At 42.9% G+C, this 72089-nt stretch overlaps 1 pseudogene; it reads left to right on the top strand.

Moving 5' to 3' along the window:
- Positions 1–16456: 16456 nt before the first annotated feature.
- Positions 16457–70401, top strand: LOC121461432 (annotated as a pseudogene).
- Positions 70402–72089: the final 1688 nt, after the last annotated feature.

Here is a 72089-nt window from a genome sequence, read left to right as displayed (position 1 = left end):
GTGGTGGTAAAATACATGACAAGAGTTGGTCACACAGTGTGATCAAAGACCAGGAAGCAGAAAGTATAGGCAGAACCCTGAGTAGACAGAATCTTCAAGGGGTCACCTTCCCCTTCTGACCTGCTTCCCTCACCCAGGCCTCATTTTTGTTCCCTCCAAACTGGCCATGCTTGTCCTGTCCCTTTACTGCTTCTGCCTCAGGGTCATTCTGTTTTTCTGCTTCTCTTTGTTTGTTTTTGGTTTTGTTTTGTTTTAATTATCTAAATAGCTTGTTCCTTTCTCTCCTTTAAAGTGCTATGCAAATTGTATTTTGGGTGAGAAATTTTCTGATCACCTCAGTTAAAAAGGCAACTCACCCCAAAATCTACTTTTTCTCTTTTCCTGCTTTATTTTTCTAATAGAATATATTCTTTTTAATTTTCTTTTAGATTAGTTTCTTTTCTCATTGCTTGAAAATTTGCTTAGCAAATGCAACTTGAAGACAAAAATTTTGTTTTGGCTTACAATTCAATGGTATAACCCTTTGTAGATGGAGAAGTCACAGAGATGGGACTGTGAGGTGACTAGTCAAATGGTGTTTATTTGCAGTGAGGAAACAGAGAAATGAATTCTAGCACTCAGCTCCCTCTCTCCTTTCTCCAAAGAGAGGGTGCCACCCACACTCACGATCATAATTTCCTCATCATTTAAACCTTAATATACACACCCAGAGATGTGTCTCTTAAATGATTCTAACTACAGTCAGGCTGTTAAAGATGATGAACCATTGAAACTCTGCCCCTTGAAAATTTTGACATCACTTTATATCAAAACATTATATCCCTGTCCCCTACAATCTCATTTCCATTTCATAATGTAAAACATTTAATCTACCTCTCAAAGTCCCCATAGTCTTTAACAGCCCCAACACTGTTCAGTGTTCAAAGTCTCTTGTGAGATTTACGAAATCTCCTAACTGTATATCTCTACCCAAAAAAAAAGCATGCTTTCAAAATACAATGTCACAAAACAATCATCATTCCAAGTGACAGGAATGTGAGCATGGCAAGGAAATACCAAACCAAAGCAAGAACAAAACCCAGCCAGGAAGACACTAAATACCATTCCTCCATGTCTGGCATTTGGAATTAATAATGAAGTCATCTAGACTCCAAGGGGCTTGAGAGTTCCATCCTCTGGCTCTGCCATCAACAGTATTATAGCCTCTTGCTTGGCCTACTCCAATCTGTGCCTCCAACTTTCCCTGACAGCCATCCCACAATCCTGGGATCTCCAATACACAGGGCACACCATTATAATTTAGACTTTACCTTCCCAGCTTCATGTACAGGGTCTCCTTGAAGAGAAGCCAACCCTGCCACTGTGTTTGGACACAGTAATAACCTTGGTGCAAAACTCCCTGACTCCTTAATCTTGCACTATGTAAACAATACCGACAAGATCAGCTCAAGAGGCAGTGTGGCTCCCTTCTGTCTTCAGCTGTAGTGATCGCTGTGCACTGTGGTGACCTAACGTGAGAGAACACTGTTGTTTTTATAGACAACTCAGCCACTTTCCTCATTCAACTCTGAATTACATTGTTGGATAGGGTCATGCCTCCTCGGGGCACATTTTCTATTGTTCCAATGTAGAGGGCAAAGTTTCTCTTTAATGATGGTAGGCTCTTTAATAATTGCAATTGCTTCTCAGTATCCTCCTTGTTTACAGTGTTGAACTCTGCTAGGTTCTTTCTTCATCAATTCGCACATTTTTATATCTTTCACATTCTCTCTCTTTCTCCCTCCCCCTCGTATTGTAGACACATATATCATAGGCATGGACAAATCATGAGCAGTAGTCATGCCATTGACTGAATGCTAGACAGTCTGGGAATTTGCTCTGTGAAATAAATTAATTCACTACTTGTGTTGTGTTGTTATCATTGGCATTGTAGTTGTTGCTGTTTTTTGAGACTGATCTCAAGTAGACTCGGCTGGTCTCAGAGACTGTGTAGAGGAGGATGACCTTGAACTCCTGATTCTACTGCCTCCACCTCTCATGTGTTAGGTTTACAAGTGCACATCACTATGCCCAATTAGTCAGTCCATTACTCTTGAGTTTAACCTTACTTGGATGACCTTAAACTTCTGATTCTTTTACCTCTACTTGTCTGTCACATGTTAGGATTACAAATGTGTGAAACACCTTCATAGACCCAGTCAGAGGCCCAAAGGCAAGTTTCCATGGTGACTCTAAATCCAGTTGACAATGAAGATTAGCAATCGCAGACACGCTGTGTGTGTGTGTGTGTGTGTGTTTGTGTGTGTGTGTGTGTGTGTGTGTGTGTGTGTAGAATTTGTTTCTTGGTTTTTCCGTATATTTCTTTCATACAAAATTAGCTCTCTGGGGGTAGGGATTTATACTTATACTGTTAACTGATAATGTGCTGTTATTGCTAGGCACTTAGTAAACATTCAGTGAAATTTTTGAACTAATGATGATTAAGATTCACAACTTTATTACATCTGTTCCTTACAGGGCTTTGTCTTATCTAATCTGCTATATATAACAGATAGGTAATGTATTTGTTTCTTAAGGTATCAAAACAAATTACAACAAATTTTGTGGCTTGAAAAAGTTAATTTATTCTCTCAAAACTCTGATGGGCAGATGCCTTAAGTCATAAAGCAATGAGACCACACTACCTCTAAAACCTCTAGTGAAAAATTCCTCTTCCTAGTTCCTTGTCTTATGAGATAATTCTAAACTCTGCTTTTGTCTTTATCTGGTGTCTGCTTCTGTTTGCTTTTTTTTTCTTTCATCAATCTTTTATTAGGCTATCTGTCATTTATTCAGATTCACTCTAATCCATGAAGACTTTGCCAAAAGGTGCCTAACTCAAATTATTCTCAAAATAAAACCACACCATGAAGTTACAAATACACAGAGATCATAGGACAAGAGGGGGTAACCATCAGCTGACTATGGGTAGAAACTGTCTTAATTTTTATTATTTTTTAACCATAAACCTTACCAAAGTACATAATAGAATGTTTTCTTAATAAATGATGGTTACTAAGGTAAGCATATAACTAATAAATTTGTATTAAATTTAATGAGAACACATCTATGCATTGTAAGAATGTCTTTTAGACCTGTGTAGTCAATAAGAACAGAGGAGAGTAGGGGGATAAAAGACCTGGATAATGAGGTCAGTGAGAGACCAAGGCAGAAAGGACTGCAAGTGACTGGACCATTACAACTTCTGTAGAACAGGACTCACAGAAAGCAAAAGACAAGCGTGTGATACGCTAGAAACAAGTGTGAAGGATAGCAGATGATGTTAGGGAAGAGTGAGACTGTGTGGAAAACTAGAAAATTAAACTCAAATATATTGGGCTTCATGGAAAATAGACAAAGAAGGAATGGGTTTTGTGTGTTGTTATAATGAACTGAAATTTATGATTCTAGGTAAGCAAATAAACTTAATGATGATAGTTTAATAAAAATTCATGATTAAGAGTTTAAAATAAATTCTGCTGTATGTGGTTGCCAGCAATCATTGATTACATTGATTATGCAGCTTTACAGTTAGGCTACTGATCCAAATACTTTCTAAGCCTTTTCTCACTTTACAGGAGCGAAATGAAGAAGTCACTTATCACAGTGACTCAAAAGCTCAACAGAATTGGTGACTTGGACTAGCTGATAATTCCAGAATCCTGTCTGTATTCTGAAGAGAGAATGTTTTGCTCATTTTAATGCCAGAAGACTACCTAAGATCAGTTCTATGACAGCATCAAGAGCCCCACCTTCCAATGATACAGTTTAAGAAAAATTGGTGGAGTCAAATCCTTGAGCTGTTGATTCTTGTGTGGTCTCATGAAACATAAACTATAGACTTATATATCCCAGATATCTGGTTTGGGAATATTGTAAAATTTACATCTTAGAAATAGTTCATTTCTTAGGGACTTCCTGGTAAGATGGTAGACTGTTGGCTGCTTTCCTGGTAAAATGGTAGACTGTTGGCTGCTTTCCTGGTAAGATGGTAGACTGCTGGCTGCTTTCCCTGTAAGATGGTGAACTGTTGATTGGTTTCCTGGTGAGATAGTAGACTGTTGGCTGATTTCATGATAAGATGGTACAATGTTGGCTGCTTTCATTAGGGACCATTCAGAATAAGAAATATAATAGGTTTTAGCCAAAAGAGAGAAAGGGAGAAAAGGTTTCTGAAATTCACAAAGAAAATGAAAGGATACTGGATAAGGGAAGAAAACCAAGACAGGCCACACTCATGGAAATGCTGAACTTAGTCTTAACCCAGGCAGTTTCCTGGTAGGAGAAAAAGACTTAGAAACTCCTTCAAAAAGGTAAGTCAGCTGAAACCTGGGCATCTTTGTACTCAGGACAAGACCACAGGACCCTCTCTATTCAAAGGTCTAACTTCAGGTTTTGGTAACACAGAAATTCCTCTTGTAAATAGGTCAGTGGCTGGCAGACATCCCATCCAGTCATAGCATGACCCTCAGGGCTCCAGGTGGATACCATCTTGAAAGAAAATCTCTTCTTAAAAATGGATCTTCCCTAACACCTAAGAACAGAGACTATCTATAGCTTAGCTTAGGGAGCCTAGCTTAGGCCTGCCATAGTCCCTGGATGGTGAAGAGTCCAAATAAAAAGGCAGTTGTGGAAGACAGGAAGACTGGAGAGTTCAGACAGCAGCATGTAAGGGCAAACAAAAGTTAGCCCCAACCCTTGTGGCTCAGAACAGAATACATCAACAAGAATTACCCTGGAGTTGAGAACTCTGAACCTGAGGCCATTCATGCAACACATTCTCAAGCCTCCATTTGTTATTCCCTTCTGGAAACCAGAGAGCATACCATCCCAGTCAAACATCTGACCCCATCAACAACACCCATCCAGAGAGGCCAGTAGTTGGAAAGCCTTGAAATGCAAAGGATCTTCTCTGGACCCACATATGATGGAGGAAGGTCATTGGCTAATAAAGGAACTGCCTTGGCCCATTTTATTGATTAGAGGATAGGTGGGAGGAGTAAACAGAACAGGATGCTGGGAGGAAGAGGAAGTGAGCTTAGTCTCGACAGCTCTCCTCTCGGGAGCAGATGCCTGAGAGAGACGCCATGCCCCGCTCCCGGGATGAAACTCCGACCCAGGATGGACATAGGCTAGAATCTTCCTGGTAAGCGCACCTTGGGGTGCCATACACAGATGATTAGAAATGGGCTAAATTAATATGTGAGAATTAGCCTAGAAGAGAATGGGCCAAGCAGTGTTTAAATGAATACAGTTTGTGTGTTGTTATTTCGGGCATAAGCTAGCCGTGCAGGCGGCTGGGGTGCTGGGGACGCAGCCCCGCCGCCCTTATTACTACATTTGGCCAAATAGGTTGTAATTAATATAGTTTTGTATGATTATTCAGGTCTGGATGGCCAGGAAATAGGCAACTCGGTCTCTGTTTACATAATGGTGCCCACCATCTAGAACATGGATTCACATAAGACCTAAAAAAGCTTAAAGGGGTAGGGCTTCTAGAACCACAAAAATAGGAATCAATTGGAGCTTCTTGGTTGCCACATATTTTCAGATAGGGTCTGTTTGCTGGCAGTGAGCAGTGGCGTGGCTCCTTTAAGAGAAGGCTTCCTGACTCTGCAATAACAGAAAAACCTGGACGGCTTCTTTCAGAGCCAGCTTCCTGGTTCATACTGGCAGCAAGAATAGCTCTGGCTCTTTTGGGAGGTACTGCCATAGAGCACTTAAATGGGGTCTAGGAGCAATGAGTTACAAATGGCTTAATGGTGATGTAGACCTACTGTGTCCTTGGAGCTGGGGCAGTGAGCATGGCTCAAAGAGGCAGTGAACATACCTCTACCATGTTGGACAGGACAGAGCAAACAGGCAGGGCTGCTGAGTTGGTCCTAGCTAAAACTGCTTAGCATTTTAAAAAAAGTGCTCCTGGTCAGAAAATGATTACAGATACACAATGAAAACAGATTCAGACAAAAATAAATCTCAGAAAAAGTCACAATGTGTTTTTTAAAAAAATGTACATAGGTTTGGGAGAGAGAGAGTATAGACAAGAGCCCAGACAGTGATAGATTAAAGAAATAAAGATAATAAAATAAATATTAAAAAGTAATAAAGTAAAAAATATGAGTCGCATCAAGATGGAATGTACACAGAGAGTCTGGATTATGCATACCATGTGTTTTCCTTGAAATTTTTAACTGTTAGTGAGTTAACTACAGAGGGATATTTGATTGTGAAGACTGCTAAGATAAACCAACATATATATTTTAAAGGTATCTTGACTTCAAAATTTGAATCTAAGGATATGTTACTTTGGAAAAGAAATTTTGCTTTTGTTTCCACAGAGGATAAAATCTGTGGGTTCTTTCCAGGCTAATGTGGTTTGATGGAACAAGACCCTCTGAAAGGTCTCCATGAACCTTAAAAATACTTTGCCCAACAAACAGCAGGAAGCAGTTTGAAGAAAAAAATAATGCAAATTTCCAAAATGATTGCTTATAAATATTTTTTTCATTTAAAGGAGTTTGATTGTGAGTGATTAATGATCACAGTCAATTTTTAAAAAAATAAAATAAAATAAGGGGGATATGATATAGAGATGAATACTTTATATTAGTATGGACTTTGATTTATTGATACAAATTTAAGGTCAATTTTGTTATATGTATATCTCTACTCTTGTTTAAGGTATTATGCTTATACAGTTCACTTAAAATGGAATTTATAATTAAAAATCACGGATTAATAGGTAATCACCGTGGTGGTGGCGCATGCCTTTAATCCCAGCACTTGGGAGGCAGAGGAAGGCGGATCTCTGTGAGTTCAAGACCAGCCTGGTCTACAAGAGCTAGTTCCAGGACAGGTTCCAAAGCTGCAAAGAAACCCTGTCTTGAAAAACCAAAAAAAAAAAAAAAATAATAATAATAATAATAATAATCAAACTCTAGTCATGTTAGTTAGGTTTAGGTTTTCTAGATGTACAGAGATATATTTCAGATGGATTGGTATTCTTCAAAACTTTCAAAGACCTACAGAATACAGCATTTGAAATGTTTTAAGAATTTAGATTTTTCTTGACAGTAAGACATGTCTGCTTCTGGTAGCACCAATTACTTGAGAGACATTGATAGACATCAAAGAAACTCATTATGGAATCTTTCTTTGATGTGACAAGACTAGCCATTTGGGCAAGAAACTGCGCTTTCCTGGACTGCTTGATGGTATGCTGTATGAACCAAACATGCATGAACCACAGAAAAATGATTGCTGAACTTATCTAAAGAAGATAAGACAGGGACAGGCCTTCAGGGTTCTTGCTTCATGAAAGAGTCTGACAGACATTCTGCAAGACACAGAAGAAAGTGACTGACAAACTACCAATAAAGGAAAAACAGCCTTTGGAATTTCCTGATTCATGGAAAAGATTGCTAGATACTATAGACCTGTAAGGTTGAAGATGGATGCTACAGAACTTTAGGTGACTGCACAGGTAGTGAGATGTCTCTGTCAATTCTAGAGTTTTGAAAGTTGTTTTCAAGGTACTTCTTGTTTACATAGATAATATTATATCCTTTTGGGGTCTTTGATAGAGTTGAAGAATAGATAAGTATAGTTTTCCTTAGTTATGAGAAAAGATAAATTAGATATAAAATGTTAGACTCATGAAGATAGGATAGATGATAGAATATTTTCCTTAATTTATTAAATGTAAATGAACTAAACATTGTAAATATAATTTTTACTTGCTGCTTTGTTATATGTAATTTTACTACGTTAAAGTTAAAACCTTCCAAGCCAGGCAATGCTGTTGCATGCCTTTAATCCCAGCACTCAAGAGGCAGATACAGGTGGATCTCTGTGAGTTCAAGGCCAGCCTGGTCTACAAGAGCAAGTTCCAGGACAGGCTCAAAAAAAAAAAAAACAACTACAGCAAAACTTTGTCTTGAAAAACTACAGGCACACATACAAAAAGTTAAAATCTTCCTTTTTATTTAGACAGAAAGGGGGAGATGATGTGGGATTCCCCTCTGTATGCTGTGAATATGTTTTACTACCATTGGTTAATAAAGAAGCTTCTTGGGCCTATGGCAGGGCAGAATAGAGCAAGGTGGGAATTCCAAGCAGAGATAGAGGAGAAAGCAGGTAGAGTCAGAGAGATGCCATGTAGCTGCCAAAGGAGAAGAATGTCAGAACCCTCCCGGTCAGTCACAGTCTCATGACAAGACACAGATTAATAGAAATGGGTTAATTTAAGACATAAGAGCTAGCTATAAATATGCTTGAGCCATTGGACAAATGGGTTGTAATTAATATAGTTTTGAATGTTTATCTGAGTTTGTGGCCAGGAAATGGACGTAGAGTCTCTGCTTATACCACACCTTTCTCATTTCTTTCGTTTCCATATAATCACTTCTTTGGTGCCCTTCCAGCCTGATTTTATGAAACTGTAGCTTTTCAAAATATACACCTATATTTGGCTAATTTTGTTTGTGTATATTTCCATTTTTCAAATTTTATTTTATTTTTTATTTTGTGTTTGTGTTCATGTTGTTTTTAAACTCATAGAACATTTTGCAGTAATATTTCTACATCTGGTTCTAATCATTGGTTGTGAGTTTGTGGGCTATAATAGATTTTGTGTACACTTTTGCACCTTGTATAGTTTGATGGTGTCATGACTAGTTGGTTTCCTCCTACTGAAGTGGCTCAGGAGATGGAGCCTTCAAGGGTAGGCTGCTCTGTAATCACCCTCCTAAAAACTCAGGGGAGAAATAAATATAAACTAACACATGTTCAGATCACAACACAGAAATGCAAGAAATCTGGACAAGCACAGAGCATGACTCCTGCAAAGTCTTAACTTCTCAGCTATCAATGTCAAAGACACTGAAACAGGTAAAGTGCATGACAAAGATTTCAATTTTTTTCTGATAAAAAAATGATCAATGAACTAAAAATAGATACAAGCTAAGAGATGAATTCTATCCAGAAACTAACAAGAGAAGTCAGCAATCAAAAGAAAGACCTAGCAAATGGACAAGAAAATCAGCAATACAAATTTTAAAAAGTCAGCAACACACACATACCCACATAAATGCACAAATACATACACACAGAGAGCAAATAAAATGAGATCATTTAAAACAATAGAGTCAGCTGTTGGAAGTGAAAACCTAAATGAATCAAATAAAAAACCCAGTGGAAAATATCACCATTGGACTCAACCAAGCCAAAGAAAGAGTATCAGTGATGAAATGTTTCATTTAATATCCATAGGAAAAACTGAGTGAGTGTGATGACAGCATCCAAGAATCATGGAATGTGATCAAGAGGCCAAACCCAAAATTTCATGGGCTCAGAAAGAGGCATAATCTATTCAATGAAATTATGGCAAAAAAGAAGAAAATTCCATATGAAGAGAAAGAAGCAGACATTCAAATGCAAGCACTTAGAATCCTAAATAAGCATAACCAGACAAAAACCTCTCCTATATATATATTATAGTCAAGATGTCAAAAACACAATGCAAATAAACAATACATGTGAGGCAGTTCAAATATCCTACAAAGAAAGAAACTCCAGAAACTCACCAGATCATCAACAAATCTAAAAGTTGTCAAAGTGTGGGAGGACATATTTCGAGCTCTGTAAGAAAATGACTGCCAACCAATAGTGTTTTAGCAGCAAAGCTATCATTTAAAATTGACAGAGAAATCAGGGTATTTCAAGATAAGCACAAACTAAAGGCATTTGTGACTACCAAGCACTGTGGACAGAACTGAAAGAAATACTATACACAGAGGAGGAATAAAGATGGTTTTAATCACTGAAGCACAGGAAGGAATAAATTTCATGATAGAAATGGTTAGCCAAGGGAAAGCTAAGAAATAATCCACTTCATTCAATGTACAAAAATAAGGAAAACTCTGACACTAATGGGGGAGAAAGCAAAAAAAAAACAAAAAAAACAAAAAAAAAAACAAAAAAAAAAAACCCACAATCAAACCAACCAGGAAAATATCAACGGTACCAGTGAGCCTCTCTTAAAGGCAAGTAGCTTCAGTTTACCATAAAAAGACATATACCATCTGACTGAACTAGAAGACAACCCATCCTCCTGCTGTCTCTAAGAAACATGCCTTCCTGGTAAAGACAATCGCAAATGGAGACTCAAAGGAGGGAAAACAGTTTACTAAGCAAATGGAGATTACAAACAAGATGGAATAGTTGTTTGTTCTGCAACCAGATAGAGTAGGCTTCAACCCATCCTAGTCAGAAGAGATGAAGAAAGCTACTACATACCAACAGAAAGAATAATTCATCAAGAAGACAAAAGAATTGCAAATATATAACCAAATGTGGTTATGAACTCTTAATTTCACAAGATAAGCAGCAATATGCATAAAATATCAAAGATATCTTGAAACAATAACAGTGAATGATTTCAGTACTCCACTTCCTCTGGATAGGTTACCCAAACTAAAAAACAAAAACAAAAAAATCTCTGAGTTAAACTGCACATAGAATCCATGGATTTAATAGATGTCTACCAAATATTCCATCCAATAGAAACAACACGTATTTATATCAACAGCCATGGAACTATTTCAACAATAGACCACATTCTGGGCAAAAAAAAAAAATCAAACTTTAGCAAATACAAAGGACTCATTGGGAAGTCCTTCTGTATAACGCTGCTTTTAGTGGATAATGAATAAAGCTATTTTTGGCCAATAGTTTAGTCATATTCCTTGCTATCTCTTACATCTTGAATTAACCCATTTCTATTAATCTGTGTATCGCCACATGGTTGTGGCTTACCAGGAAAGGTTCTGGCATCTGTCTCCTTTTAGCAGCTATATGGTGTTACCTTGACTCTGCCTACTTATTCTCTCTGTCTCTGTTCTGATTTCCTGCCTGGCTTTACTCTGCTAAGTCACTTACCAAAAAAGCTTTATTTGTTATCTAATAAAAACAGCACATATACAAAAGGATCTCCCACATCAAAGTACTTTAAATAGTCAGGTATCTTTTAGATCTTTGTATGTTGCAACTAGAAATCAATTGCAGGAAAAAAATTAAAGAAACTACAAATATTTATCAAGACTGAATCACACACTTTCAATGACCAGTGTGTCACTTGAAACTGGGGAAGAAATTAGAGAGTTCCTAGAATCAAATAACTATGATTACAACCTATCAGAACCTTTTGGGATACCTCTGAGGCAATTCTATTAGCAAGTTTTATTGCTTAGGGTGCTTACATTAAAATATCATGGGGAGATCTCAAGGAACGGGGACTGGAGCATAGTGAGTATGAAGGGAGAAAGAACAGTAATGGAGGAAGAAGGATGAAGTGGAGTGGGAAATAGGAGACAGGGTAGAGGAAGGAGGGAGATGATTAATGCTAAAGACCTTTGGAAATACCATATGTAAACCTACTACAGCAGTTACCTAAAATATATGCTTATATTAAAAGAGTTTAAATAGTGTTGTCCTATAAAAAGGGATTGAAGGACAATATATTTCTTTCAGATAATAGATGCTATCAAGAAGAGGAGAAAGAGGGGGAGGAACAGCACCAGCAGCAACAGTGGTGGCAGCGGCAGAAGCACAGGGACAGGTATAATTAATTTCCTCATGCTCCCTGAGTTAAGTATGCAGTTTACTCCGCAAAAGGGTCTTACCCATCAAGTTGTGGAGGGTAACCAAGATCAATAGCAATTAATTGTCTATCATGTTTGGAGAGGATATCCTATGGGATTCTACCAACCAACAGCTTAGGAAGAAGATATCCAGCATGACAGTTCTAGAAAAAGAGAAAGCAGGGAAAAAAAAAGAAAAAAATCCTCATTGGTGAAGGAAAAAAGTAACTCTCAGCAAGTCTACCAAATGTCAAGAAGAACGAGTGAGAGAGCAAAGGAAGGGCAGCCTCCTAGACACACCCTTATGGAGTTTCACAGTTGGGCATAACCCAAAGTCCCAAATGCTGCCTGAGACAGAAGGAGATGAAGGAAATCATATTAACTTAATGTTCCCATTCAGATGAGATGATAAAATGTCAAGATAAGGTTTTCCTCACATTGACAAAAAGGTGGTCCAACTTCAGAAGTCTGCAATTCTCAGTGTTTGATTGATTGGCTGCCTTTGGTGGTGGTGGCTCGCTGGCTATTGTCTGGTGGTGACTAGCTAGTTGGCTGGTTTCGGTGGTGGTTCTGGTGGCTGGCTGGCTGTTGTTGGTTGTTGGTGACTAGTTGGCTGGTTTTGGTGGTGGTGGCTGGCTGGCTGTTGTTCCTTGGCAGAGGCTAGTTGGTTGGTTTTGGTGGTGCTGGTGGCTGGCTGGCTGTTGTTGGTTGTTGGTGACTAGTTGGCTGGTTTTGGTGGTGGTGGCTGGCTGGCTGTTGTTCCTTGGCAGAGGCTAGTTGGTTGGTTTTGGTGGTGCTGGTAGCTGGCTGTTGTTGGTTGTTGGTGACTAGTTGGTTGGTTTTGGTGGTGCTGGTAGCTGGCTGTTGTTTTGTTCTGCTTTGCTTTGTTCTACTTTGTCTGCCGATACTATCAATTTCCTTCCTCTTCCTGGTGGAAAGCAACACTCCCTCCTCTTGGCTCCAGTGACACTGGGAGTGGCTCTCCTAGAAGGCTCCTGCAATGCCATGTCACTTCCCCCGGCATGTTCTCCAAACTGGACTCCTAGGAAAAGAGTACTGTGTGAGTTATCCATGCACCCTCAGCCCCTGGTACTCTATTTAAAGCAGGGCGCACCTTCATAAATGCTGACTGGGGGAGATGCATGGATAAACAGAACTTTTTTTTTTATAAGCGATTGAGAACAACTGATTGTTTTCAATAAAAGTGAGAAGAATCTGCAATCTGTGCTTGAAACTGCTTTCAATGGAGATTGGAGGCAAATTGTAAGATTGTGTCATTGTAAAAGCTAATGCTACGGCTGGCAAGGTTTCACTACATGGTGTTACTGTATGTCAAGGGATGTGATTTAAATAGAGGCACGCCATCGTGTATAATAACAAGCCAAGGCCTCTTACTCTTAGGCAGGAGGTTGATTACAAGTATGCTCGATATCGTTTCCTTCTGCACAGAGCTGTGGTTTATCCCGAAGCCCTGTCTTCATTCCCACCATGGGACATGTGTCATTTAAGCTTCGCAACTTCCAAAAACCTATTCCATGACAACAGACTGCGAGTTCCCGGGAAAGGCCTTGAGGCACGCATTGGAGGGCTGCTGTGCCGTAATCGGTGCGTTCTGAAGTGATGCAGAAGCCACGGGTTGGATGCTTTGTGCATTTCCCCGCAGAGGGGTCATTAGGAAGCGTTTTTTTAAAAGCAACTCTGTCGGTGCCAACTACATCGGCTGCACAGCGGCTTAGGAAGCTGCTTTCACCCCCAGACGCTGTACAGATAAGAGAACAGAACATGGGAGATGACAGCAAAGCTGTCGACAACGTTTTAATACGAACGACTGGCACCTATGGAAAATCCATCAGGATCCTGGCTAAATGCTTCATACACATGAATTTTCTCACCGAGTTCGGGCCGCAAATCCACGAAGCAGGCATATTCCATTAAGCTCCATCCTTACAAACCACAATTAGGTGAGCTAAACTTCTGGCTTCAAGTCATATGACTTACAGATGATAGAACTGACATTCACCACGTTTTTGTGTCTCTCACCCCTCTGCCTTTTGCAGGCTTCACGACACTACCCTGGCAGCTGCTGGTACCACAAGAGGCTGCCTCAAACATGGAGCCGAAACCAAGCCAACGCTCTATCCCGTCCATTGCTCATTTAAGAAAATTACTGGCACATGCCATGGCTCCAAAGCTTCATTTCCTTCTTTCTCACCATATGTGCCTCTCCCTTTCAGAGCCAAGAGTTCCTGGATGTTCTTCAAGTTAAGGTTCTCCTTTCAGGATGGTCAGGATGGCTGCAAGAAGAGCTCAGCTCAGTCAACCCTAGGGGTCCGAATTGGCAGAATGCCACCAAAGAAACGTCTAGAGCTGGTTCACGCTGGCATTCAGCAGGGAAACCACTAAACAGGCCCTGCTGAGACCTACTGGGACCACTCAGACCTGCCCCTCAGAGTGACTTTTATGATATTCCTTTTGCTTAAAACACCCACTGTCTGCTCCTAAGAGTCACAGGCAAATGACTACTAGAACAATGGTGATTTCCCACTTGTATAAATATTTTCCTTTAAAAAAATCCTCTAATGGGAGAAAATACATACGTCCCCGAAGCAGAGAGGCCAATTAATAGAGCACTAACTACTGTCTGAAGACATTTCGAGTGTACAAAGTGGCACAGCGTGACCTGATTGGCAGAATATTCCTAAACAGTGAGGAAGAAACTTTGAATCAGAACCATGAAGTATTAGCCAAGGTCCAATGGTGTCAGAAGGACAAGGAGGTCATACACTAGGACATAAAGCAAGTCTTACAATACGTAGAAAGGCTGAAGTAGTGTCTTGGACTCTATCTGACCACGATGCAATAAAACTAGAAATCAACATTGTTATTCTTAAAATGCTCACAGAGCAGCCGCGAGCTCCCGCGGATCCCCAGCGGAGGGGGCGGGGCAGCGGCAGAGTTCCCAATAACAGGGGGCCACGCGGTGGATTCCCGACAACGGCAGGCACGTGTAAGCAGACCCATAGACACAAAAAATAGCCATAAAACATTAATTGAGGGAGAGACAGAGACAGAGACATGTGCGCACGCCAAGGGAACAGAAAGCGAAGAAAGGGGCAAGATGGTGGTGGGAAGGTCAGAGGTAATGGGAGTGGGCGTGGCTTGTCCCCCAAAGAGACCAGAAACCACAATAAACATCACAAGAAACTATAGAATATACACAAAGTCCAGGAGAGAGCGATTCACCAAAGAATGATGACCAAATCAACAAAGGAATGAAGAGGGGGGGAATAAACTATTCCTAGAATCAAATAAAAATAAATTATTCCCACAACCAAACATGCCTAGTGAAGGGAGAAGGTAGTGTGGTGCCAAAGGGCACGCGTGTTTCCCAGCAAGGGATTCCACACTGTCCTGGTAATTTGTGGGACCACTTCACAGGAAAAAGGAGAGCCAGAGAGGTCTACCCAGTTATCCATATATTTCTTGCCTTCTGTTTAAACCTAAACTCCATCACAGGGCCCCAAAGAAGGACTTGAGAAGTCCTTATTCCTCTTCACAATGCAGCCATATTGAGTCTCCTTTCTGTATGTTTCATGGGTACTTGTTTCACCAGCTGGTGAATTGAGGAGAGATGGCTGAACCTAGCTGGTTAGGGCCATCAGGATCCAGGCTCTGGCCCGAACAACCCCTAGGACACCAATAGTTAAAATAGCTGTCACAGAGTCAGTGCTGTGGTGTCCCGTGTCCACTTTTGACTGTGGCACTCGGTGGCAAAACTCCTGCTCTTTTGGAAGGCCAGCAGTCCTCCGGGACTTTGATACAAGGTAATTGCCCATGGCTGGTGGGAATTTTCTTCAGGTCTATCATTTTAATGAAGTCAAATGGAAATGATCCCATGTAATGAAAATATTGGTTCCAGTCAAACAACTTCAGGACTATCCCTCTTCCCCTTTGTCAGGCATTCTACAGATTCAGAGGAGTGTTTATATTTAAAGAGATGAGGGAAAGGTACCCTGGCCAGCGACTCACAGCGTTTCCTGTCTATCGCCACTTCCAGTTGCCCATAGATAGCAAAACGGTTCTTTTCAAAGTGTTTTTTTTCCAACATGCCAATAAGGAGAGACTTATTTCATTTCTTGCCCTCATATATTTCCCATTTTATTTATGAATGCAGGCAGTGACCCACTAAATTGATTTTTGTAACCCCACAAATGGTTTGCATAGTCTGTACCCTGCATTTTTGAAGTTATTGGAACAGAGCGTGGGAGAAATTTTTAGGAACTCCTAACATCCAGTCATTGTTCTACCCTCTGGCTTATAAGGAAAGGTTCCTGTTCCTAATTCTCACCCCTCTCCTCCAAGAGAGATTGGTGTGGTTCCAGGACCCCGCAGAAGATTATCCAGCAAGAAGAATGTGACTGGGTCAGAGTTAACCGGAATGGGAGTGCCCTCTGGGAAGGGATGAGGTGCAAAAGGGGACACCTTGGTCTCCAGGAAGCTCTCTAAGTAATTTCCCTGTGCATTCCACTCTGCTAGGACAAATTCCATGTGGCTATTTCACACATTAGTTTTGAAATACAAAAACAGAATGCAAGTAGGTGGGGGAAAGTCTTTCTACCCTCTTGTGTCTGGGGTTCTTCTCTGAGCTAACTGAGGGTTCTTAGCTATCAGCAACTCCTCCCGCCTGGGAAAAACTCTAGTCAAGATCTAGTCAAAAATGTAGCCTTTCTTAAGTTTCTGCCCTAACTCCCACCCCAGCCCTCAGACTCAAACGCGGCATGGATGGTGTGATTGGTGTGCAGTGTGGATGGTGTGACTGGTGTGCAGTGTGGATGGTGTGGTCGGTGTGCAGTGTGGATGGTGTGACTGGTGTGCAGTGTGGATGGTGTGGTCGGTGTGCAGTGTGGATGGTGTGACTGGTGTGCAGTGTGGATGGTGTGACTGGTGTGCAGTGTGGATGGTGTGACTGGTGTACAGTGTGGATGGTGTGACTGGTGTGCAGTGTGGATGGTGTGGTCGGTGTGCAGTGTGGATGGTGTGACTGGTGTGCAGTGTGGATGGTGTGGTCGGTGTGCAGTGTGGATGGTGTGGTCGGTGTGCAGTGTGGATGGTGTGGTCGGTGTGCAGTGTGGATGGTGTGACTGGTGTGCAGTGTGGATGGTGTGGTTGGGGTGCAGTGTGGATGGTGTGATCAGTGTGCAGTGTGGATGGTGTGATGGGTGTGCAGTGTGGATGGTGTGATGGGTGTGCAGTGTGGATGGTGACTGGTGTGCAGTGTGGATGGTATGATTGGTATGCAGTGTGGATGGTGTGGTCGAGGTGCAGTGTGGATGGTGTGGTCGAGGTGCAATGTGGATGGTGTGGCCGGTGTGCAGTGTGGATGGTGTGGTCGGTGTGCAGTGTGGATGGTGTGACTGGTGTACAGTGTGGATGGTGTGACTGGTGTACAGTGTGGATGGTGTGACTGGTGTGCAGTGTGGATGGTGTGACTGGTGTGCAGTGTGGATAGTGTGGTCGGTGTGCAGTGTGGATGGTGTGACTGGTGTACAGTGTGGATGGTGTGGTCGGTGTGCAGTGTGGATGGTGTGACTGGTGTACAGTGTGGATGGTGTGGTCGGGGTTCAGTGTGGATGGTGTGGTCGGGGTGCAGTGTGGATGGTGTGACTGGTGTGCAGTGTGGATGGTGTGACTGGTGTACAGTGTGGATGGTGTGACTGGTGTGCAGTGTGGATGGTGTGACTGGTGTGCTGTGTGGATGGTGTGACTGGTGTGCTGTGTGGATGGTGTGACTGGTGTGCAGTATGGATGGTGTGGTCAGTGTGCAATGTGGATGGTGTGATAGGTGTGTAGTATGGATGGTGTGACTGGTGTGCAGTGTGGATGGTGTGATTGGTGTGTAGTATGGATGGTGTGATAGGTATGTACTATGGATGGTGTGATTGGTGTGCAGTATGGATGGTGTGGTCGGGGTGCAGAGTGGATGGTGTGACTGGTGTGCAGTGTGGATGGTGTGGTCGGGGTGCAGTATGGATGGTGTGATTGGTGTGCAGTGTGGATGGTGTGGTTGGGGTGCAGTGTGGATGGTGTGGTCGGGGTGCAGTGTGGATGGTGTGACTGGTGTGCAGTGTGGATGGTGTGACTGGTGTGCAGTGTGGATGGTGTGACTGGTGTGCAGTGTGGATGGTGTGACTGGTGTGCTGTGTGGATGGTGTGACTGGTGTGCAGTGTGGATGGTGTGGTCGGGGTGCAGTGTGGATGGTGTGGTCGGGGTGCAGTGTGGATGGTGTGATTGGTGTGCAGTTTGGATGGTGTGGTCGGGGTGCAGAGTGGATGGTGTGACTGGTGTGCAGTGTGGATGCTGTGACTGGTGTGCAGTGTGGATGGTGTGGTCGGTGTGCAGTGTGGATGGTGTGACTGGTGTGCAGTGTGGATGGTGTGACTGGTGTGCAGTGTGGATGGTGTGGTCGGGGTGCAGTGTGGATGGTGTGGTCAGTGTGCAGTGTGGATGGTGTGGTCGGGGTTCAGTGTGGATGGTGTGGTCGGGGTGCAGTGTGGATGGTGTGACTGGTGTGCAGTGTGGATGGTGTGACTGGTGTACAGTGTGGATGGTGTGACTGGTGTGCAGTGTGGATGGTGTGACTGGTGTGCTGTGTGGATGGTGTGACTGGTGTGCTGTGTGGATGGTGTGACTGGTGTGCAGTGTGGATGGTGTGGTCAGTGTGCAATGTGGATGGTGTGATAGGTGTGTAGTATGGATGGTGTGACTGGTGTGCAGTGTGGATGGTGTGATAGGTGTGTAGTATGGATGGTGTGATAGGTATGTACTATGGATGGTGTGATTGGTGTGCAGTATGGATGGTGTGGTCGGGGTGCAGAGTGGATGGTGTGACTGGTGTGCAGTGTGGATGGTGTGGTCGGGGTGCAGTATGGATGGTGTGATTGGTGTGCAGTGTGGATGGTGTGGTTGGGGTGCAGTGTGGATGGTGTGGTCGGGGTGCAGTGTGGATGGTGTGACTGGTGTGCAGTGTGGATGGTGTGACTGGTGTGCAGTGTGGATGGTGTGACTGGTGTGCAGTGTGGATGGTGTGACTGGTGTGCTGTGTGGATGGTGTGACTGGTGTGCAGTGTGGATGGTGTGGTCGGGGTGCAGTGTGGATGGTGTGGTCGGGGTGCAGTGTGGATGGTGTGATTGGTGTGCAGTGTGGATGGTGTGGTCGGGGTGCAGAGTGGATGGTGTGACTGGTGTGCAGTGTGGATGCTGTGACTGGTGTGCAGTGTGGATGGTGTGGTCGGTGTGCAGTGTGGATGGTGTGACTGGTGTGCAGTGTGGATGCTGTGACTGGTGTGCAGTGTGGATGGTGTGGTCGGTGTGCAGTGTGGATGGTGTGACTGGTGTGCAGTGTGGATGGTGTGACTGGTGTACAGTGTGGATGGTGTGGTCGGGGTGCAGTGTGGATGGTGTGGTCAGTGTGCAGTGTGGATGGTGTGGTCGGGGTGCAGTGTGGATGGTGTGGTCGGTGTGCAGTGTGGATGGTGTGATTGGTGTGCAGTGTGGATGGTGTGGTTGGTGCATATGGACCTGAGAAATAATGTTGCAATCATCCTCTGTTTCATGTTTAGTGAAGAGAGTGATCACCTTTGGTCAACATCAATGTGAAGAAAGAAAAAACCGAAAAGGATATTGTACCCCTACAACCTGATGTGTGTGATGTTTTCGTTCGTGGTGTACTATCTAAAACTCAAAGAGGCATAGGAAATTCTGTTAGTCTGTCCCATCTCTATTGACATAGGCAAATTTGAGAGAACTATCCAAGGTCAAATACTATTCAATATGACCTGATTCTGAATATTGGTATCTCTTTGACTCTAATCTCTTCTTAGCAGGAAATGTAAAACTCAGAATGGTATGGTTGCCTCTTTCTGCCTCACTAAACAACCAATAGTGCGTGGTTTTGAAAGTGTACCAACTAAACAGCTGTTGTGTCAGTACAAACGAGTGAAAAATATGTATGGCTCCTGAGTGTGTGTGAGGTAGAATCAAAACCAGCAGATCCCAGGGATAACTCCTTCCCGAGTTCATCATGGCACTACTCCAATAAGCAAATTACGGAATCGGACTAGACATCTCCATCACACAGGCAACTTTGGAGGGATGCTGCATTATCCAAACCACAATAAGAACAGGTGGAAGACAGAGCAGCTGTTGGCACCACTAAAGCACAACGAAGCTAGGGACCCAGCACCTCTGGCCATTTATTGGACCAGGACCCAGTGCCCCTCGGAGCTCTGGAATAAAGCTATGTTAGAGAACCCAATTCTATCTTTGTTCTTTTCCACACAGAATCTCGAGGTGTAGAGGCAGAAGACTAGCAACCAAGGCTGATGTCACAGTTCCCTCGGTAACTGAAGTCATCACAACCACTGATGACACTGAACCAAGCCCCAGCGGACCAGACTCACTGCCTCTGAACAAAGCTAATCTGAACAGATACCACTAATCGTCAAGGAACAACTTTCAACCTTAAACTCCCGAGACAAATATGTATGTGACCAGAGGTCAAGGGCCTCGCTCCCAATTACTAAGGGTGCTGGGATTCTTCATTTTTAATCATCTGTTTTATCATCACTGCATTGTCCGAGTCACCACCTTGGCATCTTGCATATTTTTTATGCGTTCATACAGATCTCTATCAAGTGTGAGAAGTGTGCTTCTCTGGGTCCCTGGGGGATTAATGAGAAGCCTCTGTCCTCTCCGGAAAGCTTTCATGTGTGGGCCACTTGACTATTCATGTCATCAAAGCATTTCAAAGGCCAGGTTCATAATTCACACCAAAGCAAGAGTTGATCCAAAGAACCCATTCAAGAAAGAAAGGCTTCTAACAACAATGGTCAAAACGTCTTCCCAAAATCTACACAGGATGGGAAATCTTAAATAGCCTCACAAACGACTCTGTGCTTATTAAGCGAAGGCTAAAGATAAAAGGACTGGAAGAGAGGCTCCATCCATCCGTCTAGATGCTCGGGCTTTGCTCTCACAGCTCAAAGGCCAGTTTCTTGCTAGGTGTACTTTAACAGCGGAGTGACACCTCACCCTGAAAAGACAGCGTGATGGTTTCAAATTGATCAATTGTATGCACGTATTGGTACCTGACTGCATTAAATCACTGCTTTAATGCAAGCTCAGGAGTGGGCTTTAGCATAAAATTCCCAGCAATCAGTGCCGCCATAAAATGGAACTGTCAGGGACAGAAACTTTTGTCCTTCAAATAAATAAAGGAATCGTAGTGAAATAGGCTGTCTTATTTCGTCCCTGACTTATTGCTGCCTAATGATGCCACCTATAGCCTGGATTTTTCACACTTAATGTTTTGATGAGAATTCTCTCTGTTTAGCAGGTTGATGTAGCTAACTAGGGGACCATGATTTGTTTTTTTTTTTTAAGTGCATTATTGGTTTCAGAGTTAGAGATGCAGATAGTTTTAGGTCTGCAAGCAGTCTTTCTACTTTCCTGGTGAGATCTACAACCTTCTTTAGGAGCAAATTACTCCCATAATAAAAAAAAAAATTCCTTGTGACTCCTACAAGCCTAGCAGTCATGAAGTTTGCTAGGTCTGCCTGCCTCTCTGAGTCTTGCGCAACCTTCCTTTGCCTTTTGCCTGTCTCTCTTGTGTGCTGGCCAGAACCTAAATGTGCTTTTACTGATGCTTTGGGCCTCCCACTCTTTCTCTGAAGCTTCCCCTGCCCTCCACGTGGCTGTCTGTCCTCTACTTGTCTGACCTCCAGCTAGAATAGCAGGAGGTTTTCTCCTCACTTCTCCATTCTCCTCCTCTGGGCAGCTGCTGAGATTTATAGCTTGTCTACCCTGGGGCACTTTTCTTTAAACTCTGAGAAATTGTCCTTGTGCTTCTGTTTGGGTCTGTTCTTAAACTATGTTATTAATGAGACTAAGAACACTGAGAGAGGATCCAATTTCCCCTTTATTATCTGGTCTCAAAGGGACTTCCCAAGAGTCTGGTACCATATTTGGTGACCAGAACAGGGATATTAAAGAATTGTCTCTAAAGACACAATTGGTCGGCACCTTTATCTGTCTTGCCCTGGGGCTAGAAGATGCTTGAATGGTACTTTGTCTCTCTAAGAAAAAGGAATAATTCTCATTATTGCATTATCTCTTTTTTTTTCCATATTGTTTTTCTGTGTCTATGACTGACTGATGGCCATGTGGTAGGGAGCTAAATCTTGCTGTTTAATTCCCTATCATATCTCTCTCTGGACACAGGATTCTCTTCTTTCCCTCAAAGAACCTGGGAGACTTTGGATCAGGTTTAGAGGAAGGAAAACAGATAAGAGCAGCTCAGTGTGGTAAGGGCAGACCTTGCTCTAAACCTCAAGGGGAGGCTGCCGTGTAGCTCACTTGGTAAAGTACCACACAGAGTGACTAAGGTTTTTAAATCAGGATTGACTATTTTCAACAAGTTGGTTTCTATGGGACTTCAATCCTCACTCTCATGGAGGGTCACAGATGTGTTTGATTTAGGTCCAGAGCATGCTCAGGACAGACAAAGTGGATCTCTCCTTCCCCATTTCTCTATGTGGTCACACAGTAACAGCGTCACCTATAGGTGATGGGCACAATGTCCCATCCCTTCCCTGGTTTTCATAAGATGCTTTCCCAGCAAGTAACTGGTTGTACCTGTTGATGGGAGCCAAGGACAGCTCAAGACAAAATCCAGGTGACATTATTATGTGTTCCCAGTTATAACTGGTGGTAAGACATATGGGTTCCCCTCCCTTGGGTTGAGATTGTGGGTTTCTTTCCTTGTGTCTGTGCTTCACTTTCACGGGATTTAACAGACCTAGGCCACAGGCACTCTCTCCTGCTATTTCCATGCTAAGCTGAATGGAGTTTTTTGTTTGTTTGCTTGTTTTTTTAAGTATGGCACTTGGTACACAGACTTCCCAGTTCCTCCTCTAAGAACTAACCTGATTCCTCCTGTGCCACCACCACCCACTCGTTACTGAGTAATGAATGGGTCAAAGGAGAAATCAAGAAAGAGAAATCAATCTCTGGAACTAAATGAAAACACAACAAAACCATGGGGAAAGTGGCCAGTAGTCCTATGAGGGCTTTTTAAAGCTCCAAGTGCCTAAATTAGAAAATCAGAAAGACCATAAATGAATGGCTTAATGATAAAACTCAAAAAAGTTATAAAAACAAGAACAAACCAAATCCAAACCTAGATGATAAGGAATAATAAAAAAAAAACAGAACAGAGATATCAATGAGATAGAAACAAAGAAAACAAGCAAAGAATCAATTCATTTAAGAGTGGTTCTTTGAGAAGATAAACAAGACCCTTAGCTCAACTAACCAGAGAGAGAAAACCCAACTTAACTGAATCAGAAATAGAGAAACATTATAAAAGGCACCAAAGAAATTCAGAATATTGTAAGGAAATCTTTTAAAAACTTATTCTCCAGTAAACTGAAAAACCTAAAAGAAGTGTATTATCCATTGAATTCAAAGAAGATTCAAAACTGCAAAAAGAGACAGATCGTTTCCAAACTCTCTGTACATAGCCTGTCTAACTCTAATATTAAACTAGGTATAGACACAACAAATAAAGAAAACTACAGGCTAATATCCCTGAAAGACACAGACTCAAAAATGCTTAGCAAAATACTTGCAAACAGAATACAGACATACATCAAAAAGATTACATACCATAGCCAGGCGGTGGTGGCACATGCCTTTAATCCCAGTACTCAGGAGGCAGAAGCAGGTGGATCTCTGTGAGTTCAAGGCCAGCCTGGTCTACAAGAACAAGTTCCAGGACAGGCTCCAAAGCTACAGAGAAATACTCTCTCAAAAAAATCAAAGAAAGCCGGGCAGTGGTGGCGCACTCCTGTAATCCCAGCACTTGGGAGGCAGAGACAGGCAGATCTCTGTGAGTTCGAGGCCAGCCTGGTCTACCAAGGGAGTTCCAGGACAGGCTCCAAAGCTACAGAGAAACCCTGTCTCGAAAAACCAAAAAAAAAAAAAAAAAAAATCAAAGAAAAAAGGATTATATATCATAAGCCGGGCAAAGGCTTAGAGATTGGCACACACGCATACACACAGAGACGGAGACATGGATTATCCTTGAAACAAGAATGACAACTTGAATCAAGAACACCAACTTTATTGTGTTCCAAGGCAGCTTATATAGGATCTTCTTGACCAATAGCCACACCCCAACTGTCAGCTGCAGGCTCACCAGAAACCACTCCCCTGTCCCATGCTCAGAGCAGCTGCAAACACAGGAAAACAAGTTGTTTACAGGAAATTCAGGGCCTGGGGGTCCACAGTCCTCATCAAAACCTAGGAATAAAACTAACGCAGCAACTGAAAAGCATCTACAATGAATACTTTTAAGCTCTGAATAAAAACATAAAGCATTAGAAAATAGAAAGACATCCCATGTTCATTGGTTGGTCAAATTAATATTGTAAAAATGACCATTTTGCCAAAAGCTATTTAGAGGTTCAATGCCCTCCCACTCAAAATCCTGATCTAATTCTTTACAGAAATAGACTAACAACCCTAAAATTCATATGAGACCACAAAAGACCCCAGATAGCCAACAAAAGAACAATGCTGGAGCGATTATAACTCTAGATCTTAAGATCCAGACAGATTCATAATAATAACCAAAATATTACACTGTCTCAAAAACAGACAATAGAATAAAATCAAAGACCCAAGCACAAGCAAATATAACCTCAGCTACTTAGTATTTAACAAAGATGACAGAAACATAAGCTGGTGAAAAGAAAACATCTTCAACAATAGTGTTTTGAAAACTGGGTGTCCGCATGCGAAAGAATAAAATTAGACCCATATTGATCTTCTTGAACAAAAACTAACTCCACATGGGTCAAAGGCCTAAACGTGAAACATGAAACAGTATAACTACTAGAGCAAAACATAAGCAGTACCCTGGATCATGACAAGAGTAGGAAGGAACTTCCTGAATACGACTCCATTGGCTCAACAACTAACAATGGATCTTCATTATACAAAACAAAACAAAAAGCTTCTGTGCAGCTAAAAAACAAATCAGCTAGGGAAAAAAGAGGCCCACAGAATGAATGGAAGAAAATATTTGCCAGCTACATTTGACAGAAGGCAAGTACCCACAATAGTTAAAGGACTTAAAAACAAAGAGACAAAAAGGGGAGGGGAGCTGTTCAAAAATAGACCTGGTAGTTGAAAAGAGTTCTCAAAAGAAGTGGGAAAATAATGGCTAAGAAATATCTCAAAATATTCACCACCCCTAGAAACTAGAGAAAAGCAAATCAAAACAACTTTGAGATTTCACCTTACTCTGGTCAGAAGAAGGAAATCATACATGAATGAGTTTTGAGAACTGTGTGTTAAGTGAAAGAAACCAGGACTAGAAAGGTAAATCCAGTCTTCCATTCATCTTATTCAGAAGCTAAAAAATCGTTAACTTGTAGAGGCAGAGAGTAAGTAGATTGGGACTTTCCCAAAGCTTAAGGGAAGGCTCTGAAGAAATGTCTGCCAAAGGATATAAAATAGGAATTAAACAAAAGGGGTAAGTTCAATATATTTATTACACAGTATGGTAACTCTAGTTGATAGTAATGTATTGTATACTTATATATCAATTACTTTGATTCATCTACTCTACAACACACACACACACACACACACACACACATATATATATATTTAAATGTACTATGGAACTCTCTCTCTCTATATATATATATATACACAATTTTGTTCATTATAATACATGTTTTAAATTTTTTCCTTCACTATTTACATTAACATAAGTTGTTGTTCTTTCTAGAAGACTGACAATTGCTATGAATCTTACCTGCTACACACAGCTCACCTACATTACACCTGAAACATGAAAACAAATTACAGTCTTCTTTATGAATTAAAATCTAAAATGTCAATGATAGAGTATTTTGGAAAAGGGAAATTTAAATCCACTTGAAAAATACAGACCTACAGAGGGGTGTTTAGAATTCTAATACTAAATAAATTTCTAAATTGTAAGTATTTCTTCAAATTGAACAAGGTCATGTGACCCCATCAGCCATCAACAGTGTGCGTGTGGTAGGAAGCTTGACCACAGACAGCATCATGAGTTGAAAGTTGTACTCATTCCTCAACTCTTCAAATACTTGCAGATCCTGCTCGCTTAGTGACCAGCTGACCAATCACATTCCCCATCCATGTGAGGACTCCTGAGCTCAGAATCCGGCTCTGGAATTTGCCCTCACTAGGATGAAGTCTTCCCACTCATCACTGAAGTGGTTGGCCAGCTTCTAGTTACTATCCTGTGCCAAAAAAATCTGTTTCAGCCAAGCGTGAAGTAATATTTCCATAAACCTGAATTTAGACTGTTTAAAGAATTGGTGTTTGTTGACATAATCACATCTTACAATAACATTTTGGTTCAAAAATAGTTCTATTTCCTTATGAAATGATGAAGACTAAAGATGGATATCTAAACAAGATTCTCATATAATTATCTGACAAAGCGCCATGCTGGGAACCATAGATTTTCCTAGCTGGAGAAATCCCTAGGACTTGGAGCCACTGATTTGGCAAACACTGCCCCCCATTGCAATGAGCTATGCTTCCTGCCGTTACCTACACTGAATTCTCTGGGGACCAAGACACTTAGGAAGTGAAATTTCTATTAAATAGAGCGATTTTAGTAGAGTTCTATAAAGACAACGATTAGAGTCCCTGGTTGCAAAGACTGAGAGATGGCCAAAGGGGAGAGGTGAGGAACTAGCAATGCCCAGAAGTGGAATGTTGCTCTTGTGGAGGAATACTCCCACCACAGTCTCTGCCCAGTAGCATTGCAGCCTTTAATGATAATTCTCCTTTTCCTCTTCCTCCTCTTCCTCCTTCTCCTTCTCCCTCCTGTGATCTCATTTCTAAGTAATTTGTCTTCAGTAGAGGACACACCAAAGAAGAATGATCCAATTCAGATCACTGTTACCCATCCCCACAATGAAGCTAAACTTACCTCATCCAGACTTCTTCCTGACAGATGCTAACTAGGTCTGGCCACTTTCCGGTCATCCCAGCAAACCACTCATGCTCAGGAGATGCAAGGCATAGTTCTAAGCCCATGAATAGAAGTATGCATTTGCAGCAATTTTTCTTGGTTAGTTTCTTAATTATTGTCTCAATAATAGTTGAACAGTATGTGAGCTAGACAGTATGTTGGGGGGAAAGCAGGTAGAATACAAATTCCCTGCTCACAAAGGGCTTCTAAATATCTAGAAACTGGTTTTATGTCCTTGTACTAAAGTAAATAATAGTAGTAATAGTAGTAGTAGTTAACAGTTTGAACAATAGAGCTTGGAGAAATGGCTCAGCAGTTTGCAGCTCTTGATACTCTTCTAGAGGACCAGAGATCAGTTCCTAACACCCATGGCCAGTAACTCACATCTATAGCTCCAGCTCCCGGAGATCCAAAGCTCTCTTCTGGCCTCCATAAGCACATGCATTCACTTGCACATGGCCACCCACATCTTAAAACATAAGAAAAGCCTAGACTACATTCGGCAGGTATGGACTCAGTAAACATGCATTCTCATCTCTTCAGTAAACACATTAGCCAAGGTTCGAAGATGGTCAAGAAATCTGTGGGAAGGATCAATAAGAGTGTTTAAATGTTAGGTTACAGACAGCATCCTTCTTCCAGTCCAGGTCTCGATCATAGATAACTGAAGAGAGCACTCACAGGGATGCAGAGCTCAGAAGCAGAAATATGCTGAATCATCCTGATGTGATTGTGTTCTACGTCTAAGAAACAGGGAGGGGGGCAGAATAAGGAATGACATCCATGGTGGACATCTGCTCTTTCATCTCTAAACTTTACATTTGGTCAGGGTGAAAAAGCATCATTAGTCTGCCATGATCCAGAAGACAGAAACAGAATATAAATACACACAGGTTCTGTGCTCTATCTGAACAATTAACAAAGTAGAGGGCATGTAGAAGAAGGAGCTCCCATTGCTGGGGTGGCTAAGCTGAGGCTAGAGGAGGCCCAGCAGAGATCTGTGACAAGGACCTCGTCTCTGAGTCAGAAGATGGACAGCATGACCTACATTCGCAATAGTAAAAAATCTGGGCAGAGGTACCTGAATAATTAAAATAACTTACATCATATGCAAAATAACTTTAATATGAAGGGTATTTGTGGATAATATTAGCTGTTTTAATGCTTCAGGTTCTGTGCGTGTGTGTCTTATGTCTCTCTGTGTGTCTATCTCTCTCCATCTCTCTGTGTCTCTTCTTGTGTGTGTGTGTTGCGTCTCTCTGTGTGTCTATCTCTCTCCATCTCTCTGTGTCTCTTCTTGTGTGTGTGTGTTGTGTCTCTCTGTGTGTCTATCTCTCTCCATCTCTCTGTGTCTCTTCTTGTATGTGTGTTGTGTCTCTCTGTGTGTCTATCTCTCTCCATCTCTCTGTGACTCTCTGTCTCGTGTGTGTGTGTGTTTCTACCTCCCAGCTCTAGAATTACATGCGAATGCTTCTCCACCTGACCTTTTTTTTAATGAATGCTGAGGAGCCGAACTCCAGTTCTCACATTTGCCTGGCAAGTGTTCCACCAGCTGAGCCATTTCCCAGCCCTCAAGGGCACTGAAAATTTATAATTATGAACAGAACTGGCCTTGTAAATATCGTCACCAAGGACGCCTTAGAGAGTATTTCTACACAAAGGGAGTGCAGGCCTGGGAAAATTCATTACAATGTCTTCTTTTTATGAAACAGATATTTGTTAGTTTTTCCTTTAATCAAAGAGACTTTGGAATTAATCATTTCGTTGGGAGCTTGGTAACTAACTACAGCCAAGCAGCCACCTAAATGAGAAATTTAATGCATCAGCAGTGACTGGATGCATTATCCTGCCCCTCATATCAGTGATACACTTCACCAAATGGGAAGACAGCCCCTCGCATGGTTAGTCTACATAGCTGAATCTGTCAGCTACGATGAGTAAAAGAAGCTTTTCAAGAAGCCTAGTGTGTCTCAGTAAGCCCAGCTGGCCTAGGGGACAACGACATGAAGAGTAAAGCCCACGTTTATCCCTTTATTGTAGAAACTGTAGTGACAGTCACAGTGAAACTTTCAACACATCAGCCCCCCTTCCTGGGTGTGGCCCCTGGCTTCACAAACCTCACTCCTTTCTTGCCTCAGAACAAAGCTGTGACTTACCAAGGAAAATATTGTTGTTCCACTTATTTTTAATTTTTTTGCTTACCTGAAATTTTGTGTGTATAGTTGTTTTGTCTCTATGCGCACACACTGCCATAAGAGGCCATAAAAGGGCATTGCTCTTCGAGCTGATGAGGGAGGGGGACTGGATCAGGAGAGGGGGAGGGAAATGGGAGGCAGTGGCGGGGAGGAGGCAGAAATCTTTAATAAATAAATAAATTTAAAAAAATTAAAAAAAATAAAATAAAAGGGCATTGGATCTTCTGGAACTAGAGCCAAAAATGGGTCTAAGCCTCCATGTGGGTGCTGGTCATTGAACCCAGGTTCTCTGGAAAAGCAGCCAGTGCTTGTAACCACTGACCCATCTCTCCAGTTTTTGTTGGGCCCTATTTTAAGTAAAACTTTGAAAGCCTGAAAAAAAACCCAAATTACAGATCTACCATCAGTTTAAACCAAAGGTATTCTTAAGGACCTGTAATTTGTCAGTCTGCATTAGCTAAACTGAGTCAGGATGCACACATCGAACGGTTGTTTAGTCTCCTTCCCAGGGGCCCAAGGGTCAAAGTCAATGACTAGCACACAATCCGACAGGTGATAGTTCCTGATATATGGGAGGGAGGATCACTGAAGTCTCCTCGGTGTTTTCAGACCTTGTCCAGAAGAGTGGACATCCATAGTTGTAACTGGACCATCTGAGCTTGAGCACTGTATTGCTCAATGGAGTTTTCCAGTTGATAAGAAGTTGTCTTAGTTGGGGTTTCAAATTCTATAATAAAACAAAAGCAATCTGGGGAGGAAAGGGTTCATTTCATCTTACAATTCTCAGGACATAGTCCACCACTGAGGGAAGTCCGAGTCGGGACCTGGAAGCAAGAACTGAAGCAAAGGCCATGGAGGAAGGCTGCTTACTGATTTGCTCCCCAGGAATTGCTCAGCCTGCTTCTTAATACCATTCAGGACGACCAGCCTACAAAGTCATCAGTACAATGTAAGGTGTGGATATATATACACCCTTGAATGATGCTTTTGTGGATTTTATTTGGTAAAATCAATCTAACACAATATCTAACTATACCACACTTGGCCATATACCCAAGGAACTCTGCATCCTACAACAAAGACACTTGTTTACACATGTTCATTGCCACTCTATTTATAGTAGCCTGAAGTTGGAAATGGCCCTATATCCAAAACTGATGTATGGATAATGAAAACCTGGCACACTTATATGATGGAATATTGTTCAGCTGTTAAAAATTATGAAATTTTGTAGGCGAGTTTGTGGGACTATGAAGGCGTAAGTCACAAACAATGCCACACCAATTTGGGGTTATGATTATTAGGGTGGTATTTATTTAAAGGGGAAAAAACTTACAGATCACTGTCCCAGGCAACAGCCCTCTACGCAACCAGGAAAGGAGTCTAGTCGCCGGCGGAGCAGGAAGTGAAGAGAGCAAGGAGAGGGAAGTGGCCGCTTTTTTAAAGGGAGAGAAACCACGCCCCAATGGGCTGGTACCTCAGCGGTGATAGGCTGGAGGAGTGGGAGGACCTCCCGCAACAGGACTACAAACAATCATCTTGAGTAACTTGCCCCAAATCCAAAGAGACAAATATTTCATGTTTTCTCTTATATATAGATGTTAGCTTTTAAGCTTTAGCTATGTGTGTTTTGATCTGAAGAGCCACAGAGGTTAGGAAGCTAGTCAAGGGTCAGGGGGGAAGAAAGGAGAAGGGGAAATATAGAGAGATAAAGGGGAAACTAGAATAGGGTTAAATGGAGAGGGTACTGGGGGGCATAGTAAAAGAAGATAGGGAGAGGGACATAAATTCTAAAGGTCTTTTGAAAAATTATTTTGAAACCTGCTACTCTAGAAGCATCCTAAAATATATAATACATGAAATGAATCTAAATGGAGTTACCATATAGCAGGATACAATGCCCAACTAGACACCTTATGACACCAAGTACAAATTCCAATGCTAAGAATGAGTTGTGTCGTTTTGAGTTGTTGGCCAAAAGGGTTATATAGACTCCCCCAAAACATTGCAGGTTATTGCCAGAGTTATTGGATACTCTCTGTAATCTGCTGGTAAGACCCTATTCCTGAAGACACTACTTATTCACATCAGAAAACATGGAGGTATAGAGTTGGAGCCCAGTTGGAAGCTTCACCCCAAATGACTAACATTCATGGTGCTAAAGGGTGTTTTGCATATGCCCAGATGAGAGATTTAGTCATTAATATCACCCTGAAACTGCAACCTGCCCCCAAGATATACTGGCGCAATAGTGGCACAAATGTTATGGGAGTAACCAACTACCTTTTGATTGAATTCAAGGCCTGGTCCATGAGAACCCATACCTGACACTGCTAATGTATCCAGGAACCTGAGAATAGATAGGTCATGAGTCTAGGGGAAACTCTCCTACAAAGTGACTCTTAATGACACACTACTGCATCCATAAATCAGAGCAGCTCTCAACCTTCATCAAAGAAGCTTCTTCCTGGGGTGGTTTGAAATTAACACAGAGATCCAGAATAGTATATATATAAAAGAAAGGCTCTGGCTCACTAAGCCCTAAGTGGTATGGCTTCATCAAATGCTCAGGAGTAGAGAAGAAGAAGCAGAAGGATTTTAAGAGTCAGAAGTGGTGGATGACTCCAAGGAAATAGTGTCTTCCAGATACAATAGGACTGATGCACGAAGGAATTCCAAGAGATTATGACAGCGTGTTCAAGGCCTGTACAGATGTAAACCAGACAAAATCTAACACTAAGAAGGGGAAGTAGACACAAAGTTCCATCTATAACAAGGAAGCCATTTTCCATTGATACATGCTGGGAAAAAGAAAATCAGTTTTCTCTTATGGAATGTAATTCTCCATGATAGATCCCATGGACTAGCTGGCCAACACAAAATGGACTCTGCTATTTTGTGTATTTTTTGTTTCATATAGGTATTTTTTGCCTTTTTCTCCCTATATTATTTGTTTTAACTTTCTTTTTTCTATTTTGAAGAAAGAGAGACGGTGAAGGAAAGGGAGAAAACATGAAGTTGGGTGGATAGTAAAATGGAGAGGATGGGGTTGGAGGAAAGGAAAAAATATGAGCAAAGTACACTGTATAAAAAACTTTAATAAAAAATATTTTTAAATGATCATTTATTTAACACCTAACTATGCAAGCCATTACTTTAATCTGAGCTGAGTTGATGAACCTGATACTCTGTGGTAACCTCTGGCCATCATCAGCTTCTGTGAGGTTGAGGGAAGTTTTCTCTTCTCTCTCTCTCTCTCTCTCTCTCTCTCTCTTTTCTCTCTCTCCCTCCCTCTCATACATCCCTGTGGCCTTCAGTGGGACAGCTTATCTCTGATGCACTGTGTTCCTTATTGTTAGGAGGCTAATCTGAGCTTCTTCACATGTGGTCACAAGGTCCAACACATAACAGAAGTAGGAAAGCTCCAGAGCACCGTCACTTCAAATCCATTAGAGACTTGAATTAAGTCCCATGTCCAGTCACCAAATCAGAATAGAAGGGGTTGCCAAGTACACAGGTGTGAACAAACGCCAGGGTTTCACAGATCTGTTTCCTAGAGAGTAGGAGGAAAGCAAGCTGACCGAGTCCCTGCACTCAGGAAACCTGTTTCTTCCTTTGCTCTATCAGTACTTAGGTTTTTAAAACGTCTGAATTTTGCCAAGCACTCAAATGAAGCTAGCAATGGGGGGAGAAGGGTCCCCTAACCCAGTTCTGACCTTCTTTGCAGCCAGGATCTCAAACTCTGAGAGCAAAGAGCCACCAGCAGATTGATGACAGGCCCAGCAATCAATGAAATCCCCAGCTGAATATAGGGAAACAGGATAAGACCCAAGCCATTTGGGGTAGGGGAAGAGGCTGCAAGCTACAGTAATAGGAGACAGGGCTGTTTGGTGTCCTAATGAGATCACCTTGACAGCCCCTGGAAAAGACTCCAAGGGCAGCACTGAATGCAAAGGTGACCAGAGCGTGACCATAACAACCACAAAGGGCCAGAGACTTCTTTGTACAGCTAAACACCTGCCTTCCTACCACCAACTATGACCTACCAGCAAGAAGCATTGGCCTAACTGGGAAGTTTGGGTGGGCCAGTGTCATTTCTCCAACAGGGGTCCAACAGTTCTTGCTGGATTGGTCCTAGTTTGCATCTTATTTATATGCATTTATGTTCAGCCAATCAGGGCACATCTTGGTTATAATAGAAAGTGAAGCTCCTGAGTCTTACACACTGTTTCTTGAAGAAGGGAAAGAGGGAAGATGCCTGAGCCTGACTCTTGACCAGCTTCTTGCTCTGGTGAGTCAGGTCTCATATGCTCTTTAGAGAAGAAAAATTATTTTCAAGACTGGCCTGTTGAAGACTCTCCACACCTGAGTATCCTGCCTCAGGCTCCCTGTGCTCCAGCCTCCAGGAGTCAACCACATGCACAGGCAGGTGGGTCTGTCCCTGCCTCAACCTCCATGACTTGATTCCTTTGCTGCAGATGAGAATATGTCCTTACAGTGACTAAGCTTCAGGGTCACCAGAGACATCAGAACCACCGTCCCTGCTGCTCCAGTCTTGACCTGCTTTTCTGCAGAATTTCTCTACAACCAACTGTTCTTCTAAGGTTGGCACTCCAAAGCACTCTGGGAGATTTGCAGCTCTAACACTTGCCAGCAGCGCCTAAGCATGCATGCCAGTCTGCCAACAGAACAGTACTAGAAAACTCAAGTATCTGAGTTTTTACTTTGCTAGTCAAGCTTTTACTTTCCAGTTTAAATTGGTATTCCCACATGGTAAATATTGGTCCCCTTGTTTCGCTTCATTATCTGCCCGCCCCACTCTTGGGGGAAGGGCTTTTTCCTCATCTGAAGACCCCTTGAACAAATATTCATATACTGGTCCAAAACTAGACCGCATGGCTCACAACATGCATTCATATTAGAGTATTAGCTGTGAAGTAAAGGATTGCTATACTACAGTCCACAGACCCAGAGAGATGAGGTGACAGGGATGGTTTAAGGGGGAAGTGTCCAAATCTCCCCAGGAAGGGGAAATAAAAGAGAGTTCCTGGGTGAACTGTGGATGAGTGGGAATGGGAACATGAATGAGTGATCATGTTTTGGGGGAGAGGGGGTAGAGAACTGAAAGAGACTACTGGATGTGGGGGCGTATTTCAGAGTTAGGTAAAAACCTGGCACAAGGGAATCTCCCAGGAATCTACAAGGATGACCCCAGCTAAGATGTCTAGCAATAGCAGATACATCGACTGTACTGGGCATCTCCTCTTGTTACAAGGAGGGCCCCTTTGTTCCTCCCAGCCACCCGGCTGGCTTAGCCCCCAAAATAACCACACAGAAAGTGTATTCATTAAAACACTGCTTGGCCCCTTAGCTCTAGTTTTTTATTGACTAATTCTTACATCTTAATTTAACCCATTTCTATTAATCTGTGTATTGCCACGTGACTGTGGCTTACCGGCAAGATTATAACTGGCATCCATCTCAGGCAGAAGATCCATGGCTTCTCTGACTCTTCCCTTCTTCCTAGCATTCAGTTCTGTCTTCTCTGCCTACCTAAGTTCTGCCCTATCAGGCCCAAAGCAGTTCCTTTGTTCATTAACCAATGAAAGCAACACATGAACAGAAGAACATTTTACACCATCCTCTGATCAAACAGGACTTCAATTGGGAGAAGTGGCAAATCAACCCAGCCACACAACCTTTGACCTATAGTCTGTCCTGCGTATGGCATGTGCTAGGGTAATGGTGGCCTAGAGATTAAGGGAGTGGCAAACCAATGAGCAGCCTAGCATAAAGCCCATGCCAGGTGAGTGAGCCCACCCTTGACACTGCCTAGAGCATCAGGACCCACAAACTGGATGATCCAGGAAAGAACTAAACCTGCTCAGAGGAAAAATAAATGTCAATATAATGATGCTGAATCATATCCTTCTATCCTCATAGACTGGTGCCTAGCCCAGTCATCATCAGAGAGGCTTCATTCAGCAACTGAAGGAAACAGATGCAGATACCCATAGCCAAACATTAAGCAGAGCTCTAGGAATCCTGCAGAAGGCAAGAAGGGATTGTACGAGCCAGAGGGGTCAAGGACACCACAAGAAAACCCAAAGAATCAATGAACCTGGGCTCACAGTGACTCACAGAGACTGAACCAACAACCAGGGAGCCTGCATGAGACTGACCTAGGCACTCGGTATGTATGTGACAGTTATCTAGACTGGTCCTCTTGTAGGACTCCTAGCAGTGGGAGCAAGGGCTATCTCTGACTCATTTGCTGGCTTTTGGGACCCCACTCATACTGGGTTGCCTTCCCCAGACTTAATACATGGGGAGGTACTTTGTCTTACTACAACTTGATCTGTCATGCTTTGTGGATCCATGGGAGACCTGTTTTTTTTTTCCTAAACAGGAGGAATGGAGGAGTGGACGGGGAGGGAGGAACAAATGGGGAATTTGGGGAAGGACTGGGAGGGGATGAGGGATGGGAAACTGTGGCAGGATATAAAATAAACAAACAAATAAATAATAAAGTCGTTGAGTTAAAGGCCCCGTTCAACTTTGTTTCATCCTATTTTATGCACATATTTAAGGCTAAGTCTCTGTAAACACTGCCTACCTACACCTTGCAGACGGTAATACACAATGTTTTCAATGGTGTTTTAGACATGCTGAAATTTTAATTGATGTATTTTCTTTGAGCCAAGAGTTATTTAGAAAATAATATAATTTCTAACAATAAAAGACTTTGTGCATCACACACACATGCATGGATGGACAGAGAGAAAGAAAGAGAGACAGAGACAGAAATAGAGACACAAAGAGAGAGAGACAGAGAGAAAAAGAGAGGCGGAGAGATAGAGAGACAGAAAGACAAACAGAGAAAGAGAGTTGTTTATTCCTTTTTCCACTCATTTAGTTTATCATAATTGCTTTTGTCAATTTTTGTTGGTTCAAGGACAGTTGAAAATAAAATATGTTGTTTATATATGGGCATGGATTCTGACACAAATATATGCGGATATAAAACACACGTTTACTGTCACTGACATTAATATGGATACAGCAATTTGATCTACTTAACAGTTTATTAAAGTCTCCTGTATTCTTGCTGGCTAATTTTGATTCTCAAGTGTCTGTGGAGCACTCCGTAGGAGACACGGTAGTGCTACTGCTGTTGCTAAAGATGAACATTTATCCATCGCCCACTCTGCCAGAAAATAGGTCATGTCCTTGACTACTGTGTCCCGCCACTCCACCAGCAGCACATACCTGTACGCACTCAAATTTTCTCTAAACTGCTCTAATGCCTCCAAATTAATTCCCCAACTTGGCTTTGTCCGATTCAAATCTCCATTCACCGTGATCACGCAGTGAAGCCATGGTTTAAAAACATCAAGCCATGTTTTTCAGGCAACACAGCTACAGATTCATGGAATACAGGAAACTTTATTTTTTTTTTTAAAGAAAAACCAAGGAAATTCTTTGTGTAGACCCAAGCTGTAAATGCACTAGCTGACTGGTAGAATGAAAGATTAATGCGTTGCCACAAGCAGTATAATATTACATTTTTTAAAAAGAAAATGCATAGTTATAACTATTTAGGTAGTATGAATTACTTGGGTGATTTATAACATAAAATAAACACAATTAACAATAGAGGCTCCTTTCTATAGTTCTCCTCACCCTGTGGATACCTAATGTCAATATTTGGTGGGCACCCTTATTATTTAGACATACATGTACTTATGTCAGCTAGCAATGCTCCTATGCTAAAAAGAAAGTTCCCTAGTTCTACTTAATGTGTGTCTCCAGTATGGATGTAGATCTATGATTGTTTATTGAATGGCTCTTTAGTTAATAGATATTTATGCCCAGTGTCTCACTTTCTATAAATGGTAGTGCAGTAAATATTTGGGGAGCTGAACAAATTCCATGCAAACTCGGGAGGACTTCGGTTGAGGAAAGTTTCAACTATGTTCAATTGTAGCCAGAGGCCATATGTGTCAGAGGAGAGCTATGGATGTGGCCCAATATATCTGTAGATGGCATTGTCCTGTTACAATATCAAAAGGCTGGACAATGCTGGAAATATAGTTCAACAGACCCCATTTCATCCCCCCTTTTCTTCCATCTTTCAGAACAGATTTCTGCCTCCCACAGCTAGTCCACTTCACTAATCACAGCCAAGGGGTCTCCTGTTCCTTCACCCCACCAGGGAACAGAGACTGCTTCTACTCTGATTGCTAAGCCAACAGCCAAGACTCTGATTCGATTAGTTTAGACTGTGTGCCCATTTCTGCATCAGTGCCCAGGGAGTTTCTTCATTGGCTTCAGGAATATGCAGTCCTGTGGTGCCGTGATGGAGGCCCCCTACCCAGGTGAATTCTGATTGCCAAACAGAAATAACATCCAGTTGATATGAGTGTCCACCAAAGAGCATTATTCATTTCAATAGATCAACATCAAATTACCTTCCAGAAAGACTGCCTGATTTACACTACCACCAACCACGTGTGAAAGTGGCTGCTTCTCAATATTCCCACCAATGTTTTCTAATGTTTCTATTTTATTCATAGTTATCTAATTTCATGTTTATATGTGTCTCTTCTTGTGTTGATTGGCCTTTGGTATCGCTCCTGTAAATTGCCGATTTATAGCCTCTCCACATATTTTTGAATGATTTATAGGAGCCCCATATACACTCCACACAAATAATCAATCAACCATTAAACCTGCGGTGAAATTTTCACAGCGTGTTACACGTCTTTTAACTTTATCGTGATTTTTATTGCGCAGAGACAATTTTTAATTTTTATGAGATTTTATACGTCAATCATTTCCTCGTATGACTCCTGGCACTTATGTTCCATTAAGGAAGCCTTTTAGACTTTTAGTTTTGTGAACACGGGCTGCATTATGGTCTCCTGGACACTTCCAAGCTCCTTTTGCATTCCGCTGCTTGTCTGAAGTTTATTTGTATGGCTGAAAGAATGTAACAGTCTGCTCTTTCTGTGTCTGAATCAAGAGCTAATTTTCTAGCATCTTACTGTCTAGCTATACTTTCCCATGAGTTTGAAAGCTACCTTCTTCATAACCTATACTTAAACAGATGCTCCACAAATCCGTTCTGCTTTCTATTGGATTCACCGCCACTACTGTATACCACGCTGTTGGTTGTTTCTTAGCATATAAACAAACGGTTCATTATGACATCATCATACATAAATGCATGTGTTCATATTCACACCCTTCTATGTTTTACTGACCCCCACCAGTCCCCTTTCTTTTCCCAAATCATCCTCCTTCTGCTTTCATGTAATATATATTCATATAATATATATTAATCATTATTCCAGATATTTAAAACACATGACATTTGTTTATGTGAGTCTTACTAGATTTTCTTGATGTGATCACCCCCAGTTTCACTATTTTTCTATAAATGTCACAATTTCATTTTTTATTGATACTAAATAATACTCTCCATTGTGTATATGTATCATATTTTCATCACTTTTCCATCTATAATGTAGATGTAGGCTCTATGTTGAGTCTAAATCTTTGGCATTGTTACCAGTGCCATAAAGCATGGTATGAAAACATGGGTATGCACGTGTGTTTGTGGTATGAAGACTTAGATTCCTCAGAGTTTATAAGCAGGAGTAGTATAGCTCAGTCACATGACAGTTCTACTTTTAGTTTAATGTCTCCAGACTGTACTCAAGACTGAACTCGTTACCACAGCGCCTAAGACTTGGCGTATTTATGATTACGTCCCAGCTTTCTCAGCCACTTTGTAGCTCTCATTTTAGATTTTGGTGAGGCCCAATGGAGGCAATACCAAACAGACAGGATTCTGCAACACAGCTTCACTGTTCCATTTCTTCTTCCCAGAATGCCCTAATCTCCCTTCCCTGTTCACCGCTTAGCACACAGCTCAGTCAATGCTATGGCAACCAGGTTCTTAACTCCAAGTAGGCTCCCTGTCCTTATGCTCCTCATAGGTCACAGATCACCTTCCCCTGCTTTAGACACATGACTTCTGACCACTCCCTTGTGAAAGACTTTGATTCTCTTCTCAAGACTGTTCATATTCAGATAAACCCAGTTTTATTTTTTATTATTGGTGATCAGAGAATTGCCCCTGGCCTCAGAGGAGATTCCTATTCCAACAGGTTACACATGGCTCACCCACATCATCCCCCTGGATTACTGATAAAAGAGGATACAGGCTCGATCTCCTGGGTGAACTGGGAGTGGGGGAGATGGAGGGGAGGGGTTAGGGAGGGGAACATGAGGGAGCAGGATGGTCAGGATTGGGGAGGGACGGAGAGGGAGAGCAATGAAAGAGATATCTTTATAGAGGAGGCCATTATGGGGTTAGGAAAAAACCTGGTGTCAGGGAAATTCCCAGGAATCCACAAGGATGACCCCAGCTAAGACTCCTAGCAATAGTAGAGAAGGTGCCTAAATTGGCCTTCTCCTGTAATCAGAATGGTGACTACCCTTATTTTCATCATAGAACTTTCATCCAGTAACTGGTGGAAGCAGATTCAGAAATCCACAGCCAAGCACCAGGCTGAACTCTAGGAATCCAGTCAAAGAGAAGGATAAGGAATTATATGAGCAAGGGTTGTGGGGCAGGATGGGGAGGAGGAGGAATCAAGATCATGACAGGGAAACCCACAAAGGCAGCTGACCAGAGCTCATGGGAGCTCATGGGAGCTCAGGGACTCTAGACAGACAGCTGGGGGGGGGGGGCTGCATGAAACCAACCTAGGCCCTCTCTGCATGTGGGTGACAGTTGTGCATCTTGGTCTGTCTGTGGGTCCCCTAGCAGTGGGACCAGGATCTATGCCCAGTGCATGAGCTGGCTTTTTGGAACCAATTCCCTATGGTGAGATGCCATGCTCAGCCTTGATGCAGAGGGGAGGAGTTTGGTCCTGCCTCAACTTGATATGCCAGGCTTTGTTGACTCTCTATGGGAGGCCTTAGGTTTTCTGAGGAGTGGATGGGGCACAGATGGGGGAATAGAAGGGCATGGAGGAGGGAATGGGAGAAGATGGAGGGGAAACTATGGTTGGTGTGTAAAATAAATTTTAAAAATTTGAATAAAAATAAATAACCAAGAGGATAGAGGTTCATTTCATTGCATCAAGGCAGCCCCAAGTTTGTGGTCAAAGTCACACAGCATAGTCCAGCATCCCAGACCACACACTTTGCAAGCAACTTTCCTCACTGCCCTCCCTGCCTCCTTCCCTCCTTCATTCCACCACACTTCCTCTAGAAGTCACAGGAGCCAACTCCAGCTCAGGCTCTGTTTCTGAAAGACCCAGTCCAATACTCCATCTGGCAACTGATTTCTCTGCCACAGCAAATTTTCTCAAAAACAGTTTTATATAAGTTTGCTGTCTGGGGAAGTGAGGAGGGAAGCTGGAGAGATGACTCAGTACTTAAGAGCACTGGCTGCTCTCCCAGAGGACCTGGGTATGATTTCTAGTGCCCATGGGGCAGCTCACAGCCATCAGTAACTCTAGCTCTAGGAGATCTGATGCCCTCTTCTGGTATCTTTGGCAACAGGCACCCTCATGATACGCATGCATATACAAGCATACTCATACACAGAAAAACCTTAAGATATGTGCTTTCTTGGGCTCCTCTACTTTCCCCCTCTCCTGAACCTATTGCCATCAGCTCTTCATGTCTGCTCCTTTGTCACACACAATCCCCACACCCTAATCCTATGTTTTTTTTTTGTTTCTTTTACCAAGTGACTTTAGTTTATTCCAAGTTGATGTAAAACCAGCCAGACCAATAATGAATACAAGAACTGAAAGCAGTGCCCCGACATGACATGCTTAAGGAATATCTGGAGGAAAATGTATTAGTTACTTTTCTATTCCACACTCATTTCACCACTCTGTATTTTGCAGACTGGTGAGTCCCTCTGGATGATACTATGTTCTCTGTACTCCAGCCAATGTTACTATCTGATGAGTCTCCCATGATCTCTTTCCAGTGTCGTCAACTTTCTAATTTTTAAATCTTGCTTCTTCAGGACTTGATCTATGAACTTCGGCTTCTTCACTCACGTACAGATTGTATCACGTGGTAATGAAGATACTCTTAGACTTCCATCTCCAGTCTGGGAATCCTCTTTCAACCCCAGAACTACAGTCCAATTTTATCTGTCATCACACTACCTGGTCAAGATACGTATTTGAATGCCAACAGACATCTCAGATTTAAAGCGAATGCACAATTCATGATCACACTCTACCCCAGACATGCTTCCCTTCCAACACCCACATCTCGCTAACTCAGTAAACCCTTTTCATTGCACAAAATATATACTTTGAGAATGGTTTTATGTTCTTCATTCTCCTGTACTTCTTGAAGAAGTTATTGAGACATCTAGCCAAGGTCAAACTTCAAATTCTGTGCCAAATTAGTCCTTTGTCAGTCATCATCCATAAATACCACCCTCATCAAATCCTCCCTTATTCTGAAATGTATCATAACTGCTCTCTTCCCTGTACCTTTGTACCTCATCATCTATTTTCCAGAGACTATCCACAGTGATTTCTCCAAAGTCAGATTACACCATTCCTGCTTTAAACTATTTCCAGTGGCAAAAAGTAACAGTTAAAATCATAGTGTCTTAGTTACTTCTCTACTGCCATGGCAAAACACCATGACCAAAGCAACTTATAAAAGAAAGCATCTAATTTGGGGCTCCCAGTTTCAGTGGGTTAGAGTTCAGGATCACCATGGCAGGGAGCATGGCAGCAGGCAGGCAGTCAGCCCTAAAGCAGTAGCCGAGAACTTACATCAGATCCACGGAGAAAGACACTGGGAATGGCATGGGCTTTTACCACCTCAAAGCTCATACATGGTAACAGACCTCCTTCAAGCAAACCACACTTCCTAATCCTCTCCACCAACTGGAGACCAAGTATTCAAATATGTGAACTTGTGGGGGCCTTTCTCATTCAAACCACCACACTTAAGAGTAGTCAACTTTGGGTCAATCCCAGTTTCTCACGGAGTCTCCATCTCTCATCTGTGAATGGATATGCTGGTAGTAAGAGCTGCCTCTCGGCACTGCTGTGAGACTAGACTAAGGCTGTATTTAAATAACACACAGGGAAAGATGTGAATAGTACTGTCTGACAAACAGTGATCACTTTCAGTCATTTTCTTTCATCTCTCCTTTTTCATTCTACCCTAGCTACCTTAGCCAGCTCACCTTGGGATGCACAGCTGAACAACGAACACACCAAGCCTATCCCATGTGTGCCATTCATGGAAATACATGCATGGTTTACTGCTTCTCCACCTTTCAGCTCTCTGCACAAACCTTATTTATCAATGAAGTTCCCTTGCGCATGACTAAGACAAGAACCCACGCAGAGGCATTTCTTCTCCACTTACCTGCCACACTCCTTCCCATATTGTCTATCTCTAATACCCTAAGGAATCTGTTTGTGTTATTGCTATTTCTGGCCCACAATAGCACTAGTTCTTTAACGAGTGATTTTCTTTTGCTTTGCTCCTAACTTAGGACAGTCCCATGGTACAGCAGGCATTGTATAAAGATCTACCGAGCCAATGAATGAGGATACTATTGAACCTCTTTAAACATTTCACTGGCCTGGCCTGTGAATTAGATACAAATGAGGAAAGTGGCTGGGAGACTTGGCAGCACTGGAGGGGGGTGACGGAAGAGGCACAGTGAATTGGGTTAGTGATAGAGGGCACCAGGGAGAGTTTGGGGAAATTACTTTGAAACACTGGTAGAAGTGGAAGCCTGCATGGGGTGGAATAAAAACACAAGCAAAAAGAAACCCAAGCAGGCAGATGGAAATTTGGCTTTGCTGTTAGAAGGTGAACTGCAACCATGTTTGATAGCAAGCAAGTGTATCATTCAAAGCTATAGACCAAAAGGAGGTAGACGGGGACAAATAGGCTTGACAGCCCATGCTAAGCAGTCCATGTGGGAGCATGCAGATGTCATAAATAAAATTGGGAACAAGGCTGGTAGGAAGGAGAGCCATGAAAATGAGAACACCTGTCTTAAAAGTAACAATAACTCCTCAATCCAAGCCATACAAGTTGTTTCAACTCGAAACATTTTCAAGTCTGTAATTAAGATAATGTGGTTGACACCACTAATGAGAATGAGCAAATAGGGCTGTTCCCTGCCAGTGTGTACCCTGGTAGTCCCTGGGCTCCCCTCATTCTACACATGCCTCCTCGCTATGATGCGTGTCTCAGGACCCATGGGATTTCTCTACATTTCACCTAGATGGTTAGATTCTTTTTGTCTTGTTACCGTGTGTCTTGTCTTTCAACAGTGACTTCTCTGATAATGTTCTCAATCATCTTACAAAGTCTCATTAATCTGTCTTTGTTCCAGACTTACAGTTCTGTGGTCACTGATTCCCTGCAGTCTATAACAGAAACTTTTCTTCTGTGTATCTGCAACAGAAGCAGCAGTAACATCCTCTGACTTCAACATCCACTTCTGCCGCCTCCACCTTCTGGGTTAAAAATTACCTTTTCCTCAGAAGGTCTCCAGTGATAAGTAATTCACGATGTGTAAGTGCCCACATATTTTGTGCCTAACAAGTTATCTTAAGCAATTATGCAAACAGTATTTTTTTTACTATAAAGTCATTTTCATGCAGGTCAATGCGGCTAGAAGCACCTCCGTCTTCTGTTATTGATTGTATGGGTGAATTATCCTAAGAAAACTTTCCAACACGCTATTGGCTAATTCATCGTCAGTGTAATATACATCTAGTTGAGTGGGAATAGTATACATTACTTGTTATTTGTTTCAGATGCCCAAATTTGAGATTCATAACAATAATCTTAAGAGATGAGGTAACATTATGACAATATTTACAAGAGAAGTGAAAAACCCCATATTTTCCAACATAATATGCAGTGTTTGTAAACATGCTATCTTAAAAACGACAAGCCATATACAAAGCAAGGAAGTCAACAGACTGGGCACTGATACTGCTTCCTGGGGCAAAGATGTATGTGTGACAATTAGCATAAATGGTATGTTATATTGAAATAGCAACTACATCATTTGTTTTTAATCCATTTGTCCCCAGGCACACAGGTGGGGGCACTTCTCCATAGCTGCTAATCAACATACTGTCCCCCGAAGACGGTTTCCAAGGGAGTGGATTTATATTCACAGAAGGAGTAAGTGTCTGGGGACCTGAAGAGAAAACGACATGATTCTGCTAACATGCTTTCAGCTAATAGAATGTCGAGTCTATTTAACTTCTAAAATTATCTTTTCAAAATTGTCTGTGTGTTATCAATAATTCTTTCATCCAACTGACCGTCTAGATGGACTACTGAGCAATGAGATGACAGAACACATCGCTGCTTTTTATCTAAATGCCCAAGATGAAAAAGAAGGACTGCGGGGGTGGGAAGGTTGAGCCAGGAAGGTGGTGCTGGGAGGAGACGAGGAGGGAAACAAAACTTAGCTAAAACTAAGGGGTATGAAAATCCATAAGGAAATTTCACACGTGGGTATTTGCTTATACATTTATTTATGTAGGGACCACCATTTGCTTAATATGTAGCGTGAATTTACCAAGACTAGTAGAGTAAAATAAGAAAAACTGCAGCCTTTTCCTATGATTTCCAGTATACAGAAAGAGGAAATATCCATTCAATGGGACCAGGAAACAATTCTCAAAGAGCAACATATGTACAACATCTAGGGACGTAGTACAAACATGGAATAAGCGACCTTATTTTCACCACGTTCTACCTGTCCATGTGCATGCTAAAGCAAAATATCTCAGACAATAATTCAGAAACTTTTGGGAATCTATTACTCAGAGCTCATAGATCTTGAGAAATCCAGTATCAAGGGACCAAGAGGTGGTATCTGTTTTAGACCTGCTCATACCTTCTTTTGGAAAGGCACAAAGAAAATGTGCAGGAGCTAACACGCATACTTAGACCTCCTTCCACAGGGTACCGACTCACCTATGAGAGCAGACCCATCCTAAATCTCCTCCAATGGCCTTGCCTTTGGATACTTCTGTTTACATTTGAACTATGATCCTGGAGGACACAACATTCTAAGAGTAAAATGCTCCCCTCATCTCACCCACCCTCCCCACCACACTGTTCCTGTTTTAGAGAATTTGCATCCACAATTTTCTCCAACCTGATTTATTTTCCTATAACGTCTGCAGGGAGAATATATTCATCATGGAGGCCATAAGGTGTTAGATATTAAACCTATGTATGACCTTATAAGTATTAAGCAAACACTCTACCATTGTGATACATCCCTAGTCATGCTCAATCATTCATATCATGTCTTTGCTCATATGGCTTCTCACTGGGGCCCACCTTGACCCTCCTATGTGATGACACATTTCTGGGTCACCTCACTCTGCTCCGCTTTCCTTTTAACTATACACTTAAACACCTTCTAGTGCATTGAATGGTTCCTTTGTATATTGTGTTTACTGTTGTGTTCTCTATTAGAATGAACTTAACAAAGTCAGAGGACATGATGTCTTTTGCTGGTGAGAGCAAAACACCATGACAATGCCCAGAACACATTCCATACGAAGTGTTTGTCCACAAATGATAATGATGCTCATATTAAATAAGTGTACCACTTCAGATCCGTGGTCACCTTCAGTCTCTATAATGCATCTCTCTTTCTGAAAACCATAGTAGGCGCTAGCTTCAGTACTTGGTTATATATAGTTGTGAAAATATGTATTGGGTATTGCTGACAAAGCCTAAAGAATGACTGTGAAAGCTGATAATATGGACACAGAAAGTAAGAAACACATATTACTGAGATTCAGCCATAGGGGAAAACTATCTAAGGGTTCCATTGCTGGCGGAGCCATCCCTAGACAGTTAAAATCTCTCTGCCAGACTGCCTCTCCTGGGCCCTTACCCTCAGGACACTGGGCTCTGCTCCTTCTTGCAGGGCTGAATTTCTAAGGTATGGTGCTTCCTCTCAGCAGAAAGACTTTGTCTTGATATTCTCTTGAGGTGACACATCTCTCCACTTTAATTATGCAAGTCTTTATTTGTCCTTTTGACTTTAAAATATTCACCCACTGAATAAAAATTCCTAAGGCTGGTAGTTGTTTCCTTGTAACACATTGAAGACTCCACTTTAGTCTGTTCCCACCCCCTCCATTTGTTCTGTTCCCAACATCCCTCCATTTGTTCTGTTCCCATCATCCCCTCCATTTGTTCTGTTCCCATCATCCCCTCCATTTGTTCTGTTCCCACTACCCCTCCATTTGTGTCTGTTCTCATCACCCCTCCATTTGTGTCTGTTCCCATCATCCCTCCATTTGTGTCTGTTCCCACCACCTCTCCATTTGTTCTGTTCCCATCATCCCCTCCATTTGTGTCTGTTCTCATCATCCCTCCATTTGTTCTGTTCCCATCATCCCCTCCATTTGTGTCTGTTCTCATCATCCCTCCATTTGTTCTGTTCCCATCATCCCCTCCATTTGTGTCTGTTCTCATCATCCCTCCATTTGTTCTGTTCCCATCACCCCTCCATTTGTGTCTGTTCTCATCATCCCTCCATTTGTTCTGTTCCCATCATCCCTCCATTTGTGTCTGTTCCCATCACCCCTCCATTTGTGTCTGTTCTCATCACCCCTCCATTTGTGTCTGTTCCCATCATCCCTCCATTTGTGTCTGTTCTCATCACCCCTCCATTTGTGTCTGTTCCCATCATCCCTCCATTTGTGTCTGTTCCCATCATCCCTCCATTTGTGTCTGTTCCCACCACCTCTCCATTTGTGTCTGTTCTCATCACCCCTCCATTTGTGTCTGTTCCCATCATCCCCTCCATTTGTGTCTGTTCTCATCACCCCTCCATTTGTGTCTGTTCCCATCATCCCTCCATTTGTGTCTGTTCCCACCACCTCTCCATTTGTGTCTGCTTTCATTGTTTTTAGTAAGCAGTCAGTCTTTTTAAATTATGATCAATGTAAAGTGGCTTTTCTCTCTGGCTTCTCTTCAGATTTTTTCTGTACCTCTACTTGTCAGTAGTTTGCTTACTATATGTTTAATTAAGAGTGCCTTGTCAAACAATTGTTTTGAGATTGTTGAATTTCCACAACCTACCAGCTGAGTTTCTATAAAATTTGGAAAATGTAATATTCAATATTTTTTAAAAAAATTCTAACTACTTTTCTCTTCAGTTGAATACTTTGGTTATGCATAAAATAAATGGTGCCATAATCCCCCTGCCAAGTTCACGGTCACTTTCAAAGTTTTATTCCACATGAGCTTAACTTTGAATAATTTTATTTCTTTACTCATCTGTTTCCAAACTCATTCCCGCTCCTGTGGTATCCACCCTGCTGATAAGTCAATGCAGTAATTTTCCTTCAACTGCACTTCTCATCTTGAAATTGTCATTTGTTGCATGTCTTGGCATTTCCAAATCACTATGAAAATTTCTTACCACTTTGCCTATTGTAGGTTAAATGAAAATCATTCGCAGCAAAGAGAGGACAAGAACACAGAAAGAGAGGGGGAGACTAAACATTGCCAATTCCAGAAATGAAAAGCAGACTCGCCCACATCATCTTGCAGACAGTTAAGACACTGTTTTGCTTCAAGAACACTACGACAATAAAATACTGCCTAAAAAAATGCAGCAACAGCAAATAGTGCACCAATTCTCTAAGGAATAACACCCCTTAAAATGAGCCAAAAGGAAATATAAAGTCTAGTTACTAAAGAAAGTACAATTGTCACTTAAAACCTTCATACAAGTCATGGAACTTGTAATCTGTGAGTTCAAGGCCAGTCTGGATTCTATCATGAGTTCAAGACCGAGGGTGGGGGATCACCTGACAAAACCCTGCATATAAGTTTATTTAATTGCATTTTTGTTTTCTTAATAATTAAAAGCTATTAATTTAATTTTTAAATCTTATTTTAATAATATTTTGTTTGTTATATAAGAATTTCATACATATAGACAGTGTATTTTGATCATATCTACTCCCTACTTCCCCCACAGCTCCTGCTAGTACCCTAGATGTCTCCCTTACAACCCCACACCCTCTTTGTTTATATGCTCTTCCTTTATAACCCATTGACTCAAATTCGTGCTACACCTATGTACAGGGATGTGGAGCCATTCGCTACATAACCTAACAGTGGCCACATCTTCAAGAAAAAATGACTCTTCCTTCTGGAGCAGCCATCAGTTGGCAAAACTTCCTCAGGTAGCGGTGGGCACCATCTCTGATCTGAGACTTTGTTTACTAGTTTGTTTGTTTATAAAATACTTTTTTTTCAAAACATATGTAACTTCAGGGGTAAAATCTACAATTTCGTTTAATAATATTCAGCTAACTTGAAAATTAATTCAAATATTTCAGCAAATAAAATAGGAATGAACATTGTCAATCCTTTCTTTCCTTCTTCCTTCCTTCCAATGTTAAGAATCAGAATTAAGCTTTTATATATAAAGAAAGCTTTTATATATAAAGTGCTTTACCACTGAGATATAATCTGATTCCAACAGATTTTTATAAGCTCAATATAATGCCAGTACCAAAATGAGAAAGGGTGTTATAATGAAACCAGCACACTTCACAAACCTAAACAGTCCTATTAACTGTGGCTATCCAGTCCTATTAACCCCTGCTAATAGAGAGGCTTAGCTGGGGTTCAGTGCCTACCTGTGCTACAGGGTAAGTTCAAGGAAAGAGTGGGGAAGCTCAATAAACCCTGTCTCAAAATTAAAACTACAAAAAGTGCTGTGGATAAGACCAGCAATAGGATGCTTGCCTAGCATGCACAAACCCCAGGCTTGGTTCCTAGTACTGAGAAATTAGAATAGGGTAAGATCACTGGAAAAGATTGCAATGGTGCACTGATAGTTTATTAGTCAAGATAATTCACTACTGTGATGGTTAATCTTGGTTACCAACTTCCCTGGGTCTGGAACCAACTCAGAGACTTGCCTCTGGGAGGGTCTGTAAGAGAATTTCCTAGAAGATGAACAAAAAAAAAAACCCTCTCCAAATTCACTGCACCTTCTCACCAGAGCATACACATAAGGAGGTCCACGGGGCCAGCTGCTACTTTGTGCCTCATCGCCTTTACGCCTTGCTTGTGAACTCATCTACTCTGTTGCTATGGATACTGGCATCCTTTGTTGATGTCAGAAGCCAGCTTCTTTGGCCTTCCCATGTGGACTGGAGACTAATAGTGCTCCATGAATACTTCAAGACTTTGGTACTAGACTTTGGATGCTGAGACATCATGGACTGAGCTCATATAGCGACTCAGCCATTAATATCCAAAATACACAAAGAAGACCAAAAAAAAAAGCACCTTAATGTCAAGAAAAGACAACAAGTTTTCAAAGTAGTCCAGGGACAAGAATTGACAATCTTCGGGGGGCTGGAGAGATGGCTCAGTGGTTAAAAGCATTGCCTGCTCTTCCAAAGGTCCTGAGTTCAATTCCCGGCAACCACATGGTGGCTCACAACCATCTGTAATGAGTTCTGGTGCCCTCTTCTGGTCTGCAGACATACAGACAGAATAATATATACATAATAAATAAATAAATAAATAAATAAACAAATAAATAAATAAATAAACTTCTGGTCTGCAGACAATCTTCAAGGTTTGCCAAGAGCCAACATAGAGATGGGGGAAATGTCTAACATGGTTAATCAATATGAAAATGCAAATTGAAATCACAGTGAGATATTTCCTCACACATGACAGCATAACTTTTATCAGATAATGAAAGATGGCAGACGCTACCAAGGATGCAAAAGGGAACCCTTTTATACTGAGGTTTTAAATCAACATATTTACAATTGCCAAGTCAGAGAATCAACCTACATTCCCATTAGATTAGTGGGCAATAAAAACAGTGTATGTACATAATGACATCATATGTAACATGCGTGATGCCATCTTTTTAAGCCTGGATATTATTCTGTGAAGTCATCATGCATATTATAAGCAAGGTTCCCTTGGGATTTAGAGAATTCAGGAGGATAATGGTTGTAGGGTGTAAAACCCATCCTCTTATTATATAAAGCCCTGCCTCATGCCAGCCATAGCCACTAAGATTCTATTTACCAATAAGATCGCACGACAAGATTCCAGGTACGTATAAATGTAGAGTGTATAATATGTGCTACCATTTGGCCTTAGAATATCCCCAGAGACCCATGAGCCTGTGGCACCCTGGGAAGAAATGGGTCATTTAGAAGGCACAGCCTAGTAGAAGGGAGTTAATCACTGTTAATTATTGGGGGCATGACTTTGAAGGTATGTTTGAAACCCCCACCCCCTGCCTTTCTCCTTTTGGCTTTCCTGCCACCATGAGGCTATGCAGGGCTCTGTCACACAGTCCCACCTTCTGTGCTACCACAGGACCAAAGTAACAGAGCCAGCAACCGTAGACTGACACCTCTGAAACCGTAAGCCAGAATGAGTCTTTCTTTCTTTCAAGTCCATTTATTATGGGTATTTCATACAAAGATAGAGATCAGGTTCACACACTATTCAATATCCTCTATAAAGCAATTTTAAATTTAAATTTAGTGTCACTTTGCTTGGTCAAAAGCATTCAGAATACTGGCCACAAATGAGAGGCAACATGACAGGAGAATAAGCCTAAAAGATGAAAACTCTGGGTGAGCTGGCACTCCGGGTGAGCTGGCACTCGGGGAATGGAACAGCTCGCAGACCGGCCTGACTGACAGTGAGCGTTCTGCCCGGGAGGTATAAGAAACGAAAATTGAATAAGCACAGTGAGCCAAGTTATGAGCGTCCTTGAAAGCCTGGCAGGTAAATTTAGACTTGACCCAATAGGAAATAGGGAATGACTGTAAATCCTCAAGCAGAGAAATGACACGGCAAAGCGGTGTTTCAGGGAGATTATGTTGGTGACAGTGGCGAGATGGATGGGAGGCAAAAGGGATTGAAGGCTTATGTCTTCTGTCTTTCTTGTTCTGGATGAATGTAGTGTGCCATGAGATATGTCGTTTGCTTTTGAAAAAGAAAAGGCACAATTCCTCTCCTAAATCTTAAACTCTCTGAGCCCATTCTGAAAGAGCAAAGTAGCCCCCTGTGGCAAGCATTTGAAAATGCTAATTGTTTCTCAGTTTAAAAGTCCCTTTTGGGGGAGAGGAGATGGGAGCTGGCCACCATTCCTCATTACTGGAAGTTCACTGTCCTTGTCGCCTGGGAGCCCTTCCAAAAACACAGAGCCTCAGAATCTGCTTGGTCACCTCCTGGAAACCTATCTGCCTCTAAACTCTTTGGTGGATGGCCACAGTGACTTCCTACTGACTCTCCTGTGTCTGTGGGTCTGAAGGTGCAACCCCTGGAAATGTGCTGCGAACGTGGAACCTCAGTGGGAACCCCTTACTTCCTATGGTGAAGTCATTATTTTGAGGTACTTGTCAATCACACAGCCAGGATGCTTGCTCACCGGGCTCCCATCTCAGGATAGTGACTGCTACATGGATGAAGGAGAGGCATCTGGCTGCCTGGTAAACTGTCACTTAACAGACAGCTGCTTGTCTCCCCACCGTGCTGTTGACCCTCACTCACTATGGTCACTATGAGCAAACACCAGGACCAAACAGGCAACTTATGGTAAGGAAGATTTATTTGGCTTGTGCTTCCAGATGAATCAGAGTTCATGATGGCACAGTAGAGGCATGGTGGCAGGAGCTGGAAGCTGAGGGATCATATCTTGAACCACAAGCAGGAAGGAGAGAGAGTGAACTAGAAACGGCATGAGTCTTTAAATTCTCAAAGCAACCTCCGCCCCCCCCCCCCCCACAGTGACATACTTCTCACTTCTCACTTCTCCTAAGGCTCCCCAAACAGCGCCACCAACTGGGGCTAGGTATTCAAATATGCTAGACAATGTGGGTGTGTCATTCAAACCATCACAGCCACATGTGATTTTTATCACTGGAAATAAATCTTCACTGTGTAAGAGCCTCATTGTCTTGCTGGGAACATGAGAAAGGAGAGCGCAGGTTGGTACAGACACTGACAATAATTGTTTACCCAAATAAGCCACTTACCCAGAGTCATGTAATTGGGAACATGGTACCAACTCTGGCCCTAGCATCCCATTCCTCAACATAGGACAACAAGAGAGCAAAAACCATTTGAGAAGGAGAGATCTGGGTTCTGTAGGCCTCCTGTTAAACAGCAACCCTTCCAACCTTAACACACATACAAGCTGCCTGGGCCCTCACCAAAACACACTGGGAACCAGGAGGTCTGGAGGGAGAGCTGAAAGTCTGCATTTCCAATAGGCTCACAGGTGATACTGGCCCCATTATCTGAAGACCACCCCAAGATACAAGGCTCCTCACTTGTCTTATACCTCGGGCAAACAGAGAAAGTGGCTACAGGATAGAATCCAAGAGAAGTATGTCTGTGGTTGGGAAGAAACAAAGTCAAAGACTCGGACTAGAAGACTAGAAGAGATAGTTTTAAAAAAAAATCGAATTTTTAAAAGATGATGTAATTGAGACAAAAAGAAAGAAAAAGTTAAATATTGCAGTAGGATTGGCCTAAGAACCAGAATTTTGCTAGGAATATTCTACCAGAGATATCCACAGCTCACAAGACTTAATGGGGATTTTGAAATCCCTGGGCCAGCAGGATGATAGGGGAAAAATATTGACTCTGGCAGGCAAGATCTTCCTCACTGATCCTGGACATCTGGTCACTAAATCTTTCAGAAGGGCAGATTTAGAGATGGCGAATTGAACACCCCTTCCAGCAGAGGTACCAATTGTGTTTTTAAATGAGTGTGGAAGCTGGCCAATCTGTAGCAATTGGATCTGCAAAATCACATTACACATTCAGTCGCAAATGGAAACAAAAGAAGAAAATTACCCAACCATATTTAAGACCCTATAAGGTCTCAAAGGCAGTAAGAAGGGTAAATTAACACATTTTCTACCCAACCCCCCCCCCAAAAAAAAAGTATCCCAACTCAATTAAATGAAGTAACCACAAAGAAGAAAATTTCCATCAGGCTAATGAGTCTCCATAGCATGAAGTCACAGGAAAGCTGATACTGTGTATCTGAAGGTGTGGCATTTCCAAATGGATAGCTCACAAGCCACAGGCTTCAGACACCTTTAAAGAAATAGCAAAGTAAATGTTCTTTACTGTGGAACAATGATCTTATACCCTGTAAAGATTTGTCATTTGTATTGGTTTAATAAAATGTTGATTGGCCAGTAGCCAGGCAGGAAATATAGGTGGGGTGACCAGAACAGGAGAATTCTGGGAAGAGGAAAGACTCAGTCTGCAGTAGACACCCAGATGCAGAGGAAACAAGATGAGAATGCCTCACTGATAAAGGTACCAAGCCCCATGACTAACACAGACAAGAATTATAGGTTAATGTAAGATGTAAGAGTTAGTTAATAAAGCCAGGCAGTGGTGGCACACGCCTTTAATCCCAGGACTCGGGAGGCAGAGGCAGGCAGATCTCTGTGAGTTTGAGGCCAGCCTGGTCTACAAGAGCTAGTTCCAGGACAGAAACCAAAAGCTACGGAGAAACCCTGTCTCAAAAAATAAAAAAAAAAAAGTTAGTTAATAAGAAGCCTGAGCCAACCAGTTTATAATTAATGTAGGCCTTTGCATGTTTCATTGGGACTGAATGGTTGAGGGACCGAATGGGACAGAAACCTCTGACAACAATTCTTTAAAAGCTGACCAGTTTAACTTGTACTTCTTAATGTACTTTTATCAAAATCTAAGCTATAAGACAACTTACCTTTTGTAACAATACTCTAGCAGTGTTTCTCAACCTGTGGGTTGTGAGCCCTTGGGGCTGACCTGCTCTTTCATAAGGGTTACCTAACACCATGAGAAAACACAGCTATTTACATAAAGATTCATAACAGTAGCAAAATTACAGTTACATAGTAGCAAAGATAGGTTGGGGGCCATCACACATGAGGAACTGTATTAAGGGGCCACAGTATTAGGAAGGTTAAAAAACAAATCAAGTGACGTGAGAAAATAAACTAACTCAATGATTAATCAGCACAGAGAAATCAGCCAAAACTCCCTGCCTGAAGTGTCAGGAACAGCTGAGGCAGGTGATCACCTCTAACTAACTACAGCAGAACCATTCCCCAGAGGGAAAGCTCCACCCTGATTGTTGATATGATGTGTTGCTTTCTTTACATTCTGAAAGCCGTCTCCAATCCATCTCCCAACTCCTAAGGGGCAGAAACAGCCCACCCTCAGTGTCTGCCTTTTGATTCTGTCTTCACGCCATTCCACAGAGGTGACTTGGCCTGCCTCTGCCGTCTGTGGAAGCTGTTCCCCTCCATGTCACCCCCAACACCATGGCTCAAGATAGATCTTTAATGATGGAGACACAAACAGGATGGCCACTGAGCCACACACTACAAATGTTCTCACCTTCCAACTCTGATAGCAAAGGCAGAGTTCTGAACACCCAACCTTGTGATTTCTCCAAAACCCAGTTCTTGATTCAGATGTAGACCTGCCCGGGAGGCACTGGATGCAAATCCAAAATCATTAGGTGTCATAGTGTGTAGCTAAGACAGCTGAGTGCTCAGACAGGGAGCAGGGGGGACCCAGCAAGCCCTTCTTTGGCTCACTTCCCAGTCCTGCTACCGAGCAGCTTTGATGGCAAAATTCCTCACACACTAGGAGGCTGTTTCTTCTCTGGCAAAACAGACATATCAGATTCAGCCTGTATCACAAGTGTTTGAAGACAGAGTGGAAAGTATTTTGTGACTGCTGACAGGTGGTACAAAGCATTTAAGAAGAGTCAAAAAAAACAACCAAGAAGTGGGGATGGGGACACCCTAAAGTTGGGACTGCTCCTTTGAACTTGCAGTCAAGAAGCTTAAGCAGAAACAAAGCCGTGTCTGGGTTAGGAGTTTTCTCCACAACAAAACTATCCATCCCTTTCCTGCAATAGCCTGGATCCTCTGAAACTCTTCCACATAGCTTAGGCCCCGTTGTTTCCCTTAGCTCTCTTACCTTTTTGTGTGGTGATATTTTCAACCACCGATCTCTGGGAGGGTATTTTGTGGATGAAGCTAAAGGTTGTGGCCAGAGTTGCAATGTCCCCTAGCAACTGTTAAACTCTGTCTGCATAATGGTGAGGATTTTGTCTCTCGGTGGGCTTCCAAAGAAAGGACAACCCCTTCATTACTACCCCCTCACAGCTGGTACAGCGCAGCCCTGGGGCCTCCTCCCAAGTTCAGTGGCATCAGAACAGATTGCGCAGGCTGCCTTTGGAGAGAAACCCATAAGGCAGAGCCTTGTGGCTTAAGGAAGGATTTTGAGGCTTCTCCAGGAGACTGTCCTTGCCATCCAAGCAGCAGACACATGGGTGACTGTGGAGGGAAGCTACGTAGCAGGCCTCAAGCTCAGGTCACCAGGCCACCTGTTTGCCATGTGCTTCTGCCGGGTCCCCATCTGGTGGTCTCCAGCACAGCTTGGCCTACTATATGAGCAGCGTCTTGTGCCTTCCTGCTGAGGGCCAGGGGACCTTTTTCTCAGCCATTTCTTCCCATCGTGGAGTTAATCGTATGTGTTGTCGATAGTACAACCATCTGGTTGTCTAACTCCAGTCACTGAGTTATTAGTGGGAAACAAAGCCAAGGGTGTTTAGGAAACATTTCTTGTGTTAATTAAAATGGACTCAGAAGTTCTATATTTGCTCCCGTCCTGGAGACTTCTGAAGCAATTTGGTTCACTTTCTCGGCCTCCTTGGGTTTCCTTTAAGGGCCCTGTTTTTCTATGGTCCAGATTGATGCATAGTGACTGGTGTCCAGCCATGGGCCACCACCCTTCTTAGTCTTAGTCACCTACTCCTCTGCAGCAAGCTCACCCATGTTCTATGTCCAAAACACACCTATATCTGGTAACCGCAAAGACTTCTAACCGTCGAACTTTCACAGCAGACTTAGGAAAATCAAAGTTCCCCAAAGCCATTTTCTATCATATATCCATGTCACCTAAAACTCCACACACACAGTACTGATTTTTATATCATCCTGAAGCTCCCTTCGTCTTTACACCCCTCTTCTCTGGTGACATGGCTATGCAGTGCCTGTCCTGTCCTCCATCCCTTGCCTTTCATAAGCAGATTTTCTGTCTTACCAGCCAGCTCCCCAATAACCACACAGAAACTTCTTATTAACTATGAAAGTTTGGCTGATAGCTAGTCTTGTTACTAACTAGCTCCTACAACTTAACCTATGTCTACTAATCTGCATATTGCCACACGGCTTTACCTATCCTCCAGTATGTCTTGTTCCCAATGCATCTCCTGGCCCCCCTGACTTTTTTCATCTGTGTCTGTCTATCCTGCCTATACCTCCTGCCTAGTTAATGGCTGTTTAGCTTTTTATTTTTATTAAACCAGCGAGAGGCGCCTTGGTGAAGACACATCTTTACAGTGTACCAAAAGATTATTTCACAACAGCCCTTTGTCTATGCAGGCTCCAAGCTCTGTAGATTTTGCTTCCAAAGTACTGGCCAACACTGAACCTTCTCTAACCCTCTGACTTGCCCAGTTCTGCCTCAAGCTTTCTAACTAACCTCCTCATATCCCTCCCCCATGCCCACAGAGAAATGAGGGACCCAGATCAACCTATAAGCCTGACTCTGCCACTACCTCCTCTGAAAGCCTCAAGAGTTTTGCTCCAATTAGCCATAAAGAGCATGCTGTACAGTCTATGAATGGACCTTCGGTCTCTCCCAGGTTCCATAAGAAGAACTCCACTGTGATACAAGAGCTAGTCATGGTGCATACCCCAGTCTGCAACGTGAAGTCTGCATTGGGCTTCACTGTGACCCTTGGGAACTGAAAGTCCACTGCCAGAGAGCCTACCAGCCTGTGCAAACTCCATTCTCCTTTCCCCACAAAGTTCTCTTTGTTCTTGTTATTCTCCTGGCATCCTGTCTCTTCCAAAGAAGTCAAGTTTTGTTATTTTGTCATTGTGAGGGTTTTTGTTATGGTTTATATTCTTCTATAGTCTTAGACTATGATCTAGCACATGACAGTAATACAATAAACAATTGCTGAAATGATTGATGTCAAAGTCAATCTCCCAGCCAAAGTCACCACAAGGCTAGATGGTCTCTTGGTCTTTCTTTTGGGCTCTGGGTCTTGCTTGCTGTCCTCTGCAAACTACACAGAAAAACCTCCTGGATATCTGTCACCCACCATCCAGGTTATGGTGTTGTATATGCTAAGCAGAAGGATCCCAAAAGAAGCTGGGCTCCCTACAGCTGCCCAGAGAGCCCCTCCAAGCCTCACTGTGCTCCCCCCCCTCCCCCGACATGTCACAAACACCCTTAGGAACCTTCAGTTCCTGGCTGCTTCTCTCCTCAGGAATTAAATTCACAGGATGCCAACGATGCAACTTCCTCTCCACAAAGCAAGTTTTAACATGAGGACAGCCGTGCAGAGCCTAACCATAAATACCCGGGAGGCAGGGAGCCCTGACCATGAGTGGAAGACTGAAAAGACACCCCACGATTAGGTAAGCCACCCTACAACATGCGGTTAATCTGGAAAAATCCTGGATTTCCAGACCTCGGATGAAGGACTTCCTCTTTCGGCAATCACCAAAGCCTTTCTCTGTGCATCACAACCACAACCACAAAGTCCAGGTGCAGCTTCCAGGGTAGGGTCTGGAAGCTAGCTAGCAATGTTTACATAACCCTCTTTAAACAAAGACTTTTAAAGATGAACTGGTATTGCTTATAAGGGGGGAAAAAAACAAGCAAACACTTGAAGGACAAACTGATTTTATCAGAATACCAGAAGAAAATAATAACATTAACATCTAATTCAATCATTCCTCTGCCAAAGTAGAGCAAAACTTGTTTCTATTACAGAGGGTTGGGACTAGTGAGACAGCTCAGAGCTCAGAAAGCAAAGGCCTTTGCTACCAAACCTAACAGCGTGAGTTCAGTCCCCAGGACTCACACGGGAGAAGGCGAGAAATGACTACAGCCGGTTCTTTGGCATCTGCTTGCCCTGACTCGCGAGCCTACACACGCACGCACATCCACGAGAATAACAACAGTATTATTAAAGTACAGTCTACGTTATCTCTATACAAACTCTATGTGGCTGCACAGAATTCCTGATGAATTCTATTTTGTATGATTCCCATAAAAAAATAACACCTCCTAGTTGTTTGTAATTATTATTAAAGGCATTCCATTTAAAATAGACAGCAATAAGAAACAAAGTCCTTGTTTACAATTTTGCCTACTAATGGGGTTTGTAACCAGTCTTTTTCTGTTTTGCCGGTCAGCTCCCAAATAATGATAGAGACTGCTTATTAACTATGAAAGAGTGGCCCTATAGCTTAGACTTGTTCCTAACTAGTTCTTATAACTTAAATTAACCCATTTATATTAACCTACATTCTATCACGTAGCGTTACATCCCTTCCATCTTGCACCTCCTGTTTTCTCTGTCTCTCCTGACATTTCCTGTACACCTAGATTCCTCCTCCTCTTCCTTTCTCTCCCCGAAAATCCCACCGATACCTCCTGCCTAGCTATTGGCCATTCAGCCTTTCATTATACCAACCATAACAATACACCTTCACACAGTATACAAACATCCTACAACAAGTTATGTTCTACACATTAGCTCTGCTCCATACATTTCAAATTGTTTTGACCTCTGTCCACATTCTTTTTGTGGAAGAACTTGTGGAACAAGGTCACATCGTCTTACAAGCTCTGGCCCCCATGCCTTCGCATCCCAGTGTCAGCAAAGTTCACACAGGCCCAACACAGCAGGACTCAAATCCGTCGTAGTGCAGGCTGAGGAGCAATGTCTTAAACACTCGTGGAAATGACTTTGAAAAACCACAGGCATGTACTCAGACCCAAACAAAATGTATTCTCAGGATGACTTCTCTTTATCCCAGCATGTCTGCGGCATATCAGTAGAGGAGGGACGCACCTGAGAAGTCAGTAGAAAAGAGTCCATTCTGCCCAAGCGTGGATCACAGCTAACTTTTACACATTTTACAAAAACACATAACTGTGTGACCACTCATCTAGGGCTTTGGAACAGGTCCAGAAAATTTTGAAGCTGAAGCTTCATTAAACTTTATAGAAAATCTATTTCTAACCGCAGCACTTAGCAGATTACATATGAATTAATCAATCAATTAACTAATTACGGTGGCTGGCGACTGATGGTTGGTAACAGAAGAAGTGGCGCGAATCCTGTAAAATTGCAGAAGTCTGTGAATTGCTCCGTGAGTTTCAGAGTTGGTACTTTAAGACACACAGCGCTGAGCATGCTGGGAGGAGGCAACAGGGTGTGCGGGAGGAGGCAACAGGGTGTGCGGGAGGAGACCCTGCAGCAGATGGCAAAGGCAGCCGGTTCTGTGCAGGGCAAGGCTCAGACCCTGGGATGAGTGAGAAAGCGCTGTGACTCCTGGCTCCAGTCCTGGGGTTGGGGTGCTTGTGCCAAGTGCCAGGTATTTGGAACTTGAACTGGGGGTTCGGAGCCTGAGGGGAGGTGGGTGAGCTGGCCCAGAAATCTGTGCTAGCTGTCCGCACCCATTCGCAGGACAGGAACAAAGTCTCCTCTCAAGTCCTGACAACAATGCTCCACCAAATGCAGACCAGCACTGAAGGAAAACCTCTGCCCCGGCACAGACAGCCTCTAGCAGGCTGAACCTAGGATGATAACGGTATCTGCGATGAGTACTCCTGGGATATCCTAAACAGGCACACGTTCCTCTTTACTTCAGCACTGGCCAGTGGTCCAGCAGGTCCCCATGCCTATATCTAAGTAGAAAAGCTTGAAGGGTTAGCTTCCGGCAATCCTGGCCTTCACTGGAACAGTGTGCCCTTACATAAACAGGAACCAGTTTTCCCGGAGGCCCTCATGGGGATCTCTCTTAGGTTATAGCCCTGGACTCTGGGTACAGTCACTCCTGGGTACGACTCATCCAACATGAGGTTGTGTTAGGTCTGCTTACTTTTCTGAGTTCGGGCTTTTCCCTTTTCTTCCTTTCTGTCTCTTTCTATCAGATTCTGGCAAGAGCCCACCTATGCTTTCTCTTTCCCTGAAGCTACCTCCCTTTTCATGTGGCTGCTCTGCTGAACTTCCATGCCTAACTCAAAAAGGTGTAGCTTCTTCTTTTCTTCTTCTTCTTCTTCTTCTTCTTCTTCTTCTTCTTCTTCTTCTTCTTCTTCTTTTTCTTCTTCTTCTTCTTCTTCATCTTCCTCCTCTTCTTCTTCCTCTTCTTCCACCTCCTCCTCCTCTTCTTCCTCTTCCTCCTCTTCCTCTTCTTCTTTCTCTTCCTCCTCTTCTACCTCCTCCTCTTCCTTCCTCCTCCTCCTCTTCTTCTTCCTCTTCCTCTTCTTCTTCTTCCTCTTCCTGTTCTTCTTCTTCTTCTTCTTCTTCTTCTTCTTCTTCTTCTTCTTCTTCCTGTTCCTCTTCTTCTTCTCCCCCTCCTCTATTCTTTTCCTCCTCCTCTATTCTTCTTCTCCTCCTTCTTTCTTCATCTTCTCCTCCTTTTCCTCCTCCTCCTCTTCCTTCATCTTCCTCCTCCTGGCAGCTGCTGAGATTTATAGCTTGCCTGCCCTGGGGTTTTCTTTACAACTCTGATAAACTGTCCTTGACTGTTTTCTGAGTCCTTTCTTAAATCCTTTCATTGATGATACTAAGAACTCTGAGAGGAGACTCTAATTTCCCAGCAGCATACAGTGCCCAATGTGGGGCTTTCCAAAACGTCTACTAACGCTTTGATTGCATTGCTTCCTTCTGTGCTGCTGCAACAAAACATCATAAACTAGGTGAATAATCAACAATGGAAAGTTATTTCTCACAGTTTGAGAGGCTGGAAAGTCCAAGACCACACAGCTCTGGATTTGTTTAGCAGTAGGGTCCCGTAGTCACAGATGAGGTCTTTGCTCTTCACCCTTACTCACAAAGGAGCAAACAAGCTTCCTTGTGTAATTTTATAGTTGTTATATTGTCTATTATCATCATCATCATCATCATTATCATTATTATTATTATTATTATTGACATGGGTTTATGCTGTGTTACCTAGGTTGGTCTCAAACCTATGAACTCAAGTGACCTTTCCATATCAGCCTCCCAGAAACTGGTATTGAGGCCCACACCACAAAGCCCACTATCAGGCCTCCTTTAGGAAAGTATTAATCCTATTATTTCATAACTATTTGATTAAGATCAAGTATATAAAAGCATTAATGGAGGCTCTCCCTTCATCACTTACTATCCTTCCAAACTACCCTACATCTTACCATTTTGAGGTTGATGACTTCAACATGAGTTTGGAAGATGGAACACTAAGATTTTTAAACAAGAACATACAATTTCAGTCTATGATTCAGAATGTATTTCGTGAACCCTTGCTGTATTATAAAGCCCCATATGCTAGGACCATGATTAATACGGAGATTCTGCCATGAGTTAAACAAGACATGGGAAGAATAGATCCTTAGGAAGGATATAGACAAAGTTTAAATTTTCACATCAACGAAGGGGTAATTACAAACCCAGACATGAAAAGAATCCAGTTCCACAGTGATGAGTTTGACCTGTTAGTTGAAGAACGCTTCCATAGAAATAAAGCACACGGTGGAAAAGAATTCACAGGTTAAGAATGATCAACAATAAAGAAGGTACCACGATCCCACAGGGGGGAAGAAAGGAATGTTAGCAGCTCCACCCTTCTCTGTCCACCCTCCGCTTCTCACCCTCTCCTGCAGCTCAGGGGGCTAGCCACAATGACTCCACCAGACCTTCCGCCCCTTAGCTCCTGCTCCTCTTTGGCCACTGGTTTTTGGTTATTTTCTCCACTGGCGCTCTCCAGACGGTCTTGGGTTGACTATAACCATGGTCTTTTTCTAGAAAGCATAGTTCTAGTAGGTAGCTCTGTCCTATAGCTACAGCCCAGTGTGTTTGGAATATTACTTTAATGTGCTAACATTTCTTGTACCTGTGAGTATCTTCACTCTTGATAACAGCTTTGGGGCCTTCCTTTTTTTTTTTTTTTTTTTTTAGCTGATTACATTACGCCATGCCCATATTATCATGATCAGCCCCTTGCAAGCGTCTGCTGCTTGGTCCTAAAGAGAAATAAGTGAGGCATAGAGATAACAAGTTTGATCACTGGAGGGAAGCAGAAGTTTAAAGAAAGGAAACCTCAGGGTGATAGCTAGAGACCGGCGAGGACCAATGGGCAGTGTTACTTGGTTAAAGAACATGATCAGGAAGGTTCCACGGTGGAGAAGGCAGTGGACTAGGAATGTACATGGAATAAGGGGATGCTACGTGTCTGGATGCCAGAGTCAGGGAAGAACAGGTGACGGCACCAGCCCTGAGTAAAGGCAGAGCCTTTACATCACATAAGAGTTAGGGAGCAAGAAATTGAAGGTAGCTCTCCACTGGTCAGCTTCCGCTGCCTTTGTAAGATAGAAATACCAATCATCCCTGAGAGGCAGAGAAGGCTGCGGTTAAGGTAGGCATAAGTGCGGAAGCTTGGTAGTAGAGAAGATAGTCAAGACTGTCTGTTGCTAAGAGTGGGAGCACATCTTGAACCTGAGTGGGTAGGAAAGGTGCTGAGCAGTTTTGGGACCACTTCTGAGGCTCAGTATTGACAGGAATGGCTGCCTCAGCTACTACCTGCTAGCCCAAGTAATTTAAGTGGATATAACCTGGATAACAATCCTTCATATGAACATAGGACTAACCCTGCCAGGCTGAAGTTTTCACTGTCATTAACATAATGAATGTTCTCTCCTTCTCTCTCACTGCTAGTAAGAGCATCCAATGCTGTAAGCCTGGTTACAAGTGCCGTGTCTCATCTTGTCATCAATCTCGAGAGGAACGATGATCCCTGGGGACAGAACTTGAATGCTTAGATCCAAGCTGGCCTAAATCTTCTCCCCATACCTTCCCACTTATATAAATACAAGTCGATGACTGCTGAAGCTAGCCCAAGTGGGATTTCTTACTCATTTATGTGTGTAGCCATCGTCACTATATAGCACTATCCATATTTCACCTTGAGCTGCCTGATTACAGATATGGGAAGATCCTGGGGATGACAAGGGCTTATCTAGGGTCCACTAGACACTGAAGACAGAGGTATAGGAAGTGGCTTTCTAAGAACAGGAAGACAGTTAGATGATACATGTGCTCGAAGTTAAATACCCACTAAGAGATATTCAATTGGATCTCACTCCCCCTCTTCCTCCTCCCCTCTCACTGCCCACAGCAAAGAGATCGCAGGCCACACTCTGTTCATTGCAGACAGAGAAGTGGTCGGAGTGACAAGCTGCTCACGCAAGGGGAGACAACACTAGGAAACCCAGAGAGGTGGGGACAGTGATGGGATGTCTACCAATGCCTAAAGAATTTGGCCTGCTACATTTCCAGGCACCCGAAGTGAGAGTCAGTGCTTGTTACAGTCGCGTGAAGTTCGTCTTGTGAACCGCATGCTCCTCAGATCTGCTTATCAGGGACAGAGCACAGGGAAATGCCATGGGCTCATGAATCATCTACTCTTGTGCCTGGCAGGAAACTTCTAGCAATTTATACTTTCCATCTGGATGCAACTTAAAAGACTAATTACCAGCGATAGCAGTGAGCGCAGGTGATTAATGGGCGCGTTCTTAGGAGTGAGGCCAAGAGGAGGCCGGACTCAGCACGGCTACAGACAGACAAAGTTTTCTTTGACATAACAAATGCCATTTAAAGCTTCCAATCTGATATGCGTGAAAGGCAGTGCCCTTGTTGAGTAAATTATTTAAACTTCCCTCCAAGATCAGTCATTTAGTTTCAAATGTCATTTTATGGCTGTGGTATCACCTCTACCTCTTGAATAACTAAGTACATAAAGAAGTTTCTGAAAGAAGGGAAGGCCATCTGACCTACCCTGGTTACAATTTATGGCTAGTTATTATTAATATTAATTATTTTACATACAAGGATACACACCTTGAGGCTTCCATGCCCTCGGTAGGCATTCTATGTCAGTAAGCGGTGCTGAGCCGAGAAGCTGAGGAAGCAATTAGCTCGTCAGTCGCACTGAAAAGAATTTAATCAAAATACAAGTTGAGCTCCTATACAGCATGGAATGACCTTTTCCTGAAAGATCATATATTTTCCACTCCCAGGTCCTCACCAGATCCAATTCCCATTGGCCTTTGAAGTCAGGGTCACCTTCAGACGCCAAAGACACAGACGAAAACTTGGAAGCAGAGAGAGAGAAAATGCATCCCTCTAGCTTGAGACATTGCTCACCCTTGAAAAGCACACTGACAGTCACTTGGAAATTCCACAGAGCTTGCTTGTGTGAATGTCTTCCTTCTCCGCAAGACTCACCTACTAGTGCCTATTTTGATTTACTTTTAAAATAGTTTATTGTTAACATGTAGGAGCTATTTGGTTCCATGTTAGATTGAAGGCTGGAGGATCTTATGGATTAACTAAAATTAAACTAATCAGTAGCCAAAAAATTGATTATTAGTTTAGTTTATTATTCAAACCACTGCACTGTCAAGACTATTTTCCCATGCATCAAATGCAAACGGCATCTTCAGGAGTCACAGCACAGAGAAGACCCAGAAGCCACGATGATTGCAAGGGTGACACACAGTTTCTTCTTTATATTCTCTGGCTCATGTTTCCTTTATTCACCTTCTCTTAACTGGACCCCTGGGGAGTGCACACTTGTGTGCAGGTGCGCATGTGTGAGCAGCAAACGCACGCATGTGTATCCATGTGTGTGGAGATGAGAGGGCAACCAGATGTTATTCTTAGGAGCCAAGGGTCTCTCACTGGTCCCAAAAGCACCAAGGAGACTAGACAGACTGGCCAGTGATCTCCAAGGATTCACCTGTCTCCAACTCCCCAGCACAGGGAATACAACCACGCTTCTTTGTCTTAATATGAATTCTGGAAATCAGGTTCAAGATATCAGACGCTTTACCAACCGAGCTGCCTCTCTAGCCCAGAGCATCACTTCACCTGTCACACATCGTGTGCCTACCAGCATCGCAAACAGTTACTCCATCATGACTTTCTAGTTTTCCCCTTTTCTCAAGTTCCCAAATAGTCTTTCTTTAAGCTGAATGTTTTCCTAATTTCTTCGAAGCCCCACCTGTTTGTAAATAAGTTCCAAAAGTCTTTGATATCCTCGAACAACATTTGCGCCACACCACTACGAACATACACATAGCTTTTGCTGTATCTCAGAGAGTTTAATAATCCCCCCCCCACACACACACACATACAACCTAATTTACAATGTTTGCAAGGTTCACTAAGTGCCTTCCCAACTTGGCCTTCTCCTAACTCAGATCTGCAGGCTGTAGTTGTGAGGATGGAGTCATCTAACCTATGTAGACTTTGCCTTCTTGTGACAGCCATGCTCCCCCAGTCAGTGCCCTCTGGCCTCACCCCCTTTTATGCCATTGAAATTGGAAAGGGAAGTGGGCGGTGGCATGACTGGCTCAGGAGGAGGCAGCACCTAAGCCCAGTGCTGATTACAAGTGTCAAGTGCTGTCTGAAATATTCTGGAGCAGAGAGAGAACAAGCAGATTTATAGGGCACATACTTCACTGGGTTTTATTTTGGTAGTGCGTGTAGATGAGCAAAGATTAAAAGCCCAAACAAATGTCTAAATCATTTTGCACACTCCTCACTAGGTTTCAGAGCTCCAGCTCTGCAGATAGCCTCCACAGGGAAAGCTGTTTTACTGGTCCCTGAGAGGAACTGTAAGTGGGAGGTAGGAGAAAGACAGGAATCGGGAGGGAAGTACTAAATTGTCAAAATATTGTCATTCCTAAGAAATATATCATGAGAGAAGTGATTTCGTTTTTAATAGAGTTTTCTTTGAAGTTTTAAGTACCAAAAACTAATTCAAGGGTTTGGGCATGGTGTAATTCAAGGCATGATTTATATTTAACATTTAAGGGTGTAGGGTATTATTTCTTCCCAAAAATGTATGTCTAGAGGAAGAATAGCACACTGATTAGAAAACTGTTTCTGATCTCCGGACTCTGAATTTAAAACTTAGTTTGAACCCTGCCCAGCCAAAGCAGGCAGGAAGGTTAACTAGCCCTCCAACATCTGAGCATGATGAAGGATGCTTAATCTCCATAAGCATTGTGTGCCATGGGTTTGCTCTGAGTTAACCAGAGCAAGACAGAGAGTATGGTGGCAATGATACAACAATTAGATGCATGCCGTCCAACAGACGTGAGCTCTTCCAGAGTGGAGCTGTGGCTTGATCACTACAGAGAAGAATCTCAAGACGAGTCAATACAAAGCAAACATGGGTTTATTGATTAAGGAAATCGTTTAGCATAGAGTAAAGCCAGATATTACAGAAGAGGGTGGAGGAGAATGAGTTCAGTGTTTAGGAGAAGGATAAGACACCCGCTTGTAGGACTGTCTCAATAGAGTCACCCTTAAGTGCCTAAGTGTCTTAACAATAGCCAGATATATAATTTTGGTAAGTTCTGAAGCTACATTGTTTAACGGGTTTGAGGGAAAGTTTTTACTTTTTCTTTCTTTTTTATGAGATCATAGGATAGGATGCAGGCTGTTTGAGGTAAGAAACCTTACTATATTAGATGTATTGTAAGGTGGTTTGAATAATAATGGATCCCATAGGTTCATAGATTTGAATGCTTAGTCAATGGGGAGTGGCACTATTTAAGAAGGATGAGAAGGAATGGGTGTGGCCTTGTTGGAGTAGGTGTGGCCTTGTTGGAGTAGGTGTGGCCTTGTTGAAGAAAGTATGTCACAGGGCTAGGCTTTGGTATTTCAAATGCCCAAGCCAGGCACAGGTTCCTCAGCCTGTGGATCAGGATGTAGCTCCCAGTTATTGCCCTAGTGCCATGCATGATGCCACACTCCCTGCCATGATGACAATAAACTAAACCTCGGAAACTGGAAGTAAGCTCCCAATTAAACTCTTTCATTTTTTATATTTTTTATTCTGAGAATTTCATATGTGAAATGTGATCCTATAAGATCCCCATGTACCCTCTCCACATCACCTCATAACCAAACCAACACATTTCTCCAACAACTTCCTGACTTTTTTTAATAACCCACTGTGCTAGTTTTATGTCACCATGACACAATGGTGACCCCTCCCCAGAGAAGGTCAAGACCACTCCCACAGGCTTTTTAAATGCCCCCCAGAAAATGAACACATGTGGTTTTCCTGGTCTTCCTTCCTGTCTCCATCTCGGGGGGACCTGGAAGACCACCCAGGAATGCTGGCATCCATTAAACCTGGGCTTTTTCTAATTTGGTTTGATTTGATCTGATTTGGATTATTGTGTTGGTAGAGAGGTTCATTGGGCCATAAAAGCTTTTCACTTACACCCTAGATCAACACATTCTGTAGGCAAACCACTCCCTGGGTGGAATTTTTTCCAATATTATCTCCTTAAAGTAGCTGGGATCTTAGTTGGATCCTCAGACTTTTGTTCGAGGTAGAAACATATCTACTTCTCTATTCCTGAAATACAGGGTCTGGCCATTAGCCACACCTATTGACAATAATTTTGAGAGAGCAGAACTCTCTGATCTAAATCTAGGTGGGACTTTTGTTTCAGGTAGAAACACAATAACCTTGAAGGAATAGAGGTAAGTTCCAACTCTGACCTTTGGTCAGCGTGGAAATAGGCTCACATTTTTGGGCCTCTACATCCTATATTTTCTTTTCTCTCCCCTGTTTGTCGTCTTGGTTAGGAACTCTCCATCGTGACTTGGTTTGTCCTGGTACCTCCACATAAGAGCAGACAACCCAGGAGGTAAAACCAATAAAGGACTCTCCAACAGGTCCTTTTCACCCAGAGACACTGTGTGAGCACAGGGCCGCAGTCTAACAAACCAAGGAAGTCCCTCACTATAAGCAGCACACTGAGTCTGCAAACACTACTTTCCTGTTCCCTTCAGTCCTTGTCCTCCTGCGGACTCCCTCGCTGTCTGAGACTCTCTGGGATTGTCTGGGCACTCTCTACTTTACAGGGAGTCCCAACCTCTCTTCCGAGTGTGGGCTGTTGGACTTTCTCTCCTTGTCTCTCTTCTCAACTAATCCAATTACATGACCACCTGTTAAAAGCCATTAGAGAGGTGGCCAGTCTCTTAATTCACAGAAATTTTTTGGCCATTCGGCTGTGGTTGAATCCCATTTCCCTTCTGGGATTGAAGCATTCTCCTCAAATGGCGGCTACTTCCACCAGCTTGACCCTGGAGCTGAGCGTGTGGAACGAGTTGTAGTTGTTGCCACTCACCCTGTGTCCTCTGGCCGCTTTCTTCTTTGCTGCCACTCCTCACGGGCTCCTCCTGGAGCCCATCGTGAATTGTGCCCCTTTCCTGGAAGATGGGGCCTTCCCTTCTCTGACAGCATTGCCACCACCCTCTCCCCCAAGCTGGCAAGAGTTCTGTGAGTCCCATGAAAGGGCTGCTGCCCTGGATCTTGCCCACCAGTTTTTCCTCTACCTGGCCTCCCACCCACAATACACAGAGCCTGGAGCAGAAGCTGCCTTTTCTGGCCATTTTGCTGAGATTTTCCTGCAACACTTCGAAGCTGCGGTGGCCCAGGCCTTGGGCTCACTCTCCCTAACTGTCTTTGCCCCACCGAGCCTTGTTGTGGAGACTACACCACCACATGACTTGTCCCTTGCCAGCTGCAGGGTGGGTGGGGTCCTGGCTGCATTGGGCCCACCTCTATCTTCTGAGAACCTAGCTGCCCCCTACCTTCCTCAGTCTCTTCCTCTTTTACAATGTCCTCAAAGCTGCAAGAAATGCTTTTCCCTCCATTCAGTGGGGTCACTGAGTCAGAGTTCTGTATGAGGCAGTGACAAGGGGCCATTGACACTTCCTCCCTAGTTAGGCCCCTGGAGACCACAACAGGCCCTCCAGTCCTAGGTGGAAACAGCAGCTCCAACTCCTCTGGTGGTTCTGGGACAGGTGGTAGGGGTTTGGCTAGTGATGGCACATCCCCTGGGGAGAGATGGACTCACCACTTTGAGAGGCTGTAACTGAGTCATGGAGGAGGAACTTTGTAAGACGAAGCAGAAATTGTACAGAGGGAAGAGTTGCTCAGTTTTATGGGGGATGAAGAAGCTGCCCCTGATTTTGCAGGAGTGAAGGAGGGTCATGGAGGAGGTGCAGCTGGACTGACCTCAGGGAGAAGAGGGCTGCTCACTGGGAGAAGTGTTGCCTCCTCTCCAAAGTGAAGGAGAAGGAGGAGGAAATCACTTGGAGTTCTTCGTACCACCTAAGCTATCCGGCCTCAATTCTGCATCCCCTCTTCTACTATCAGTGATGTCCACAAAACCACGGCTTTAGAGATGCCTGACAGGGAGAACGTGTTTGTGGTTAAGGTAGAGTACGTTACTTCAGAGCACATTTTGGAGACAACTGATGTACTTCATGTGAAAGTTGACAAGCCTGGGTCTCTGACATCCAGGAGTGTGTAAGCACAGGACCCAGCCCTGCTATCAGCCCCCATCCCATGACCCTTCCCCTGGCCCCTGGGACCTCCTTCCTCACAAAGGATAATGTAGACAGCCGGGAGTTGCCCTGCCTAAATCATTCAGAGAGTTTGCCCAGCCAGCATCTGCTGCTGGGACCCAACGAGAGTAATGACCTCCTGTCGCAGGGAGCTGTTGAAGACCTTTTCAACCAGCCATCAGCTTCCTTCTCCCCTTGTTCTGCCTCCATTGCTGCCTCCCACTTGGACTCAATGGAACTGTGTCTTCTGGAGTTGCCCCTTCGCATTCCTATTGAGAAGGAGCCCCCAGCAGGGACAGTTCATCCCCTCTCAACTTCCTCCCCTCCCCTGGATACTCCAGAAGTAGCAGCAGGGTCATCACTGTTTTAGGGAGAGTCAGAGGGCACTGAGGGGGATCAGCCCCTCTCAGGATAACCTTGGTTCCATGCATGCTCTCTCAACTCAAGGCTGCCCAGTTAGTGCTGGAAGGAGGCACCAACTCCCATGGTGTCTTCCTTGTATGTCACAGTGAGACAAGATGTGGTGAATATGTCCTCACTTTCAACTTCAGGGCAGGGCCAAGCACTTGCGTTTGTCACTGAATGAGGAGGGTCATTGTCGGGTCTAACATCTGTGGTTCCAGTCCATTCTTGCTATGCTTGAGCTCTTCTGAGTGCATCCCATCCCTGTGGAGTCTGGAGGCTCCAGTGATGCTGTCCTTGTCAGCCATGTGCCCTCCCAGCGGCAGCAGGGCCAGGAGCAGACTGGGAACCATACAGGGGTTTATGGGGGGCAACCAAAGCTACCTGGATTCTTGTTATTTTGAGTAAGTACTCAGACAAATGAGTCACGAAGCTTCAAACCCATTATGACTGGATCTCCTTGTTGAAGGCAGTCCTTGACCCCTCAGTTTCCTCCAATGGCGCTCTGCATATGATGATGCAGCAGAGACCCAAGCCCATATAAATTTGCAATTTTGACTTAATGTCACCTTTGACATGCCTACTGGCCATGGACAATACATTGATCCTGTATCACAATCCATGATTGACTGCATGCCTATTTCCAACAAGTGTCCAACCTAGCCTTCCAGGCCCTCAAACTTTGTATGCTCCAGCATAGTGTAGCTATTTCCACAATCTTGTCCAGCAGGCTGCAGAACCATTTCCTGAATTTTTGACCCATGCCACCAATGCTGTTAAAAAAATACATCCTATCTGATCCTACCAAGGGTATCCTTATTCAACAACTAAACTGGAAGAGGCTCAACACTGTCACCTGTAATGCCATCCCACCTGTTAAAAATGAAGATATTCATAAGTGGGTGTTGACCACCCATGATATTGACACACAGAACAGTCCCATTTTTGATGAAGAAGCTACAAGTATACAATTAAAAAAAAAGAAAGCATCTCAACAAATGGTGCTGGCATAACTGGATATCAACATGTAGAAGAATGAAAATAGATTGCTATCACCATGCATGAAACTCAAGTCCAAAATGGATCAAAGACCTCAACATAAATCCAGCCACACTGAGCCTCATTATAAAGAAAATGGAAGTAGCCTTGAACACATGGGAGCAGGAGATAGCTTCCTAAATATAACACCAGTAGCACAGACACTGAGAGCAACAATAAATAGATAGGACCTCCTGAAAACTGAGAAGCTTATGCAAGGCAAAACACACAGTCAATAACAAAAAAAAATGGCAGCCAACTGAATAGGAAAAGATCTTCCAAACTCACATATGACAAAGGACTGATCTCCAAAATATATAAAGAACTCTAGAAACTAGACCAATCGAAGTACCAAATAATCCAATTTAAAAATGGGGTACAGATCTAAACAGAGAATTCTCAACAGAAGAATCTCAAATAGCCAAAAGATGCTTAAGGAAATGTTCAGCATCCTTAGCCATCAGGGAAATGCAAATAAAAATGATTCTGAGATACCAACTTAACACCTGTCAGAATGGCTAAGATAAAAAACACCCATGATTGCTTATGCTGGAGACGATGCAGAGTAAGGGAAACTCTCCTCCATTGCTGATGGGACTGCAAACTTGTACAGCCACACTGGAAATCAGGATGAAGGATTTCTCAGAAAATTGGAAATCAATCTACTTCAAGACGCAGAAATACCACTCTTGGGCATATACCCAAAGGATCCATGCTCATACCACAAGAACATTTGCTCAGCTATGTTCATAGCAGCATTATTCATAATAGCCAGAACCTAGAAACAACCTAGATGCCCAGGATAAATGGATAAAGAAAATGTAGTACATTTACACAATGGAGTACTACTTAGCTGTAAAAAACAATGACATCTTGCAATTTACAGACAAATGGATGGAACTAGATAAAATCATCCCAGTGATGTAACCCAGACCCAGAAAGACAAACATGGTATGTACTCACCCAGAAGTGGATGTTAGGCATACAGCAAAGGATTACTAGCCTATAGTCCATGACCCCCAAAGAAGCTAGGTAACAAGGAGAAAGAACCCTA

This window comes from Microtus oregoni, unplaced genomic scaffold (genome assembly GCF_018167655.1).
Source record: "Microtus oregoni isolate MIOR12 unplaced genomic scaffold, Mior012 000022F_ref0000154, whole genome shotgun sequence".
NCBI classification, from domain to species: Eukaryota; Metazoa; Chordata; class Mammalia; order Rodentia; family Cricetidae; genus Microtus; species Microtus oregoni.
Note: the sequence above shows the minus strand (reverse complement) of the source record. Positions and strands in the feature narration are given on the sequence as shown.